The sequence below is a fragment of the Eurypyga helias genome, unplaced genomic scaffold, assembly GCF_000690775.1.
Source record: "Eurypyga helias isolate BGI_N326 unplaced genomic scaffold, ASM69077v1 scaffold16163, whole genome shotgun sequence".
Taxonomy (NCBI): Eukaryota; Metazoa; Chordata; class Aves; order Eurypygiformes; family Eurypygidae; genus Eurypyga; species Eurypyga helias.
The window spans coordinates 373-55,173 of NW_010243228.1; the positions used below are offsets into that span (position 1 = coordinate 373).

At 40.0% G+C, this 54,801-nt stretch overlaps 1 protein-coding gene across 1 annotated transcript; it reads left to right on the plus strand.

Annotated features, from left to right (window-relative positions):
* The first annotated feature begins 19,829 nt into the window (after positions 1–19,829).
* Positions 19,830–38,118, plus strand: CAB39 (calcium binding protein 39). The gene is made up of 8 exons (XM_010149336.1): positions 19,830–19,989; positions 26,782–26,946; positions 30,797–30,915; positions 33,870–34,038; positions 34,766–34,825; positions 35,447–35,512; positions 36,377–36,520; positions 37,348–38,118. Exons 1-8 carry the CDS (start codon positions 19,876–19,878, stop codon positions 37,534–37,536), a joined length of 1,026 nt encoding a protein of 341 aa, XP_010147638.1. The 5' UTR covers positions 19,830–19,875; the 3' UTR covers positions 37,537–38,118.
* The last annotated feature ends 16,683 nt before the right edge of the window (positions 38,119–54,801 follow it).

Genomic DNA, 54,801 nt, shown 5'->3' on the forward strand with positions numbered 1-54,801 from the left:
GGATTGTTGTGTTTTTTTTGTTTTGGTTTGGTTTTTTAGTTTTAGATTTCTTTTTAAGACGAAAATGTAATTTTTAGTAAATGATTATGTAGATGCATAGGGTTCATTGAAGACCTATATGCTGTCTTATGGGAATGGTGTTATTCAATTTGCATGATGAGTCAAAGATTAAATTACATGATCTAGGCTCTTTAGTTTCAGTGAGGCAAGTAGCAATACTTGAAAGAACAGTTTAAATGTAGATCAGAAGTGAAATTTGATTAACATCAAAATATTTTCAAGTTTTACGTGTGTGTGATTTTTTAAAAAAAAACTCTCAGCTCTCAGAAACTAATTCGAGGCCCTATGCTTTCCTTTCAGCAGTGTAGTTCATCATCAGGAAATGTGTCTTCCTTTTTATCATGAAGAGCTTGTGAAATCATATACTGTCAGAAGAAATTTAACATCCTGATCTTGCACCTTGGCATCTGAGCTTTTAAATGATAGAGTTTTACTGTTTAAAACACTGTGTACCTTTAGTTAATACCTGTTACCTAATACGTGCTGATGTGGCATGTGCCTTTAACTGCAGAGAGGAAGAAAAAGGCCAGGAAATCTTTTGTGAATTAGGGTAAGCATGGTACCTGTGTCAGGGTTTAGTGTTTTTTTTCAGTTGTCCTGTACAAATTAGCAGCTTATCTGATCCGTAAGAGTGGCATGATGCCCCCATGGCACTGTGTCTTGGTAGGATTCAGTGTGTCATGGACTCACTGCTGTAAGGATACTGTATTTTACAATTAGCTTCATGGTTGTCTTGTGACGCGAGAAACTCTTGAGTCAGCCAGCTAGTATATGCGTGGCTTAAATTTAATTGTGTTTAAACTGTAATCTCGATGGTAGGGAGATGTACGTGTCACTGGGGACTTTCCTCAGTCAGACAGCGAGTACCTTCGTACAAGAGGAGATTGTGTCTTCTGGCGTTGGAAGCAAGCTGAATAAAGATCTTGTAATGTAAGTTTGTCCTTATGGACTAACGTGCTGTCGAATATTTGTAAATACTGATAGCATTGATTTTTTTTTTTTTTCTTTTCCCCAAGTTAACTGCATTCTCTTACTTATGTTGACGCAGAGTTTTGGAAGTGATGTGTTCTGTAGACATTCAGTGCATGGTTATAGATGGAGACTTAGAAAACAGTCTCCTTCATACCAATGTATAAATACATGTATCTGTAAAAACGTGGGATCTAAACTTTGTGATGGTATGTCTTTGAGAGATAATTACGCTCTTTGGGTATTATCAAACTCACACAAATGTGTATTCCCAGTGGGGTGTGATAGTATTAAGAAAACTCCACCTCTTGGAATTCCTTGATTGCTTTTATGAGACATTTATTCAGGAGGGAATGATACCTGTTTTGCATTCTATCGTGGAAGCTAATGCATTAGTCGCTTATTAATTAATGGATGGTAGTTGAGTGAGACCTTACTGTTGTGCTGTATGTGCTGCGCTTTCTAGGGTTTTTTTTTTCCTGGGTTTTTTTTTTGTGACTATTAGAATTACTGACCAGTGTCCTCCTTTCTGAATCAATTCTGTATTGAGTTTTCACAGATTTTCTTAATGAGATGTTTCCAGCCTTACTTCTTGTGTGAAGTCTTTAAGAGTTTTGGTAATCTCTGTAATGCGCTTAGAGGCTTTAGACACTTGCTAAAATGATGTTTTTTGTACTGCATGTAGGCTTTTGGAATGGCAGAGTAGTTGGAGCTGGTTTGAAGCAGGGAGCGAGCAGGAGGAAACCTAGATGACCTTTTGAATTCCCTTCTGGCCCTCCTTTTCTCTTCTGACACTTTATAATATGGCTTAATTACAAGAGCAGCTATTAAAGTATGATTACCTTTGTCTAATTGGAGGCATCTTGCAGCTTTCTATCAAAAATAAGATTTAACTCATCTGCTCCTTCAAAATTAATAGTGCCACAAGAGCCTGCAGCTATTTGTGAATAATGTGTCAAGCAGAAGTATCACTTGGATTTAGAATATTGTATTTTCTACATCATACAGTTGAAATCTTGTAAATTTAGCAGTTTCTGGTAAGGAAACAGTGGGCCACCTGCACTCATTCCCTTCTGTCTGGGCGGTCTTTCCCCAGGTTTTCTCTCTAGATAAACTTGTACCACAAGACATAGAGGTGTGAGCTGGAAGGAAATAGAATGTCTTCAGAGAGGAGGTGAAACTTTATGCTGAGATCCCTCCCTTTTCCCTTCTCCGCCCCCAAGTTAAAACACAAAGGTTAAATTAGAAGATGAGGCCGTCTTGAATTATTTTAATGGGCTGGAGCTGGGCTTTTAAATGCGGGCTTCAGGAGTACCTAAGGCTTAAACTGGTGTCAGGTGCGTTTGGTCTTTCTTTAACCTGAGCAGATTTATGTGCTTTTCCTTATTCCACCTTGTGATAAAATGGCATATTGATTTGCTCCTATTTAAATACTCTTTTATAAAGGATTGAATTCAGGATTGATCCAAATTGGAAGCAGCCAGAACATGGGGAGTAACTGTGGTTGTTCCTCTGCAGCCTTCATGGCCTTGTTTTTCAGACATTAAGAAAGTAAATCGCTTAGGTCTAAATAAACAACTTCAATTTGCTTTCTAACTCCTTTGTTTTGAGTATTCTAGCTAATACTTCATGTAGTCAAAACACACAGTAAAAAATTCCTTATTCTGGACTTCAAATGTGCCAGAAGGATGCAAATTTTAAGCTTGTAAAATTCTGGGGGAACTTGCTGAATGTTCTAGCTAATCTTTCTGTTGGTTGGAAATCTGCGACTTCTAATAAAATACCTAGTTCCTTTCTAAAGATCCGTTTGCTCTGTAATTATTCTCTCCAAACACTTGAAGAATTCATTGCTAAAAAGTTAAATATAGCAAGATGGTTCAGAAATTGAGAAGTTATAATTAGTACGGAACTGTAGTATTAGTATAACGTGTTTGTCTAAGTTCAGAAACATCTTTGGATGAAGTTGTTTAGGAGTTACTACTTGGAGTTATTTTTAAATGTCCAGGTGTACTGTCAAGTCTTTCACAGTGAAATGGCTGCAACAGTGAAAAATTGGCATGTGCTGCTTTTGATCCTTACCCTGTTGCGTATATTTTCTTAGCAATTTGTATCGATAACAAATTCATTTTTCTTACTAAAAGAATGTAACAGAGTTTTAACTGCAAACCCTGCAATATTTGAGACGTGACACTTAAAAATAGCTAATGTAGAACTTGGCTATAAATTAATATGTCAGCTTTTCAGGGAGTTTAATATGTGTGATTGCGAGAAAAGTACTTATGTTCAGTCATTTGTGTGTGTGAAACGCCACGTCTCCTTTGGAGTTATCTGTGCTAAAACATAAAATGAAAAAATTGAGAAGTGTTCCCAGAAATGTGGAGTGCATAATCTTTTTCTGGCTGCTAGAGGTGCCCGGGCAAACAGCCGACATCTGAAGGACTACCTACCTGTCTGACAAGTCGTTACTGTTCTATTTACTGACCTTTAAGTAAAGCGTGCTAGTGTGTAGGGCCTCCGAAGAAAGCCTTTTGAACAGACAGTTGTGGAAGGCCCTTGGTCTCACCGCCCAGCTCTTGTGTCTGGTACTGCTTTGGATTTTGCCAGGCAGACTGTGTGACTTTCCCTATCCGTTTTCTCCTTAGTCCCCTGGCCAGGAAGCTCACCTGGGAAGGCTTACCATGGATGGATACCTTTTTTCCCAGTATTTGTGGAGAGCCACACCAGCTTCCCAGCTCATCTGCTGAGGAGGCTGCTTTAAAAAAGATCTGTAGACACTGAATTATCAGTAGCATCTTGTGTGGTGTGGTAGATGTGTGTGCTGATGTGTGTGAGCATCCTGCTGCAGTGGAGCCTCTGATCGCTTCCTCTGGCTAAGCAGTTTCAAGAGTTTTTGCTGCAGTTGTAGAATTGAGGCAGAAGTTACTTGTGTCACTGTATTTTACTGTTATGTGTGAAGTATGCCCTTTATGGCTTTGGCAGATGATATTTCTTTTAATATGTAAGTCAAAAGATTCCTTTTGCCTGATGTCTTGTAATGGCTTATAAAATTAACCAGCATCTAACATTTGGACTTTACTGCATACTGTGTATAGACAAAGAAAAAGCAAAAGAAAACTTTGCTTGCAGAGAAGTAAGATTTTAGAAAGGAAAATGTAGGGGATTTTATTTTTCCTAAACAAGAGCTTAGTGATACACTCAGTGCATGCCTGTAACACAGGTGAGCACTGAGAAGTCTCTCCCACACGGTTTATGGCTGCATCATTCTTCTAACCTGTAACACCTGCTATTCAGGTCCTAAGTTTCTTCTGACCGGAGGTTGGTAGTGATGGAGAAACTCTTTACAGGGGAATTTAGAGATACCTTGTAGGGGAGAGAGTCATGGCACAGTTCCTCATAAAGACTTTGTATAGGCTCAGTACTCTTAGAAAAATGTTGAAAGCGAAGTTAATCTCTCAAAAGTTAATAAATATTCAGAACCACACTTTGCCTATACTGATTTGGTACAAAAAGTTGCATTACATGATTGTTTTCAGGCTTTCTTTTCAGTAGGACCTTTTGCTCAGTCAGTGCACGAGAGAACGCTCTGGGAAAGGGCATCCTTTGCATGCATTTATTTAGTCGAGAGGTAGTATTTGGTCATTTGCTTTATTGCGTTAAACTGTCTGAAGATTCAGGTTTTGTGGGGTTTTCACTGCTTCACAGATACTAATGACAGTACGTTTCACAGTGTTCTTCAGCAGCACGGTGATTCTCTCCCTACTTTTCAAGTAATGATGCTTAAGCACAGAGAATCTTCTCCTGCGTTCGTGTGACGTTGTGTGTGTTGTCTGGTGGAGCGCTTGAGAGCTTGCGCTTCCAAAGCTTTTTTCCAGTGCAGTCCTGTCATGGTGTGAGGTTCAGTTGCCTAAACACAAATAACTAGTGTTACTTTAGATGTTTCAAGGCATCTGCCCAAGACAGGTAGGAGTTGTGATTTGCTGGAGGGGCAGTTGGAGGCCAACTGTGCTGTTCCAGCGCGTTTGTGGTGGCGTTTCTCATTCAGGCGCCTGAATTACTGCTCCAGTATTAGTTGTTAGTGTCAGAATCTCATTTTGGGCTTCCAGAAGAGGATGGGCACTTAAGTAGTGACACGTTAGGAGGCACTTGGGTTATGGTGGTGCCTAATGGTAAAGAAAGGTTCAGGGTGGAATTCTGCTTTCTGGGGCAGTACTTGAGAGTCTTGACTGAGGGACCCTGTTTTGCTGTCCTCTGCCTTGTTGCCTGCTTTTCAACATCAAAGTCAAATTAGGAAAAGTTCTCATGGAAAATTCATCTTTTTTGTAGCCTGGTATAGTTTGTCAGTGCGATAAATGAAGGATTCTCTTAAAAAAAAAAAAGTACAGTTGAGGAAAATGAAAATAATAATAGAAAACCTTAGCTCTCCAAGTGTTGAGTGTTGGACTTGAGGGCTTTGCTACTTGAACATGAGAAATGCGGCTTGTCTTAAAATACGCTCTGAAAGCCAACTCAAGCTGCAGCGGCCAGGTCAAATATTTTTTTCCCATGGATTTCATGGATAATGATCAACAATGAAGGAAGCTTCTTGAAAATATTCTTAAGTTTTCTAAACAAGTGCCGTTCTGGACGTGATGATTTAGATTTGTAATCTCTAAGAAAAGCAGCATATTGACTCATCGGTATTGACTAACATAGTTCCGTTTTACATCTGTAATTGATGTTGAGCAATAGTTATGCTCACTCTGTAATAGGGTGGAGCTGGAGTAAACAGTCTTTCTGTTAGGAACTGCATCCATTCAGGGAGCATTTTGGGCAGAGTCCTGGCATAGCAGCGCAGTCTGACTGGCGTTACTCTTAACCCATGTGTTACGGTGAGGGATTAACATCCCTAGATCCAAAAGAGCCTCTTTATTTCAGTGTTACGCAATATTAAAAAAGTCACAAAAACTTTAGGATGTTAGTGTGTGCTAACAGACTTATGAATGTATTGAGGTTACACATTCTGTGAAAGAATTGCATGTCAGTTTTGTTTATTCCTTGGAAAAAACAAGCAGCCTTCAACCCCACGGCTTTCTAACTGGTTATTGTAGTTATTCCTTCCTACCTCTATATATACATTTTTATCTGTCTTAAAGAGAAAGGAACGCTGTTTCGTGAGCTTTCATTCTTGTTTGGGAACTTCTATCTCTGTGCGTGTGTGCATATGTATAAATAAAAAAATGGTCCCAGCCATATAAGCATAGTGTACATCTGACAGAAAATAGATTATGCTTTTTCCTTTGAGACTGACCATGCAAGGCTTACTGTTTCCCTTAGGAATTGCATTGAATAAGGACTCAACGTTGCTGCAGTTGAATTGTTGGAGTGAAGGTTGAAGAGTAGTGCTGCTCTCCCTCTGGTATTGGCTCCTCGTGTTTACGCAGGTTGAGGACTTAACAGTATCAAATCTAGGAAGAAATGTCAAATCTGTGTTTCGGAATTAGCTGTGCTTGAGCTCTTTAGTGAACAAGGAGAAGGATTGTTGGCCAGAAATACAGAATCTTTCCTCTCTAAATGAGTTATTTTTATCTTTCAGAATTACTTGCGAACATTGAAGAATCTTTGAGTACAGCAGAAGTTTCTACACCACCTCACTTCTATTTGTTATGGTACTCGTTAGAGTTTCAGTGCTGTGGATTCATGCCTCTGAGATTTATACCAAAACTGAGAAAATCTGGCCTTTCTTCAAGTCCTTAAGTTAGACAACCAAACCAAACTAATTTCAAAATGATTGTGAATGGGAAAATTAAAATCTGTATTTTAGTAGCGAAAACAGAAATCAGGATTGTTTGAAAAGCAGTAAGGCATACTGTCTTTCACATTGTTTATTTAAATAGTGTTTGAATTAGTAGTGATAAAATTATTTTAATAAACATCTAAATTGTATGAAATCCTCTGATTTACTTCTGTGTCTAATGGACAGTTGATCAAATTCCAAAATTGTCACTGCCTGCATTTTATTTTTGCTATTTTCAGAAATTTTAAAGATACCTTTACAGATTATCTTATAGAATTGTAACCAACAGAATGTTTTGGCTGCAGTCAAAACCTTAGGTTATCGTTTTAAACCATAGTGTTGAAAGTATAACCTTACCTGCTCCTCCTTAAATTTAGCATCTTCCTAATGTGTTGATTACTTTTGCTGTTGCAAATGGAAATACAGTGTAGAAAATACTCTGGAGATTCATGATTTCTTTTGGCTTGCCTTTGGAATTAGAACAAGTCTTTTTGCATAGAAAAGATTTTTCTTTTTTTTTTTTTTGGAAACAATTGAAGCTTTTGAATAACTTAAGAGTTTACCAAAGCTGTGAATTTTGATAGCTGCAAATTTTTATTTCTAGAGTATTTGATTGTTTGATTGAAGCCTTTTGGTGTTGTAGAAAACCATGACATTATACTGTTGTAAACTGCCATCAAAATAATTTTTATAATTCCTTATTTAAATAAAATTAGTTTTAAGGTGGTGCGCCAGTTAACAGTTTTAAAGGTTCAGTGGTGGGGTTGTTGGTTTTTGTTTTTTCCCCATGTAGCCCTAAGGAAGAGAAGGGGTTGACAAGATACTGAGGTAGCTGAAATATTAACAGTTAATACACCATGTAGGAGTGCAGGTATCAGCTAAAAGGCAGGCATTTCCACGCGAGCTTGGTGTCAGCCCTTTGGAAGATCTGCTGTCCTTTGGAATGATTTTTTCAGTAGTTAGGGATGATGTGTGATCGTTCCTTGGGTAAGCTTGTGGAGATGATAACTTCCGGTAGTGTTCAAGTTTCTCTTGGTAGCGTTACACAGCAGTTGCATTAAAGTTGAGAGCTCTTATTTTAGTGTTGTGAAACAACGTGATAGTTCCTTTTTCCAGTCCAGCTCCTCTTAGCAGATCAGATAAGGGAACTCTGTCCCTCAGAGATGCTTCAGTTTTTCCACTGCTAGTTGTCCTAATATTAGTTGCTTCTTGTTACAAGCCTCGTTTTTCACTTGCTGTCTGTAGACTGGTAGCTCTCCAAGAGCTTTGGTTTATGGAACTCTCGGTGTGTTGCAGGAGAGATGCTGACTCCTATGCAGAAAATACCAACAGTGCTAGTTTTAGTTACATTTTGTGAACCCTCTGGACTTCTGCCTTGGAGAATCCTATCTACAACAGCCACTGCTAGTGGCTTTGAAGTAAAATGAGTTGGGAAATCTTCCTTTTGGAGAGGGATCTTTCTGCTGTGGTATTCCCTGCCCATCCCCCTTCCCTCCCTTGCCTTTTAATGCAAAAATGCTTTTTGAAACTTGTGGGCAAGCAGGCAGGAACTGTAACATATTTTTCAGAGTTTTGGCTGGAATAAATTTAAATGTTAAACTCTCTGAGGACCTACTACCTGCCCGTCCCAAGGTTGTTATTTTCTTGTGTTGGTTACCCTCTTGGAAGTGGAGAAATCATGACAGGATCTACCTGGAAGGATAACACAGGGGTCCCCAAAAGGGAAAGCCAGATGAAATGTCACGTGTATATATATATGGGATGGATCACCACAGGCACCTGACACATTCTTTGTATTCTGTTTCCATTTAATGTACAAGTAGCTTTCAGTAACTGGAACTTTCAGGTGGTGTGAGGAGGGAAAACGACTTCCACGTGAGTTTTTCAGCAATATCTGGCTTTTCAGAGCATGTGTGCTGACGTATTCTGCTGTGTCTTAGATCTTTAGACACACCTTGTGAATCATTTGAAGGACTCTTAGGTTGGTATAGCAAGAGCTTAGACACATTTTGGGGGACAGTCTGGATCATTGCCTCTTCTTGGTTCCTATGCTGCAGAACATTTCATAGCATGAAGGGTTCAGAGTTAAGTTGAAAATTCTCTTCCGCTGCCTGAAAATATTTGTTACAAAAGGAAAATACAGTGACATGGTGTTAAAAACTCTGGCCTTCTCTCTCCAGAAGGCCTGTGCCATGGAGAGTTCTCCTAACCCTGGTATGCATCATCTCTGCCCTTAAATGTATCATTCTGTGATCTGCCTTGCCCCAGAGGAACACACCTATCTTGGCAGTTGAGGTGCGATATGGTTTATGTATCAGAAATTGAATCCATTAGTGACTTTTGAAGATTTAGACCAAATGTGAACTGACAGGAGAAACAGAGGTGGTTTGAGGGAACTGTGCTAGGGACACTTTTTTTAAGGTATATTATGATCTTGAAATTATTTCTGTGGAATTTCTGTATCATCATGGCTGGCTCTTTTCTTGGTAGAATGGAGTTGAGTTATCCTTTAAGGTTTGGTTTTGTTTTGTTTGCTCGTTTGTTTATTTTTTATTATCATAGCACACAGTTTGATCATCAGTTCAGTGTGTCTTTCCTGAACCCATGGTAGTTTTGTTGAGGCTACATTTCAGCCAGCTGCTTCTCCTAAGTTCATTTCTTACACACACACTGATGTCTTGGCAGCAGGGAGATGTATCTGATATCACAGGTGTGTTCTAGACCACGTGTCTTTTTTTTCTTTCCGTGTTTCAAAAGGTGCCTATGAACCTAATCTTGATCTTGAATGTTTAGTGGAAAAGTTTCTCTAGACTAGCGTCTGATTTTGCAGATCTTTGTGCTGTTTTCCCATCAGCCACATTGTCCTTGGTACACCATGCTTGGGAAGAAGGAGGGATTTTCATTCTAGGATAAGTTGGCTGGAAGTTCCATACTAGAAAATACCTCCACGCAGCTAGCTTGGGAAAATCGGACACTTGATTTATGGTGGTACCAAAGTTGGCTGGCAGCGTAAAAGAAAGAACTTTCTTGATAAAAGTACTTTACCAGTAAAGCCCTAGCACAGTTCAGTTATGGTCAGAGGTGGTGTTTTTAACTAATATAAGCTGTATCCGCACTAGTAGGCTTTACCAACAGAGCTGTGTCAGTAAACCCTTTGTGTTGTCGACAGAACTGTGTTTTAAGTGCCAGGGGCCATGGCACAAAATAGTTTGACAGAAAGCAAATTCGTCAAATGGATAATGATCTTACGGATCAGCCTATATTATCAGCCCCTAATACTAGGTAGAAGATAAATAAAGGAACAAAAATGAACTGTGCAACTTTTCCCTTTTCTGAATGAGGATGTAAGGAACTAGGAGGAGAGGATTCACAGTAATGGTGGGGTCATGAGCCTGAGCCGTTTATTGATTGCCCTCTCCTACTTTCTCTGTGACTCAGTCCGTAACTCCCATAGGTTACTTGTCAGGAACTCCCTTTCGCAGAGGAGATACGTAATAATTGACTGATGTGCCAAGTTCTTGCAGTTTCATGTAGCAAGAATCAGCTTGGATTCATGAGAGTTGATCTCAAGAGTAATTAACATGCTAATCTATGGGTCACTCCAATATGATCTCTCAGTAGAGGTCAAAATGGCAGAATTGAGGAGTATTCCATGGTCTCAGCCACCTCTCAGGAGTTTGACCAATTGGCAGCTTTTTGCAGCGCAGCTTGCTGTGCTTGTTGGTTTGGGGTTTCCGCCCTAGTTATGTCAAATTAATGCACAAAAGTAAACCCAGAGACTTTAAGCCATGCTCGATTGCATGTCATCTCAGCTAGTTTCTAAAGGGCCGTTGGGGCTGAGGTGGATGGTACAGTAACCTAACATAAATAGTCTTGAATTGTGAACTCCCAAATTGATTATTTTGGAAGGGAAACCTTAACAGGTGTAATATGTCAAAGCAGAGACTGATGTAGTTTATTATATTCTGCCTCTGGCAGGGGCCAGTAGTAATCAGTTAGGGAAGATAGATACTCCTTGATACATCTTCCCCTTCTTAAGTCAGTGTTTTTAGGATGTTCTTGAGCTACATCGGGATCATTGATTAATTGTCCCTTAACTTCATGTTGTTGTTCTTTAAGTGATTATGTTCCTTTGTAGGTTATGTTTGTAAAGATCCTGTTCTTCTGGTAGATGAAATGAAGGGGTATCATGTGTTGAACTTAGATAAATTCAGGTTGGACATTAGAAGTTTCTAGTGGGCCACAGGATTGTCTCCAAAGGAAGTAAGGGAAGCATGGGAAAAATATTGCTGATTTTCTTAAACATGATTTCAGAGGGTAATACTATAACACCGTTCTTATTGAAAGTGTATTTGGGTAAATATCTTATCCATTTTGATTTTTTTCCCTAGCTTTATTACTTGTGCTTCTAGAGAATGGCTTTACTATGTGTAGTTTTTTGTTTATTGAGCGAATATTCGCTAAAAAAAATTGCACCTTAGAGGGTTGCGGCTGGAGCAATTCCAGGACCATTCTTGCAGTTTTATTGTTCTCAACTTCTCTTCAAAACAAAACGCCCCACAAGCACACACGCGTTTCCCTTCCGATCTTGTGCTAGTACCTAGGATTCACGTCCTCCTTCCTTACGCAACTAATTAATGTTTTAGATAATCTATTTTCCCTCTGTCCATTGCACCAGCTTTCTGGTTAAAAACTAATGCTGGTGTGCTGTAGTGGGGTTCCTGTGCTTTGCCTGTGCAGTTCCTGATATTCGTGCAGCTGCCTTGGGTTAGTGGGACGTGTGAAATGAAGTCAGAGATGTAACTGCGACGTACTTTCTGCCCCCCCTTTTGCCACTTCTTCACTCTCAAAATTACCCTTAGATGTATATCAGAAATCTGATGGAAAGAGAAAATCTCTGAAAGTAACATATACCAGGGAATAGAAATAGTTACAGAGGAGGCTCTTTGGCTTTGCATTTTTTGCTTCCGAGGGCGGGTAGAATGGCACGTACATAATTGTGGTGTTTTTTTGTCATGTAACAAATATTCTGGGTTTTGTGATGATGCGTTAAAGGCATCTGAGCCAACAGGGGACTGACTGTAATGCCAGGTTATGAGAAAATCATTTCAGCTTCAGCCTGGCCAGAAGTGGGCATATGGTCTGACAACTTAGCCTAAAACTTGAAGTAAGTTCTTTTTTGTGTGCAGTGTATTAGAGTTATGAGTTACTTTTTGTGGTGAAACTAGTGATTTTTTTTTTTTAATATATATAATTACTGAAGAGTGGATGAGGCATTTACATGCTTGTCTGTATACCATATTGCAATACAGCAGTAAGGTTTCTGGGGAAATGAATGGGTGGGGTAACTCTAAACAGCACACCAGGGAAAAAAGCTGAGTCGTAAGATTTCCCTGAATATGGAGAAAGAGGTGGGATCTCACATCATAAGTGTTAGTATTAACAAGGTTTTGTGCTTATGCTGGATCTCTGAAGCCCCTTAAATGCAGCAGTCTTATTTAAAACCAGTTTCTGCAAAAGCTGTGTAGCTGGGTGTTAAACTGCGGTGAATAAAATGATGTACAAGTCCCAAAGTATAATGTCGTTTTATGAGGCTGCAGTGAGCTGGTAGAGCCTGACGGCAGTAGCTGCCCTTCTCTTCCCGCCGCATCGGGCAGGTGTCTGCTGGAGAAGTAGGCTCTTGAAGAGGCAGAAGGATCAGTGAAGTAATCAGTCAAGTAATTAAATGGCAAGAGAGAAGCCTGCTTAATGAAAGGAATCAGCTGGCGTTTGGTGCTAAAGAAACAAGCAGGGCTGCGAACTGTTGGGGACTTAATTACTTTGAAATTTTCACAAAGTGAGAAGCATCTCATACCATGTATTTTATCATTACACAGAGATGTATTTGCCAATTTTCCTCTTTTTCTGAATCCATAGAATCGATCTTTTTTGTTTGCTTAATTGTCCATCCATGTTACAGAAGAGTGTTTTTTAATGATTTTTATTCTTCTCTGAATTAAGTTACTGTTCTTACATAGGGGATTTTTTATTTTTCAATTTTCATCTTTAAATGGACCACACTACAAATAATTCTGTGTTACTGAGTTGTGAGACTGTTACTGAATTGGATTAAAGCTTTTGCGTGCTGCAGACTTGATGGAACAAGTTAGTAGTGAATTTTAAGGAAGATGCTAGTGCTCAGTGTTAGGTGGAATATGCCTGTCTTGAAAGAAAATGTATATGTATAAATTATATTCCTCACAGGATACCACAATGAATCCAAACAGATCATTGATTCCTTTAGCCATTTAGTATGTCAAAATTTTTGCTTCTTATATGTGAGATGGTTGATGCAGTCCTTCTGTGCACACTTTAAAGTTACGGTGAAAGGAATGCTGAAAAGATGGGCAGAAGTATTTAGAGGACAGCAAAAATACCTGAGCTGGAGGATACTCTTAATTTTGCCAGCTGGTAGTGCCAGTAATTGCCGTCTACAACCGTAGCCATTCTGTTAATGGCATGTGTATGAAGGTAAAGCCGTGGTTATACTAAGCAGTTTATGCTGGAGCCTCGACATAGATAGAGGTGTGATTTCTTCTTTTTATCGCTCTGATTTCCTCCATGATAGGAAGGTTTTGTGAGCTTGTATTAATAAATTACGCTATTTAGACATATATATTGGTGAGAGGCTCGCATGTTTCACTTTATCACATCAAAAAGAAAACTGGAAAATTATTTTGGTACAATGCTGATGCTCTAGAAAATTGTTTACTCTAGTGGGAAACCACATATCCAGTACCAGGGTTACTAAAAAATGTAGTAGACAACAGCATGTGAAAAACTTGGAAGAATGTTTTAATGGCGAACCTGAGTGCATAATTTTGATGATGTACTGAAGGAAATGATGGATGTAGCCTTCGGTCAACTATACTTCTGCAATTAAAAGTGGTAAGGCCTTTCAAGAAGGCATGCTGTAGCCAGGAATTTGCAGTGATGAGCTGGCAGAGTATTTCGGATGCTTCCGAGTGGCACCTGGCTGCTGTGCCAGCTGCACGTGCAGTGCCGCGGTGCAGCGCGGGGCAGCTGCGGCTCTTCTCACTGCTGGTACCTCCAGACAGTACAGGCAGTAACCTAGGTACGGCTAAACACGGCTAAATACTCCCATAGCTGGTACAGTTCTAATCTTGTAAAAGAGGGCTGAATAGCTAATAGGATGTCTGCTTCTGTCTTTGAAGTACTTGAATGCTCTTTTCCCAAGGAGCATGGTAGCTTGCGTAAAAAGTGGTTCTTGGATCAAAGGAATGGCTCTCAGTCTTCCTTCCAGATGCTGGGCATGCCTGAGAGTGAGGCAGTGCTTTTTAAAATGCATAATTTCTTGATCTATTTCTGGTTTTATCATCCCAACCAGCCTTTTACAGTGGTGAATTCTGGCTGAACTAACAGCTGCTTGTAAAAATAAGTCCTGATGAAGACTGATTTATGTTACTGTTTTCAATAATGGCTTAATGATCCTTGTTAATCCAAGAGACATACAACAAAAGAACAGGTTCTGAGGGGAGATCAGTTCTATCAGGACAAACATGTGCTCATTGCGTTAAATTTTTAATACAAACAGGCCTCTCTTGAGCAAGATGCAGCATGTTTTTGCAGTTAGAGACTGATAAATTGTCAATTAAAAATCTGTATGCAGAGTAGGCCCAACTGTTTATCGTGAATCTACATATTTTGCCTTTTGTAGACACGTGAGCTTATTTGTATTTGTGTAAGTCAATCTCCCATTTGTTAGCAGTGTTGAAGGTAATTGACACATGATAAGAATTGCAGGATAGAGGTTGGCACAGTCCCTCTACGTGGTGCCCTCCCCTCCTGCCTGCCCCAGCTGCCTCCTCTCCCCTTCCTCTCCTGGGCTGGCTCTGGCTCACAGCTGAGTGCCTTGCACTGGTTTGTCTTAAGAACCTTTCAGAAATCGTTGTTGTTTTTTCCCCCCCCTCTCATTTTTGTTGGGTTTGTCTTCTACCATTTTGGGGAGTTCAGTCGGCACACTGGGCAATCAGACAAATTTAGACCACTCAAACTAACTGTTGGAGTGTGAGTGACCCTTCAGTCCTGCTGTGGATTCAGCTCCAGCCTTACCATGGCGTGCCCCTACCGTGAGATCACGGAGCTGATTCACAACTCCTTGCTGGTCAAAGGCATGTTTATTCTGCATTCCCCATACTTCTCCTTGCTTACTCCCCTTTGGCGTGTTAGTTTGCTGATAGCTTAGTGAGTTGAATCAGCTCACGGCTGGGTCAGCTGGCCCTGACATAAAAGCAGGGCAAGGAGTGCAGTGCTGGGAGCAGGGGGAATGGGACCTCCCCTTCGGCAGCAGCCAGCTGTTGGGTTGGCTCATTCATGTTGGGAACCTTACTGTTAATTATTTGGCCTTATTAAAATCATATTGGTTTTGTTTGATCTCCAGCAGTTTTCTGATGTGCATATTCACTGGATATTACATGTGCTTTTTTACTGGGCTTGATTTTTTTAAACTTGTGCAGTTGTAGCCAGAAAGTGCCCTGAAGGGTTTTTTCCTCCTCTTTTCCGCTTCAGGAGCTTAGTAAAAGCAGTCACCTTAAACTCTTGGTGTGTAAACAAGGCAACAAGATCTAGCTGAAGACTTAATATAGTGCAATTAAACTCTGAGGCCTACAATAGAATAAAAAATTGAGTTTATTGTACCTGTTTGTTTCACAGAATTAGGAATGTGGGTGTGTTGTACGTGGTTTAAATAACATTTTGCATGCGGCAAAAGTGGACGTTTGCTCTCAAGCTGGAATAGTGTGAATATTTGATTTCATTTGATGCTTTTTTCTCTGCATAGAAGTATAATCCATAAATAAAAGTTATGACTTTTGTATGTTGTGGTAATTCATGCTGTGTGATAAGCACAAAGGCTGAGTTTGCTTTTATGTCCTTGCTTATACAGCTAGTATATCTCCTTCATTGTAGCTGTAAAAGCCCGCATCGCTGGGGCTTCAGGGTCAGTAATTCATTTGTCTGTGGAGCAACTCTTTGCACGTGTCACTGCAGTCAGGAGCGTTATTTCAATATTTCTTGTACCAGTATTTTTCTACAAATAGTCATGCAAGCATGTTACAATATGCTTTATTGAAAAAAAAAAAAAAAACAAACCACACCACCTGCAACAAAAACCCTTCTGCTGTTAAGTAACTGGGTTTTACACTGTAGCATGCATTTCTAATGGTAGATAGGTAGCACGGTTTCTCACCCTTGAAAAAAAAAGTTAACAATTCCAAGAGAGGGCATACTCCAGTCTCGAGGAAAGGATTTGTTTGTTGTGCTTCCGTATTTGTTCTTGAAGCAATTTTTTTGCTGCAAGAGGCCCATCCTCACAATGCTTTCAAGTGTTGCCTGCGTAGTTAAAAAAAATCTTGTAGATGGTACGCATTAGTTTTAAATTGGTTCTTAATTGATTGTGTGGTCAATGCAGTGAACAAAAACCATAAAGCCTTACAGCGCAAACAGCGTGCGGATGCATGCTGCTTGACAGAGCTGGAAGTTGTACGCTATCTGAAACAGTGGAGCTACTATCTCTTGTTATCACAAAAGCCCAAATGTCCCAGTGTGGCTGAGTGTGTGTCAGTCATGCTTAAATCTCTGGGTATTTGGCTGCATGCCATATTGTTGTTTGACAGTCCATTTGGTTTTCTAACTTCATTTAAGATTTCCAACTGTCTCCAAGACACCAATCCTTACAGGACCTTAAATTTTGTTAGGCTTGGCATGCATGAGTATTGCTGAAATAAAATGCATGCCTAGGAAAGCCTGAGTTTTGCATAATATTGTTTGTGGTCTCTTTTAACAAATGAACAAAAGCAGTGAGGTTTCTGGGAAAGTAGATAAAGCAAAGCAGCCCAGCAGAGCACAGACCTGGCCATGTACTTGTTGCAGTTTAACTCTGTGTCCTATGATCCCTTTCTTAAGCCACAATCAGAATTTTATCATGAGTTTCCAAGGCAGCCAGGTGCTAATAATGTGAAACAGTTATCATTTGACATGATGTAAGGTCTGTTCTTATTTACAGAAAATGTCATTTGATGTTGTTTCCTTTTTTTCTCGTTGTGCAGATGTGGGTGGTTGCCGTTCTTTCCGATCTCGCACAGATGTTGTCATTGTCTATTGTGTGCACAGTGCTGCTTGGGCTAGCTTTGCTGGGCTGCGAAGGGAACAGCCTGCCTGTGTTCTCGCTGCATGAAGTACAGCTCTGAGAGACAAAGCACTGCTCCTGCTTTTTTCTTTTTTTGACAGGATGTGGCATAGGTTCTTCAGTAATAAGAGTTTTGCTTCAGTCTTGGTGGGGTCTTCAGTCTTGAGGCCCCAGATGATGTTTCTGGCAGTGCCACTGCATTCCTTTCACTAATAAAACTGAAATAGCAGAAACAATGCGTTTATTCCATTGTATATAATAAATGTCACATTCAGTAATCAAGGATGTGGATTTCCTTCTTACTGGTGCTGGCAGTCTTTCCTGATTTTCTAAATTGCTTATGAGCAGTTCATACAGGAACTTACCTGAATTGGGAAAAAATGTTTAGTGTAAGTATATGGTAATTAATTATTATTAATTGTTTATCTTCTGTTAGATAATAGAATCACAGAGTGGTTTGGGTTGGAAGGGACCTTAAAGGTCACCTAGTTCCAACCCCCTGCCATGGGCAGGGACACCTTCCACTAAACCATGTTCCTCAAAGCCTATCTATATGCTGGTACCTACAATAAAACCCGTGTATGTGTTTAGGTGTGTCTGACCTATGTAGAAATGTGATTCTGTATAATATTTTTATTCCTACTGGATTTTATTCTGTTTTAATAGATAATCCAAGGAATTAAGATTAGCATCTTTTTGAGCCAATCCTGCTCTGATATATGGGCATAGCCATCTTCCAGAATGAACGTGCTGAGTAGTTGTTAAATACTATTTTTATCAGTGATGATATGCAAGCATGAAAGAATCCAGCTTTGTTTTCAGGGCTCATCTTAGTTTGGCAGGGGTAGTAATCAAAGGGAGAGATAAAGGGAACATTTCAAATGTTCCTACGATGCTCGAGTTGTCATCCATGTTGCAGGAAAGTTGTGTTCATTTTCATGCCTGTCTCTAGAAAAAAAATTCCTGTGTGAAAAGACCATAAATTTCAGTAAACTTTGTTTTAAATGCCATTATGTTTTCATTAAATAACAATGAACAGTCATGCTTTTCTTAAAGGTAGGTTTCTGTTCCACTACATGTGACAAAATCGAGGCATAGAATTCCCATGTCTAAGGAATGACCAGTGAGCACTCTTTTATCTCTTAAGGTACCGCCTTGCGTTTGTAATTTCAGTGTTACCACCCCTACTTTGTGCAGATCATGAGTGAGAGATTATTATAATGAGTTAATTACCATACTACAAAATTGAAGCAACAGAATGTCTTTGTGATCTGTTAAAGAATGGAAATGTCTGGTGGAAGTGCTGGTTTCAACCTTCATGCTGATACTTTTATCTGTAAATAATCTGTTTAGCTGCCTTAGGTCAGTTGCAGGCATGGAACAGTGAAGGTATGAGCTTTGTAGCCGGTTATCTGAAATACCGATTTATGGAAGTTTTCCTGGCTAAAGATGGGAGTGCTTCTGTTCTCCACCTTTACATTGTTGCCCTTAGGTCATCCCAACTTGATTGTGGTAAAAATCAAAGTAATTCAAAACTAGCATCAAATTGGTATTTGTAACTCTTGATCAAAACATGATTGAATAAGATCAGGATTAACATTTTGGAGCTCAGGGTGAATGAGCTGGTATTTTAATCAAGGATCAAAGTACATGGTATTAAATAAGAACCTTTAATGTGTACTGGTTATGGTGGACTTGTTACTAACTTCACGGACGGTGTGTGGAGGTAGAAATTACTAACTTTCAGGGTAATATCCCTTCTTTGTAATGACAGTGTAATCTCTGCTCTGTCAGCTTCAGCTGTCTTTTGTGTCTAGCAGAAGTAGCACTGTCAGCATTTTTAATGCAGGATTTCCTGTTCTTTTCTGTCTAGATTTAACTTACAGAAGTATGCTTTATGGCATTCATTTGTAAGAAGTTTTTGTTATTGTTTAAATGGGGGTGTATGTGTTCAGTAACAAAAGGTTTTGTATGCTCGTTCATGCTAGTAATACTTTCTGTTTTGTACACAGAAGTGAATATATCTCTGTGTATGTGTAAAGGCACATATATGTAAATATACAGAAGAATGATTGTGTTTGGATGCAAGAGTGAAATATTTTTTGGGAAGGAAAATTTGCTCCCATAAGACAAGTTTTATCTTTTTGGAAGAGATACACATCAGGTGTTTGGTTTTAACACTTGCAAGTGCCTCATTTACATCCCTATTGTTGGTGACAAATTTTATTTCCCATAAAATGAGTGTGGGTGAGATTGTATTTCAGTATGAATTTACCTGGTATGAAAAAGCCAGGATGTAACAAGTGTTTTGACATAGTAGTAAGCTGCTGTGTGTAGCCTCGTCCGCATTGTGCTTGCAGCTCCTGCACTAAGGCGCAGGCTTTGCGGTCTACTTTGCATTTGTTATGGAGTAAATATGGGTAAAAGCATGTAACTGGGCATCGTTGCAGAGCAACTGAGACATGATGACTTGTGTGTTGAGGACTTAATGTAAGAAGGCTTTTTGCTTGACAGCATTAATTGGAATAATTTATTCTTATTAGTCTTGCCCGCATGTGGCATTTGTACAGTATGTGGCTTTGGATATAATTAATGTACTCTTTAATTTGTTCCTGGAGCATATGATGATGATCTTAATGTGAGTTCTTAGATTCTATATCTTGTGTTTTAAAAGAATTGGAAACACAAGCATTGAAGTTTGTCATGGCAAGCTCTAGTTCAGCTGTCAAGGTTGGTTATTCCACATACGCATACCTTTGCTACTCTCTTGAGTTTGATGTGTGTTGTTACACTGACCTTAGACTTCTATTTTTGACATGCTTTTCTTCTCTCCTCTTTTCCCAGGTGAAGCAGGAGCTGTAGAAGGAAGACCTTGTGGCTCGCAATCATGCCATTCCCCTTTGGCAAGTCCCACAAGTCTCCTGCAGACATAGTGAAGAACCTGAAGGAAAGTATGGCAGTTCTAGAAAAGCAAGATATCTCTGACAAAAAGGCAGAAAAGGTACAGTTGGTACTTTCCAATTACTAAAGAGTAAATGAAAAATGGAAAAAAAGATTACAGCTGTTGAAACTGAATACATCGGGTATTATTTTGGGGTTTTATGCTCTGATAAAGGGCAAGTTATCATGTACCTTTGAATGGGTGTGTTTCCTGTTGGTTGGCTTTGAATTTTTATGCCACTGGTAGCTGGTACGATACTTAATTTGGCTTGGAAGTGTGGGATGTTGCATTCTTTAATGACCAGCTCACAGCCATACAGTGTTCTGATGCTTGTGTCTACTCTAGTGGCTTTCCTACCGTACAGTATTTCTGCCTGTGCTTATCCATGCAAATGTTCACAGGGCAGAGTGTGCCCTACTGAAAACAAGGAACCTTGTGTTTGCATTGGTGTTGGTAGAGGATACACTTTTACCTTTCCTTACCTCTGCTTCAGCCCACAGGAAGATGTGGTGAAAAGTTCCTGTTCCAGGGAAGTTTCCTTTAAATAGGATGGCTTGCTACTGTCTGTACCTGTTGACAGTCCTTTACTTCTCAACTGGTAGTCTTGAAGGTAGTGTTTAGTCAAGCTATCAAGTTCAGCCTGTGTGTAGCTTCATTGTACCTAGTGGCTCATATGGCAGGGGTATTTACTGTTTAGGTGACCCTTTTTCTGATAAACTCAGCACCGGGATCTAGATGTCAGTAATTCCAAAAAAAACCCCAAACAAAAAAAACAGGCAAACAAAAGGTCTTCCTCTACCATCTACCAGCTTTTGAAGCAGGCTATGATGCCCTCCTTGGATCCTCTCCCAGCATTATTTAACTGTTCTGTGCCACTCTTGGCATCCTTACAGTGTCATGTGTAAGAGTTAGTCACCATCTTCGTGTTTGCCAGTATTTTTAAGCAGAGTGTGGCCAGCTTCCCTACATCCAGTTTCACCTGGAACTGGTATTACTGCTTTAGGTGCAGGAGAATCTGGGTCTTAACTGAATTGCTATCTTAGTCCTGATACTCTTTAGGGAGTAAAGAGTACCAATGCCAGCACGCTATGTTTGTCTTGCAGTGTAATGTATATTTCCTTGATGTTTCTTCCCTCTTGCTGGAGAGGAAAATGTCGTGGCCTGTTATGCAGGCCTGTGTGGAGGCTGGGCGGATTTTCATTTGCTGCTTTTCTTCTTTCTCTAGTAAAGACATGTCAGGAGAGGAGGGCTGGGTGCATTCTGAAGAGCCTGTGATGATACACGACACTGCCTCCTTCATCTCAGCCTCATCATTGATTCCTGGAGATGTGGCTTGATCTGTGCTCTTTCGTGTCATCTTTTTGCTTAAACCTTCGATGGGGAACAGATCACCTTCATTCCACAGAGCTGTGCACTGTATCACATGCCTGCGTTCTTAGGGCTGTAGCTGATGATTACTGTGTGCCATTTGCTCCTTGTTGGTCTTTAATCCCATACCTCCATCTTCTTTTAAAGATCTCGCTTATGTGAGGCTGCAGCTTTGACAAGGAATAATATGTGAAGCCTGTAGAGTTGTTCCTCCTGTGTCATATAGAAAGCAACACATTCTGCTTGAAGGAGGTAGGAAGCCAACCCATGTTCACTAGGTTAAATACGAGGAGGGTTAAGTACTGACAGTCAGAAGACTGAGCTGGGTATGGCAGTACTGGCCTGTCATCCTCGTTGTTCACAAAGGAGACCACTTGATGAATCTGAATATTCACAATACCAGTGTCCCCATCTCCATACAGAGATTCTTCAGGAAGTAGTTGTTTTATTGGCAAGCGAAGGCGTCCGTGGAGGTGACTGGTTGTGGCACTTTATCTCAGGTTCTCAGGTTGTTTGATGGAGAAAGTTCTTCAGTATCTTACGGACCAGTCATCACATCTTCGAGAGTACAGCTCTGATTAAATTTGTGCCCTCTTCCTGTCCAGTCTGTAGAAATGACTGGAGTAACTGTGGAGTTAAAAGCAGCAAGGGTCTGAGCGATAGCCATTATTAAAAAAAGAAAAATATCTGCATGCCCACATCTCAGTACTTAGACGTCTTTTTTCATTACCTTTTTTATTACGACGATCCTTTCTGCAGTGTAACTTGCCAGCCTCCTTTGGAGATGAACTCCGTGCTGCTGAAAGGGTGAGTTCTGTGCCTCGTAGTAGAACAGAAATAGAAAAACTCACTGCACATAAAGCACCAAAGTTATTACCCTTTAGGAAAAGGAGAGAAGAATGCCATTTTTTTCTTTTTTTTTTTTTTTTTTTGTAACTCCATTTTGGTAGGGCTTGGATTTGTATAAAATACAGTTTCTCTCTCCATAGTTTCTGCTTCGTTGTTTGTGTTTCCTCCAAGGGTGTGCATTTGTAGCCTGTCAGATAACATCAGTGAACTTTCAGGGCTAAGCAGCATGGTACATACATACTCAGTGTTGATTACTGTTTGTTGTAAAGACACACTTTTTGGTGCAGGGAATACTTCCTTATCCTACACTGCTTTGTTTCTTAAAATGAAGTACACACAGTTACATATTTTCTTTACTCTTGAACATATGGAATTTGAAATGTGTATGTAGATTAGACTGAAAAAAACTTCAGCACATGTTGAAGTGAACTGAGCGTTTCAAAATCTGTTGGTTTAAGTATTTCTTCCGCAAAATGAAATTCATTGTAATGCCCTTTTGTTTTATGCCTTATGGCTGGGTGAGGTTCTGAAGACAAATTAGTACTTTCCCACTGAAGTACCACAGTGGGCTTGTTTTTAATACCTAGTTCACTGTAGTTCCTGCCATGCAGTGGCTGCACAGTTTGCTGCTATGTGCAGGATCATCTTTGACAGTTTCCTAACACACTTGGAAATTTAGATTTGTAAGAAAATTAGACAAATAATGTTCCCTAGAAGTTAGAAGTGCAATTAATTATATTTGAACAGAATACCTCAGATTATTTTTGCTTAGGCTGAACTTTAAAACCTTTTTTGAGAAGAAGAAAAAGCAAAGGAGCTTTTTAAAGCTTGGATGGTGTGTGTTCATGCATTGCTTTTATAATAAAAATGGAAGTGTTTCTTCAAAGTAAAAGTTGTAAAACAGCAGCAGTGGTCACGATGCAGCTTGTTCAGTTATGAAACATTCTGCCCTGTAATAGTGGATAACTTGTTTTATAAATAAAAATCTGAAATTCAAAAAAGTGCATTATAGTTGCATTTTAATCTACCTTTTCTTGAGCTCTGCGAATACTGGAGAAAAATTAACCAGGTAATTCTCCAGGTCATTTTGAAATGTTCTTTTCAGTTTGGGGTACCTGCTTAGGAGCCAAGACCTGAAATGTCTGTGAAAGCTGGAGTGCGTCGCTGCTGACAGTCTGTGTACCGCGACTGTGTGTTTGTTGGCTGCACTCGTGCTCAGGATAGAGACCATGGCTTGGTGTCTCTTAGTATTTTGGAAGGGAAACTTGAAATGACAAGTGCTTTATAATTGAAAATGTGTTCTTTGCATGTGCTGCTGGTTTTCCGTGACTTCTGTTTTTTCAGAAAGGGAGGCTAAAGGGAAGGAAAACTCCTTTCATATAAATGGAACCTAACCTTGATCTAGCTCATTAGTTAGTCTTTTATTTGCATCTCTTCCTTCTCTTTGACATCAGCATTTATTTTTATACTACCAGTTCACTTGGTTTGTGGCACACGTTTACTGTTGCGAAGGTAAATATTTACTCGTGTAATAAACTTGTTCTTCCCTACCCTCTGACCTTGGGTTAACCTGCTCAAAACAGCTTCGGGATTGGCTTTCGGATAATAGTTTCAGCTGGGGTGTGGGTTGACCATTTTGGGCATGGTCAGTCTCTCTAAGTGACCAGCTCTAGATAGTGGACAGTATACTGTGTGTATGGGCCAATGCAATTAGCTATTTTGATTCAGTCCCAATATAGTAGAATGTCATGTTGCCACAGATCAGATGTCAGTCAGTCAGTTAACTGTCATTTACAAAGCAGTAGAATTTTAGATCTGTTGTGCACATGTGCACAATTCATTTGTGGTTGAAAGAAGGCCAGAGGTAGTGACCTGCCTTGCCTACGGTATGGGGCAGTTGTTCAGAGGGTAAAGATAGGGCTTCTAGAAGTGAGAAGACATGCTTCTCTTCTGGTTGAGCTTCCCTCTCTTAATGGTATCTTCATGCTAAATGTCTACTGAAAAATAAGGTAATTTTTTTCCTCAAAAATAAAGGAGCGGCAGTGATGTAGATAATTGTGTATTTACAGAATTCTGTGTCTTTGTCAGTGTTTGAAATCCAAGCAATTGAAATAGGATTGTTAAAATGGCGTTTGGTACGTATAGTAGATACTGCTCTAGACCAGTAAAAATATTCACCAAGTTAGATGCTCAAAACTATACCTAGTTTACCTTTTTTGATGGACGTTTTCATTAATAGTGCAATTTATGGTACTCCATTATTAATGTGGATAGAAGCCCTAGCCATAGGCCTAGAGCTTGCTGAGGCTTGAAATACTTCAAGACAGGCCTTGTGTCTCTTTCCATGATGAGGGTAGTCAGGCTTTGGTACAGGTTGCCTAGAGAGGTGTTGGAGTGTCCTTCCATGGAGCAGTTCAGAGCAGGGCTGGCCATGAGCCTGATCAACCTATTCAGACTTGGAGGTTGGCCCTGCCTTGAGCAGTTGGTTGGACCCTGGTGACCTCCTGAAGTACCTTCCAGCCTAAGCTGTTCTGTGTTTCTGTGTCTCTAACCATTACTTCCCTCTAAATCCTTCATCTTCATTCATCCTTCGTCATTCCACATTCAAGTGAGGCACATTCAGGTGGTCTTGACAGTTGTGAAGAGCATGAGAAATAATTTTAAGTCCTGGTGTCTCTGCTTGAAGTTACCAAGTTGTATGTTCATGTTAGACCAGGAGACTGCTTTTGGAACACTATTTTTTTCTGTCTGGTTTGTAAGCATTTCCATTACTAGAGCTGTTCTTGGGGTGGTGGTGAGGCAGAGCCTTCAGGTCTGATAATTAAAATTTTAGGAGGGTTTGTGTGTGTTCTGGGGATTTGGTGTGAAAAATTTTCCACTGGCATTCTTAATTGCAGGCATGCTCGTGGTATTGCCACCATCTTACTTAAAATAGGTAGCTACTTGAACCTCTGCCTTTCTTCCTCTTTCATCTTGCTTTCTAAATTAGTGTGCAGAGACCAACTGCAATAGAATTTTTATTGCTGCTTCCTCTTTTCTTGGTAGTTGTGCATCAAAGGCATGTCTTCCTATCTCCACCTTTGACAGATGTTCCTGTTCTTTTCCTAGTCAAGAGGTTTCTTTTGAATTTGAAAGAAATAGAACAGTTGTGTGGTGTAATAGTACTACAGTAGGGTGAGCTGGCTTTCTCGTTTTATGTCTTCAGGAGCTGGCATGAATCTAAGCAGTCTTACGGAGCACCTGCTTCTTGCTGTCTTGCTAACAGTGCACAGAAAATCCTTTGGAATTTCGATTAAGGAGGAGACAACTGGGACTAGGAACTGCAAGTAGCAAGAAGAGGGAGGCAGCAGGGAGGGGAAAGTTATGGAGGGTCTAAAAATGATACGGAGCCTCCTTAAAGGTCATGGAATCCTTACTTGCATACCTAGCAAAGCTGGAATGGCTTTGGCTTGAATAGTGCATGGGTCACGCTGATCTTAAGCCTCTGGATAAAATGCACAAACAAATCTTTTTACGTACCCCTTGTAAGACAGGCAGTGTCCACAAAGTGGTCATTTTTTCACTTCCTTAATTTTCCATGTACTACCTATAATAAATACTTTACATCAAAGTGTGTGCATACCTTGTTGGCAGGTTCATCTGGTTACTAAAAATTAGTGCACTTACGAACCATTCATACTTTTTAGGCACGTGAAGAACTAATATGATATAATTAAACCAGCTATTTATGATGATCATTTTCAGCATTTTGGTCCCAAGCTATGTAAACATATATATTAGGAGTAGTTCTTTTTTTTTCTCCAAGATAACTGTGTTTTAAGATTCTGAAGTGGGTGTTTAGAAGTGTCTTATTTTTTTTAAGTTTAACTCATGAGATAACTGCTTCCACTGCTAAATGCTGTTCCATCCCATCATGACAATTTTGGAATTCCTTACGCTGGCTTCCCTAAGTGAGAGGTCAGACCTGTCTGTCTTCTGTAGGATGGACTTCAAATGGGAAACATCTTAGACTTTTGTCTCCTGCGTTGTTGGGTTGTTTTGAGTGCACCTCTTTCTGGGTCTGATTGCCAGTTTCATCTTGTATACTGAGATAACCTGAAAATGAAAGGAGGTTCTCGCTGAGGTTTTGTTGGAAAGGAGTAACGTCAACCCCACTGACCGGAATGGGAGCCTAGCATTTGACAAAACCTGATGAGAGCAAAATCTGTAGGAGGGATATATTTGGACTGTCTGAGCAGTTCCCTTGACACACCATGTATCTCCATGTCATATTTTCCAGTCTGATCCTCCGTACCTCTGTTCTGCAGAATGGAAATTTTGTCGGGTTCTCTTAATCTCATTGCTGTTCTTTAGGGGATTTTTGAATGGAAAGTTTAAAGGCAGTAAAAAGGAAGAGATTTTTACTTTTTGTAACTTGTCAAATGAGTCATGTGTCTTGCCTCTGCTTTTTTTTTTTTTAATAACATACCTCTTAATTGCAGAAAGATTATCTACTGTTGTTTTAAAGAGGTTATAATTTCCTGATTTTTCTTTCCTTTAATGGAAGTTTGCAGATGTTAAGAATAATACTGAGTGTACAGTTACAAAGACAAATGACAATGTGCTATAACTGTATTCTTTTCCCATTTTCTTTAGGCCACTGAGGAGGTCTCAAAAAACCTTGTTGCCATGAAAGAAATCTTGTATGGCACGAATGAAAAAGAACCACAGACAGAAGCTGTGGCACAGCTTGCACAAGAGCTGTACAACAGTGGTCTTCTTAGTACCCTAGTAGCCGACTTGCAGCTAATTGATTTTGAGGTAAGAAAAGAAGTTTGACATTTCTTATATTGTATCTGTTAAAATAAACACATCTGAATTCCTGCCACTTTAACTGGTTAAGATATCTTTCAATCTTCAGCTTTTTTTTCCCTGGCTGGGGCAAAATCATTAGAAAGAGAACACATTGTTCCAAAGTACCTAGAAAATGAAGCAAATACAGAACATGAAATCTGTGAATTTAGGCACATAAACTACACCAAATTGAAGTAGATAAACCTCTAATCCTGATGACAAAGTTCTGTTAAAATTATGGAATAATTCTTAATTGCTATGTAAACAGAAGGGTTAATGTCTTAGTAGTAATACCATAATGAATACAAGCTATAACACTGCAAGGCATGTCTGTATTCTCAGCTTGTTAAATTAAACTACTTGGAAAAGTAAGAGAATTATTGTAACATCTATGAAGGATTTTAAATATTTAAGTTAAAGCTGTTGGTTTTATTAACAATCCAGTATTTCTCTCTCTCTTTGGAAACAACTGATGCAACCTTTTTCCTGTTTTCCTCTTTTTTTTCTGCTTATTTAAAAACCCCAACAAACCTAAGTTTTTATCGATTACTTCAAAATAGCAATACTTACTTATATTCAAACATCTGTATACAAACCTCTATCTGGCATTTGTCACCACATCACATGGAGTAACTTTGCTTCCGAGTGCCATAGTGAAAAATCACTCTAGTTATAAGAAATTGCAGTACAATTGGATTTTCCTATTTTCCCTGAGGTCCTGCAAGATGTGTGTGGTTGTCTAGGAAATGAGCCAAAACCCACTTACCTCAATCCACAGCCTTGACCATAAAGACCATCTCACTTGAGGTTGCTTAAAAATGGGTTTGTTCATAAACAAGTTGTTCACGATGTGAACACAACAGTTGAAAGTCCTATTGTAGTATGACATGCCAAAAACAATGGCTTTCTTCCCTGTTCTTTCTTCTTTCCCCTCCACCACACCCATAACTCCTTCTGATTTGTGTTTAATTGTAACACGGTGGTATTTTTTCCCTACCCACACAACTGTTTATACAAAACATAAAACATTCAGGTTGTTAAATAAGCAAGGAGACCTGGGAAAACTGAAATGTGATGGCCTTTAATTGCTGAAGAAAGGAAATCATGAAACGTCATCTGGATTCTGCTGACCTCTAGATTCTTATCAGCTTGGTATTTACTCGGCCCGGTTATTAGCAAAGGAAACCTTCATTATCTCCTGGTAATGAAGAACGATAACAGTTTGTACGGCCTTGCTGTCATTAGAGGGGAATTGTTAATTTTATTCTAAGGGAACTTGAAAAGATTGCGAGTAGTTTCCTGCTTGTGGACTTTGTGGTGCTTTGTTTTACGAGGATATGACGGACCCCCCCGAGAAAGAACAAGTCATTCACGCCACCTTCTAGGCTGGGCCACGTCTGCTTTTTAAGGATGGGATCTGGCAGACTGTCCAGCCATTGTTTGTTACCTAGAATTGATATCAACACACCTGTGCTCCAGATGTTCACTAGCTTCCCAGCAGTTACAAAATCAGTCAGATTTGGCTTTGATAGCCCAAATCTCCATGGTTGGGGGTTTACTGCATTTGAAAGAATTTCTCCATGACCAATGAAGATACGAATTTGGTCTCCTGTCGGTTCTTAAACTTGAAGAGGTCTAGCATTTATTCCTTCTGGTGCCCCACCACAGCCTGAGGTCATTCAGGGATGAACACTTTTCTTTGTCAGGAGCTTCACACTCATTCCTGAAGGTTTCCTTGGACAACAGGAATAGACAGCTAATAAATAGACAAGGACTGTTCAGTCTGACTCTTAAACTGTCTCAAATGTGTTTGAATCTGAACACTATGCTAAAAATCACCCAGAAAAGTAATGAAGTAAAAACCAGAAAAGTAACAAATGTAATGTTTTAATTAAGAAACTGTCTGACTGTCCAGACTTTGCTGTATGTAAAGTCCTGTTTAAAATTATGCCTTTACCTGGAAGCTTGATTTCCAGGTAAAGCAGTCAACACAACCATCCACTTACCAGTCATATAAACTTATCTCCCTGCTAATTTGCTCTAGCGTGCCTGTAGGAGAGATGGTATCCCCTGTGGAACTGTGGGTTTGGTGTGTTTTTTTTTTTTTAATAAAAACCCAAAACCCCAAAAAGGCCTTTTGCATAAGGGAGCCTGAATCCTTCTGCTTGGAAGACAATACTAGCACAGTCTCCCTCTCACCTCTCGCAGCCGTGACTGCTGGCACGGGGTTCAGTGTCTGTTTGCTTTTGTTAGGCCATGAGATCACTTAGCAATGCATCCGTCTAACAATAACTAGCTTTGGTATTACTGCGTACCACTATCAGTTCAATTATGTGCATCATAAGGAAATGCTGTTCTTGCTGGTGAATCCAAAGCAAATTGTGAGATCCAGCGCAAAATTGGCGATGTTAGTGAATGAGAGTTGATGACTATATTATGTGGAGTTTGAGTAAAGCAATTTCTGGAAACACTACTCTACTCATTTCAGAACAAAGGGTTCTGGTGTTGCTTTGGGCTGGCTTTCAGTGGAATTGTAATTGAGAAAACAAACGTTTACAAACAAGCTCTTATATCCTGAAAACAACACTAAAAAAACTGTCCATGGTAATTCACAAGCATGCCATTTGTAAAACTACAGTCCTCCTACGTTTTTATAAACAGTTGGGTTTTTTCATATGCAGTCTTCTTGATGTTGATTAGAAAACTGAAATAATTTTGAACAATTGCAGTTGTTTTTAAAATTCTTGCTAATTAAATATGCCCTGCACTTTACTCAAAACCTTGCTGATGTTACTCAGGGCATTTATAGTACAACTACTGGTTGTCAGGAAACACCATCTACATACAGGTTTTGTGTATAACGTGCAGGGAATCTTCAGGTGGAGTTGCTTAACAGGCCTTTATTTGCAGGTCCAGGCTTAGTACAAGTTTGCTGGGGCTTTTTCTGGATTAGGGCTGAAAACATGTAGTCCTGAAGTTGTCTTTATGGCAATCCAAAGTGGAAAGTTAATGCAGAAATCTGACTTCTAAATGGTGTGTCTGAATGACAGTGTAAAGTGCTTATATTTATAATCAGCTTTTCGGTAAATGTCCTTACAATTAGTCATCTTTAGCTATGGTCTGGCAGAAGAAATAAATAGGACATGTATATATATTCAGCATTCCCAGCTCCTTTTATACTGTCAGCTGCTATCCTTCTGCATTTTGTTCTGTGTATAATTTGTGCAGAATTCCAGCATCCTGGCCTTACTTACACTTCTGTGCATTGAAAAACGTGAGACTTGCATTTTAGGTTGGTGGATGATTTCTCTTTGTAGTTATTACTTGTTTAGCCTCCATAAGTTACAGTCTTAAGTTGGATGTTAACACTGCAGTTGGAAATGCTCTGCACACTCTTAATTGTAGCTTTACATGTTCCTAGACAAGGGGAGAGGATAATGGAATATTGAAAAAACCCACACTTTCAGGCAAGACCACAGTTAAAAACTGGTATGTTACTAGCAAAAACAAGTATAAAAAACAAGCCCAGGAGATGCGTGCTACATAGAAGTATCTGATGAAACATCAACTGGCTTTACATCTTAATGTAAATTAGCTGTGCTCTGGCTGCCACATGATGTAATGTTTTGAGTGCTTTGGCATATTTGAAAAGGGTGTGAAGGAACAGAGTATTTGATCTGTTTAAGATCAGAGTGCAGAGGCTGTCTGAAGTGCAGAACTCACATGGTATGAATGCTTGAGATGATCATAATGTTCAATTGTTAACTTGCCTAGTGGACTTGAATATTACGTGTTTAACTGCTGATGTTTTTGACAGGGTAAAAAAGATGTTGCACAAATTTTCAACAACATTCTCAGAAGGCAAATTGGTACAAGGACTCCCACAGTTGAATACATCTGCACTCAACAGAATATATTGTTCATGCTATTAAAAGGGTATGTACACTGGAGCATAAATATGCTTTTACATGAAGTAAGAAGTTCTTAAATTCATGGAACACCAGTGGGTTCTCAAATGTTTTTTATTCCTTTCCACGGTGCTTGATTTTCTTTCTTTTTTTTTTTTTTTGGAGGGGGTGTGTGTGTAAGTCTTGGGGCCTGTAAATCCCCAAAGTAAAGAAAAACCTGTGTAATAAATCACCAAAATACATTTTTGTATGAACTATGGCTGAAAACTGAGAACTGTTAGTAACCTAAAATATTCTTACTGGGGTAATGAGACATTTTCCTTTCAGAATACTAATGGATCCTGCTGACACTATTTCCTTGTGAATTTACTACTTCATCAAGAGTTAAAGGCTGTTTTTTCTTTTAACCACTGACATTTCCAGCCTTCTCTCTTATCCCCTGGTCTTGGTTTGGTCTTAGACTTTTTATTCATAGTGATTTATATTTCTGTTGTGACACAAATGCACCAACTCAAACTTGGCCAAACAAAGAATGATCTGGGGCATCTGGTGCATGCCAGACGGCTGTTTCTTGTGCTATTCTTGTATTATCTAGTGTACTGGATATTGGAGAATCATGCCATACTGAATATGTTGCTGCACATGTAAAGCTGTGGATCTCTAAATGAAAGCAGAAAGGTGTTATTAACATTTTCATGTTAAAATAAGATTTAAAAAAGAAATTGAGAATGTGCTCTCTCCATTTAAGAAGAATTGCTCATGTTTCTAATAACATTAATTAAGAAGCTTTGGGAAATTGCACTTCCAGCGTGTTATTTGGGGATAGAAGGGTTCATCAAATATAAAGAAACCATTTAAAAAATGGGCCTATTTCAAGTCTGGTTTTATAGTTTGTGTTGAGGCTGCTGGTAAGCTCACTGCAGGTGATGAGTATTTATTCCACCTACTGGGGTAGCTAGAGGATGCATGAAAAGGCCATGTTTCTCGGAGAGATACTTGCCTGTGTTATGTTGGTAGCATCAAGATGTGAAGATAATCAAGTATATTTAACGTTTAAACAGGAAGCTTTTTCCCTTTTCCCTCCTCCTAGTTTATGATAGTCTAATATCAAGACACTGGCTAAGCTGCCACATATGTTGTGTATTAATTAGGCTATTTTATTGTAACATCTCTACATTTACCTAATAGTGGCCATTTGTGTAAGCCACTGGAAAATGGATCACGCATGAAACTTTCTCTGTGGAGAAAGCAGGACTTTTACATTTTACAGTTTCATGCTGACTCCAAAGGTTTATCCCCAGAAGTAGTATAGAATCCTTGCTTCAGTTCATACGAGTATAAGATGTATGCTCATCTGCCAGAAGTGCTATATTATGGTTTAGGTTTTTCCCCCCCCGAATTATAGCTCTGCTTTTGGGGGAAGTGAGATTTTACCTGTTAGAGGGACAAAAGGATTATTAGTTGTGGAATAACACAAAAGAAAATACTGATTCAGTGCTTCTTCAGAATAAGTTACGAAAGAAGGCAAAGACATTTGAGGTGTAGAGAGAGAAAACTACTTTCTCAACAGGCGCTCACTGATATGTGACTGAATGAGGGCTGTAACACATTCGTCCTCATTTTTAGTCTGTGTTGTCACTCTTCAGAGAGCATTATTCTGACAGGGATTGTTGAAATACATTCCTAAGTCAGGATGCTTGAAATGGGCATTTAGTTAGCATTAATGACTTAAATGTTACATCTGGTATCCAACAGTGTCAGATTTAAGTAAATTTAAACTTGGGGGTGAGTTACAAAAAGTTCAGTAGATTTCAAATCTTGATGACACGTTAAATGGGAAAGTATTACAGGATTTAACAGAAAATTAATTCGTAAGAAAGTATTTTTGTATGTTAATATAGTTAGGTCTTAGTATGCACAATAATACTTAGTGTCCGAATTATTCTGGTGAGTTTAAATTAGCTTCCAATGGTATAGGGTGAAGGATTCTTTAGGTAGGAGACAGGAAGGTATGTAAGAAGTTTTGATGCTCCAGAACCAGGTAGGAACAACAGATTTAACTTTTCTGTAGACCGGCATAACTTATATTGGAACATGCTGAGGTGAGTTCTTGGTTTGGAAAGGCAGTCCCATCTTCATCAGGTTCCTACTACTAGCTTGCTTGGGAAAACAAGGAGCTAGTAGCAAGTGCAAAGGTGTATTTCTATCAAATATGTCTTTAAACACGCTGTTGTGAAATTCTGGCAGCTGCTGTTGGCACGTAAAATGAGCTGAAGGCACTCTCTAGTATTTAAGCAAGACAGCCTGCCAAGGAAGTGTGTGACAATTTTTAAATGAAGCCATCAGGGGTGGCATCATCACTTCCATCAGGTCAGTGATGGACATAAGGTGTCTCGTAAGAAGGTGCAGATACTTCGCTAGAGGCAGTAAGGACTCGGGCGCAAAGGTGTTCACTATTGTCCTTGCAGGCAGAGGACGCTTGCCAGCACGTCAAGCTTGAAGCCTGTGATGAGTAGAGTAGCCAGTGATGCTGAAAAATGGTTTAATGAAAGAGGAGACATGAATTCATGTTCAGTATTATTAACGCTTCATGCTTATGTTATGGATGGTTTTATGTAAAATGCTGTCAGGTTTAAACAGCTTTCAAGAAAAAAGTCACTTCCTGCTTTTCCAGGTGGCTGCAATGCCACCAGTATAAAAACGGAAAACTCATTTTGAGTGTGAAGAAAATACTTTTATTTAGTCTCGTTTCTCATTTGTGAAAGTCATTTGTATTGGCTGTAATTTTGCATTTTATTGGCTATGCTTTCCACAGTATTTCGTAGAAGTATGTAGAAGTGGAGTTTAATGCAGAAATAAGTACCTCTAATTTATTGAATTTTTGTTTACTTGATAACCACTGAAACCCGTGATTAGCAGTGTGGTGCTGCAATGCTAACTTTTGAAAGTATTTACAGAGCATCTTTGGTTGTTTTTCAATAGGTACGAATCTCCAGAAATCGCTTTGAATTGTGGAATAATGCTTAGAGAATGCATCAGGCATGAACCACTTGCTAAAATAATCTTGTGGTCAGAACAATTCTATGATTTCTTCAGATACGTGGAAATGTCAACGTTTGACATCGCTTCGGATGCATTTGCCACATTCAAGGTAATTCACATACAACGTTTGAAATGTTATTTCTGTAGTTCTCTGCTGTGTGAACCCAGGTGTTCTGTGATACATTCTTGGGCAAAACAAGCCTAGGGAGAGAGGAAAAAATGAGGTGTGATGCAGATGGACACAGTTCTTCCTTATTTCTTAGAATGCAAGATATTCCTTTAAATATATACACTGTTTTCCCAATAACTTTTATTCTAGAAAGCAGTATTTAAACTATCATGTGTTAGCTGAATGCAGGTACACTTTCATACTAGGGGTCTTTTAAATCTGTGTCTGCAACTCCTCACATGAGCAAACTCCTTTTCATTCCATTATGAGTGTGAGTATATTTGATGCTGATGCTTTGGGGAAATTTTTTGGTGTGAAAACAGCGACTTATGGGACTATAGGCATAATATTGATAGTTAATAAATAGTGGATCTTAGCCTTGGTTGTATATAGTTCTGTGGAGAGCATAGCCTTGAACCCTAAATGGCATTCTTTAGTGATAATTCTACAGGTTGTTTACCTGTGTGAACTAAAATAACACGAGACCTTCCCTAAGTGATGCCAAGATCCTTAGCAATGTCCAGGTATCTGCATTCATGTCCTAAAATACTTTGTTTAATGAAACAGCTCCTATTGGATGTCTTATGTGCACTCTCTGCTTAATGAAAACTATATATATACTTTTAAAATATTTTAATGAAACTACTGCTTTTCTGCTTTCTTACAGGATTTGCTTACAAGACACAAGTTGCTAAGTGCAGAATTTTTGGAACAGCATTATGATAGGGTGAGTAGAATGTTTCAGTGTTCAGAATTTTCTAGTGCTATGTATCTTATTTGAAGAAATCAGTGTTTTCCTTCATTGTTTAGCTTTGGTTTTGGACATTTGCACACAGTATTAAACCGATTGAACTTAGAGTAATTTCTGCCAAGCAGTAAAATGAAGATCAAGACCTTACTGTTTAATGTAGAAAGGTGTAAAAATGAGAGAAGGCGGCACCTAGTTCTGGGAAGACGAGATCAGATTTTTCCGCTAGAGGGAACCCTTTCCTTGGCTTTCGTCTGTATTAACCCATAGCGGCCAAGGAATACAAGCTAGCCCACCTCCACCTGCTGGGGACTCCAGAAATTAACGAAAGGAACTATTATAGTCTAAGAAATAATGAGATAACTTCTACCACATTGCAATCTAAACATTGAAGGCTCCTGAAAGAATAAATAACATTTTTGTTTTTAAAGCCTATGCAATGTTTAAACCATAGTGACCTACACAAACCTACTGAGAATTCAGATTTTGTTTACATTTTTGTTACGGATTTGCATCTCCTCCAGTTGTTAGAATCATTTGGAAGAAGAGTGCGTATTACAGGTGGAAAGGTCCTTACCCTTTTCTTTATTGCGTGTTTAGTTCTTCAGTGAATATGAGAAGCTACTTCATTCAGAAAATTATGTGACAAAGAGACAGTCACTTAAGGTAAGGCAACTTTATTTCCTTCTTAAATACAAAGTTAGAGAATTCCTTTAATTTCAAGGTGGGTTGACTTTAATTGAAGTGGCTTCAGTAACTGCATTGGATAGTGTTTATTTTAATTTTTCATACTTTTTAATTCTTGGAATCAGCTAGTTTTCTTTAGTGCAGTCCTTCCACACTTGGTGTGTCCAGCACACACCAAGTCATTTCTCTCCCTATGCAGAAATATTTGTGTTTATTTTTGTAGGGTTTTTTTTTTTCTTCCTTCTACAAATCTGGACACATTTAAATAATTTAATAAAGAATCGTATGGTGTGACTACAGCAATACTAATCTTACATTCCAGAAGGTCAGAAACGGTGAACATAAATACAATACGTAACTTGTAGCAAGGGAGGTACTTGTGGGGAATATCCTTTTTACTCCCTTCTGGACAAAGAAGATAGCAAAAGAAGTATAAATATTTCTTGTTTGAAGTATTCTTCTGTTGTTGTTGGGGTTTGTTTTTGTTTGTTTGTTTTGTTTAGTTTTTTTAAAACCACATTCTTATTGGTGATGTATAACTTCTGTATAAGCAAAAAAAGAAATCATGGGGAAAAAATGAATGAAAAAAAACTTTCCAGTTCATAAGAAGGGGGGAACAAAAGGTGATTTTTTTCACTTTTTGAGACAAAGGAGAAGCTGTGTCATCAGCATAAGAGGAGAATGCACAGTGCACTTAGAAATTCAGGACATTTGAGTTCTGTTGTTACTATATTTACAGACTGGTGTCAACTACCCTGTGTGTTTGAAAGCAGTTATGAAAAGGTTGTTTCTTATGTCCTGTGTCAGTCACTTGGGTCATTTGGGCTTGTTTTCCACTTTTAGCTTCTTGGTGAATTGTTACTGGACAGACACAACTTCACAATTATGACAAAGTACATCAGTAAACCTGAAAATCTCAAACTAATGATGAACCTTCTACGGGACAAGAGTCGTAACATTCAGTTTGAGGCCTTTCATGTCTTTAAGGTATGTTTAAAAAAAACCCACAGTAAGACAGATGACGAACCCCTCCAGAAGTTCTCTAGTTGAGTGGCTGAGCCCAAACGAAGCTTATCTTAATGTCTGCTGAGTGGTTAAATAGAGCACTAATATTTGTCTTAATTACGATTCATCTTTACATATAGCTACCTGTTTATCTTTTGAAATTTGTTTAGAAACCTGTTGGACTTGCATATGATTGTCAGTGTCATCTTTCTTAGATTTTGGAATGAAGAGAAATGGAGTGCAGTAAGATAAGGGGGAAGGCATGATTTCATGTGAAATCATGAACCATCTTGAAGTTCGAAAGGTTTTATCTATGAAGGATAACAGTGCTTTGGTCAAATCACCTATATTTAAACCTAAATTGTAGTTTGCACATTATAAGCACAGATACCTTCTGACTTTGCAGCAGACAAGGAAATAGCTCAGAGCTTGGAGATAGAATTTGAGGCATAAAAGTTTTCAGTGAACTTTAAGATACCCATCTGATGCTGTACAGAATATGAAACCATGCATTTTCTACAGAATCTAAGCATGAGGTGTCTTTAGTGGCTTCTGCAGGGCGTGTTGTGGCTCCCACAAATTGAATTTACTTTGGTACTGGTATTCAGCTTCTAGTCTAATAATAAAAAAAGGAGTAATTTTCTTTTAAAACTTGCATTTACTCCATTAATTTTTTCTGGGGAGATACTGGAATATGGAATAATTAAAACATTTTAAGTTATTGTCATCACTGTTTTGTTGGTTGGGGTTTTTTTTTTGACTTATCCTTCTGTTTCCTATTATGCTAAATGCCTGTTATTTTCTTGCAGGTGTTTGTAGCCAATCCTAACAAGACACAGCCTATATTAGACATCCTTCTAAAGAACCAGACCAAACTTATTGAGTTCCTCAGCAAGTTTCAGAATGACAGGACCGAGGATGAACAATTTAATGATGAGAAGACCTATTTAGTTAAACAGATCAGGGATTTGAAGAGACCAGCACAGCAAGAAGCTTAATCTCCAATAAACCCTTAAAATATTAAACCCAAATTCAGCATTTGCTGTTAGATATTCAGCATCAGGCACTCTTATCGATTCATGAGGAACATTACTGCTAATCTGCTGTTCAGTGAACGGTTTTTGTTTTTCTCTTTTCTTTTTTAGTCCAAGTTGAAAAACATAGCTGCTGCTTTCTTGCACAATGTGGACTTTCTTGATATTTGTGTCATTTCAGAATTCAAAGACACTGCTTGTTTTAGGAGTCCTGAAAAGAAAGATTCTAGGTTCGTGAAAGCAAACATATAGATACTAGTTTGGTTTAGGAGAGAAGGTATTAATGTAGTTAAGTAACAGGTTGCATGCTTGCAAATCTGAATAAATCTGTATGTTTGCACTTACCTTGTTTGAGATACGAGCACAATGTGACCTGTGCATACCTGGCACCATAGTATAAGATTATATGCCTTGATTTAAAAAAAAAAAAAAATGTGCAGTGCTTTATTTGTAATCAAAGGGGAAATGTATCCAAGATGTGAGCTTATTGGGATAAACAGTTGTCTTGCAAATAAACTGAATCGAAACTTAGCAACTTTTAAAAGAGTAAAATCTCAAGGTTCATAAGGAAAATGTATATATGCCTTTCACTGCTTTATAGAATTTTTTTTTTGGACATGATTTGATTTTTCTGAGAATTGACTTGTAAACTTGGAAATATGTTCTAAAGATTTTTTTTTTTAATTTTACTTTAAAGGTATTTCAGACAGTAGACCTAGCAGTGACATTTTGCATTTCATTTCAACAATGCTTGCTGGTTTCTTTTGTATATAACTCCTAGGCTGCTCATTTCTTTAAAATATGATTTAATTTGTACAGCAGAGGAATGTTATTGTATTAGTCTGTAACTATTACCTAATATTGAGTTTTGCAGAATGAATGCTCATATGTAATTGAATACTTAGACCACATGGAAATGCTGATTTAACAATCTTAAGTACTGCAGCATTAAAAGGAAAAAAAAAAAACCCAACCCAAGCAAATCCTTTGTATTCACTTATCTAATGGGGTGCCATCAATTAGGGTAGGCTGAAACAGAGAACTGGAACCCTTTATACTACATTCTTACTGGGTAATATTGGCCTTATTCAATTAAACTAGCATTGTGCTCACCAGCTCTGCAAATGGCAAAGATCATGCTAAATTAATATCGATTCCTCTTATATCTGGGGAGCCTGCAGCGCATCATTTCTTTCTTTGCAGTAAATAACTCAGTGGGGTAGTTGTGAAAGTGAATTATTTAATTCCCTCCAACTTCAAGAAACAATGTCATAGGTGTCCTAGTGTAACAAAATGATTTAATTTTGTTGATTTTGTTCTTTAATGCTGCAAACTATCAGTATTTATAAAAACAAAAAACCCAACTGATTTTGCACCATGTTTTTGTTACTGTGACCATACAAAAGGAATCTACTAAGTATAGCTAAATGATATTATTAAAATTGTATCTGTCCATCATATAGTAATGCTAAGATCACAACCAAGCAAGCTTACGGATTGGAATCTGAAAGTTCAAATTCTGCATGGCTGAATCTGAGAATGCTATAGAAAAAGTTTGTTTCCTGTCCTCTTCCTAATTAAAATATCGTGCAGTCAGTAAGAGGAAACTCCTAAGTGACATTTAAGCTGATTTGCAAGCCTTCACAGGGGAAGTCAGATAGCTCCAGAAAAAAATTGAGTTGTTTTCACTCAGTTGTTTAAAATGGCTCTTAACATTATAATTGGTCTTTTAAAGGTTCTTAATGTGTCCATTGCAAACCAATTCGTTTTGCCTACAGGAAAGAAAATAGCTTCCTCTTAGATCACTTAGGTGGGCAGGCAAGCAGATTTGGCCATGAGGTGGTATTGTAGTTCAGTACTAACAGTCTATTATATCTTGGTTTATCATAGCTGAGTGGAGGAAAACATTATTTGCCAAGTTACTCACCATAACACGTAAGGCTTCCTCTTTAGAAAAATGTAGACGTGCTAAAGATTTATATATGTAAAGAAGTGAAAACATTTGGACTGGGATAGAGGTTACTCTATATTAGGCCTTGGAAACAATGGCTATGGTGACTTTTTAATATGTGAAAATATTTGAATGTTGGCTTTCAACGAGAAGTTGTATTTAAATTAAAGCTCATTTGACGTGCTCTTCGTATTAAAAACCTATTGTTCTGGAAGTGGTTTCTTATCTGCTTGAAGGCTTAAGGGTATTACCAGAAGTTATTTAAATGTGAACAGTTTTTGGTTGTGCTTTTTTTTTTTTAATTAAGAGATGTATACAATTGTAATTCTACTTCCGTGGTAGCATTTAATTTCTCTTGAGGAAAATGCGTTTCTTATCCAAAAAATCTGGCTGGCCCCATAATTTAAAATTGAAATAAAATTTTGAAGAAAAACGTGTTTTCTTTACTGTGTTACTGAGGAGGATGAGTTTCTTGTGGATGTCTGTCTACTTTCATTTATTGCCCTAGAGGGGTTCAGCTTTCCTGCCTTTAAATGTTAAATAATTTTAAAACATGAAAAACTTGTGACTTGCAAAAACATTTTTAAGGAATTCAGACTAAGTGCTGTATTAGAGAGGTAATTTTAATTAATTGTTGGTAGCCTCTCTTGACTGTTTGCAGCGTTATTCGCTGGTTGTATTCCCTTTTGCATGACCAAGGGCAAAGAGAAGAGGTGTTATCTCCTGCGTCATGTCTAGAGAGAGGACCTGATAGGATTAGTAGAAGTGAATCCTCAATCATTTTTGGCCCTTCCCTCTAAATTTCAGGAGCTGAAATTGTGTGCAATTGGTAACTCTTTCCTTAGGAAATCCTGTGCTCTCTTTGCCCGAGAAGCTGTCTGCCTCTGTCCATTTCTCACAGGTAATACCCCAAGTTATGCAGCGTGGCAAACATCAAGAGTGTGTTACATTTAAAAAGAAAAAAACCACCAACAAAACAAACATTAAGAAAAACCCATTTGTGCGCTTTTGGTGCAGATTCTTCAGATGGATTTGTTCAGCAAAATTCCTGAAAAATCCTGCCAGGAACATACTTACCTTGCAGACAAAATTATTTGGTCTTTTCTAACCCCCAGTAGAGGCTACACCCGTTTGAGCCTTCATATAAAATGTTAGGTTTGTTCTCCCTCACTGGCAGTAAGATCACAGGTTACAAGGGGATGGAGTAATTTATACTTGTAGTCAATTTTCAAGTTTTCATTGAAAGAGTGGACAAGTTTAGTACTTGACTGAATGTTTGGATGAAATGGCCCGGGTGGGAGGAGGCATGGGAAATGCAGGGCGATGTTGCACTGACTCGTTAAAATTTGTTTTCCCCGCAGAGTTTATCAGCAGGACCTGCCTTTATGAGCTGCTGTCTCTTGGAACCGAAGTTGCCCTCAGACCCCAAGGATGTAGGTCATGGACAAAGCTGCTTCCAGTAAGTAGCCTTCTGTTTGTGGCGTGCCAAGTCATTCCTAGCAGGCAACTTCATCAGTTTTCCTTTTGCTGCTACCCTTTTATTTCCCCTTTATTCTAGACGTTTGCTGGCTGCTTTGTTGAATAATTTTCCTGTCCATAATTCGCTTGAGCTGGTGCCATCTCGTTGGGTGCAGTACCTTTGTTTTCTGTCATCATTTTGGTTATTTTGCATGATAGATCTGTATTCCTTTCTTCAAAGGGTTTAGCCTTTATCAGTCTGTTTTAAGTGCTGTTTCTTTCAGGTTTTCAGCGTATTGCAATTCAGGTTGATGGTTAGTATCATAATGAGGAAAAACTATCCCTATTCTTTTGCATGTTACCTCTTCACATCAGTGTTCAACTTGATGTGAGCACATGGAACTTGTGAAGAGTGTGTTTCCAGTGTACCTGGGTAAATCCAGGTTAAAACCAATGTGTCTGGAGGCAGGTCAAAATACCAAAAAAAAAACCATACAGAAAGAAGTTAAAAGGAGGGAGGAGAGCAACCCTACAATATGTAGCATTCTTTGAAGGAAATTGGCTGTTTCATGAGAGAAAAGACCTGTTCTTCCATCTGCTGACTCATCTCTATTTAAAGAAAAACCACCACAAAACCTTGCGTTGTGCAGCCAAGATATAATTAGATTTTTTTGTTTGTCGTATTCACAACAAAATACAAAGACAAGCTCTTCTCAGAGGGCTCACACTGGAGATTCTCATTTACACAACTGAAGTCCCGATACTTTGTTTTCTGGCTCAGAAACATCCTGCCCAGAGCTGGTTTTCTATCACTTGTTATAATTGGACCCTTTATGCTAAAGGTTTCATCACCATCTATCGCAGGAGAGTTTTTTCCAGCTGTTACCGTGGGGTAGAGCAGAACTGGTACGCAGGATTACATCCACCAAGGGAGAGCATCGCACGTCTAGGGTGACGCTAGCCGAATTGCCTTCTGTGATCCTAGTAAGGGTAAAATGAAAGGATTGATCGAGAGGGCAGGTACAGAGGGAAAGAATATAAAGAGTAAGCTGTAATATAAAGATATATTGTAGATTTTTTTTTGGGGGGGGGGGGGGGTATCTGTTTTGAAAAAAGTGATAGATGTATATGCTCCTTTTTATATCTATTGCCACAGCTGTGTATGGACTATTTAAGATAAATGAGTATGACTGGACTTGCCTGCTCTTCTTGCCTAAAATTAAATCAACAATGGGTGTTTTTCCATTTCTTCCCTAGCAAGTGCCTTGTACTGAGCTGTTGTGGACAGATCCCCTTACCATTCTTGTTTCTTCTTCTGTGGCAGCCTTTGGGAATGCTTCACATCCCACCGTGAAGAAAGTCAGGGTGGGTAAAAATGTGAGTTGCTTAAGAAGTTTCTACTGTTAAAACAGGTTTACTAAAACTAATTTAATATTGCTTAGTCTTATTTAGAGACTTGCCGGTGAGGATTGGTTTTGCATTTCATTTGAGAAAAAAAAAACCAAGAATAGAATCTGTGTAGATTTTTAGGATTGTTAAGGAAAGTTTAAGGATGTTGTGTGTTCTAACATTAATAAATAAGCCTTTGTAACTATATGTTCATGTCACCTGAATAAGGCATGCAGTACGTGTAGTACAGTGCTTAAACAACTGAGGTGTGAGCATGCCAAGTATTTGGCCTCAGCTCTTTAGCCTCTATAGATTGTATGGAATGAAAAGAAAATGTGTCACTAAGAGGAATCAGACTGTACTGCAGGCTTCTAGGCATCTCAGCAGCTTGAGAAATACAGTCTGGAGAGACTAAAAGGTGCAGAGTTTCACCTGGCTGTAAAACTGAGTTTGCAGCAGCTGAATTTCCTCATTTTTTTCCATCTGGAATTACAGAGTCTGGGTCATGCCAGCTAATATCCAATTACATGAAAACAGCATTTAAGGATTTACAATAATACTACCTTTTTACATAAAATGTTTTTGCCCTAGAAGTTGTTTACTGAAGAAGTAGGAGAACAATCCCGCAAAGAAAACCAGTGTATTGGCAGAGCTAGGCTTTTGTAATGTTTCTTCAGGCTATTAGAACAGTAGGGAAATCCTCTAGGCTTAACTGGGTGATGGTGCACATGCTTCGTGTTCGAGAAGCCCTTATGATACGCAGACAAGCAAGTTATGGTTGAATCTTAGTTGTAAGTTGTATTTGAACAATGTAGAAGATAAAAAAAAAAAAAACAACAAAACAAACCCAAACCTCAAACCTACAGAGAAGCACAAGATGGGTTCATTGGAGGTTGTGAATAAATTGTAGGTATCTGTTATTTAATTTAAAAGATTAAATTGTTTGCCATACTAGGTTGTAGGCCATCAGAGTGCAATATATGTAATATGGTACACACTGTCAAAACAGGATTGGACTTTTGGCTTCAGTTTAACTAATGTAAGAAACAGATATTTTACAAAGAACAAAGAGTGAAAGAGCTATGATGGACCATGGCTGAAAGTATTCTTGCTTCTTGGTGTTATTTGGGAAGGGGGGAGTCCAGTTCTCCACTTTCTAGTGCCTGTCTTCCTTTTTCTTGTGTATTCATCCAGTTTGGGTGAAACCTGCAAGTGTTTTTGGGGGAGAGGCATGGTGACTAACGAAAACATTAAAATATCAGGGAAAAGCACATGTCCTTTTTGCTCCTTTACAATTTTAAATGATTCCTCTTTCTATCTTTGATAGAGAGGAATAAACTGAAAGCTAGGATGGTGTACAGACACTTCTTTTAAAAGAGCATTAAGTGTGACTTCTGTCCTTTTAGGTTAATGTTTCTTCTGAGTTATGTTTTTTTTTCTTACAGCCTTGAGTGGTGTAAATTAAATTTCCCTTGACAACACATTGCACTTTTGGGAATTAAACACATGACAGCTGTGCACAGGCCGTGTTACAGTTTGTAATGTGCTCTTGTGTAAGGTTCATATGGGAAAAAGCAATTAGGCAAAATTCATGAGTACAGGGAGTTGTTGACAGAGACATACCAGTTGCAAAAAGTAATTAAGTCTTATTTTACTAATAAAGATGTTTAAAACCTAGGAATTGCTGATAACTGTATTCATAGTGATGATGGCTGATGGCTCTTCAGAATGAGCAGTAAATCTCTCTCTAGTTTGAAGAACATGTGCTAGGCAGGTAACATGAAGGTGAACTGTTACTGTGTGGCTTGTGATTTCAGCTCGTTTGCATCAGTTGTGTAAGCTCTGCTGCCCCTGCAGCTCCTCTTTGCCGTGGCGTCATCTTTCTGCAGTCTCCTGGCTGATCTGGCTGTGCCTCATCCCACAGATGACTTCTAAAACCTCCAGGAAAAGAACGTAGGGCAAGATAAGGGAGTGAAGCAAAGGGTCAGAGAAGACCCAGTTTTGCAGGCAAGCTGTCAGCGTTCTCGTGACACAGCTCTTCAGTGTGAACAGCAGTTGTGTGTTACCTGCCTGACTCAGATAACCGTGTTTAGTCATCAGCATGAGCTGAACTGATTCTGGTCTGGTGATATGGTGGTTTGTAAATCTTTATCTCTTCTGGTGCTCCCATTCCTTGTTTGTGAACTTTCAAGGCCATAAAGGATGTTTTGCACAGTTCTTCTGTTAGTTAATCCCTCTCTTAGCGAGTCTGATTCTTAGAAAATTCTGTTCCTCTTAGCAAATCACTTCTTTCCACTCTTGCCCTTACCTTCCAATTTCTGCCATTTGTCTTTTAAGTCCTCAGACTCTTGGATATTTTGGGAAATGTTCTGTAATTGCTGAATCTTATGCAAGAAGTCCATTTCTTTATGTAAACTTTTTTTTTCTCCAGTTGTAATGAGTTTATCGTCCAGTATCTTTGCTGCAGGCAGTGTGGTTTCCTATTTGTCACTATTTGTCTAACACTGGAGAGTAACGAATAGGTAAAGTGAGAGTTGATCCTGAGTACAGCACATAGGGGCTCACAGCACTGTGACAGGCACACAAGAATTTTGATGGTGATGTGGAGAGAGGGGTGGGAGCAGCACTAGCATAGTTTGACCAGAGTGGACTTTAACAATTGAGGTGCCACAGGTTTGACCATGGGGCTGGTTGACCAGATAATGTTAGGAAGCCAGGTGCTAGCAACACCCCCACACAGCTGCGTGAGGCACTAAGTACCTGGAGTTGGTAAGAGATTTATAAAGCAGCCAGTGTTTTACCTCTGCTCTGTTTATATGAACACTTATATTTGAGTTTCTGGTGTCAATAGGCTCGATCAGTGAGTGAGCTTTTGCAATCTTTCCTGTCACTTCTGTGCTGTAGGTGGGTGGCTGGGATAGTCTCCTGACCTCAGGCTAGCTGGCAGGGTATTACTACAGGTGACCCTTGCTCTCCAAACAGTCAGATGGTGTCTGCATCATCCTGTGATTTGAGAGCAGTCTGCACTGAATCCTGTGAACTCAGCAGAGGACGCTGGATCTTTGATTTCTTATTCTTTTGGCCCATTAGTCCTAAAAAGACTGTTTCTGCTGCAACAGTTTGATTTGCTGTGCTGCTGACGGAAGTGTCACGTTTAAGGACTGATCTATGTCCCTAGTGCAGACCGACCCTTGCGATTTGCATGCAGAGTGAATATCTCAACCAAACCTTGGTTCCCTCCACTGCAGTCTGTCTTATTAGCACTCTCAGGATAAGAAAAGGAAATTGCAAACCAAACAGCATTTAAATTGGTATGCCAGAGGGACAAAGGAGCTCAAAACATTGCCCAGACAGTGGCTTATGGCCTGATGTGAAGGCTCTTCTCAGGACTGGCCTGCAGTCTACCCTGGAGAGCCCTGGGTGGGTGATGATACCCCTCTCACTGTTATTTGTTACCTGAGTGAAACTGCTTTTTGTGCTGACGTTTCCACATCTCTCCAGCCTTACCCTCTGGCACAGTTTAGAGCTGTTTGAAGGCTGCTGGAAATAACACTGTCTGGAGCACTCAGCTGGAGTGAGGTTCCTCTGCCTGTAGCTGCTGAAGTTCTGGACGTGTGTGGTCTGCTGCTGAGAGTTCTGCAGTGTCCACAGGTTTACATTCACCGTACCGGGAGGTTTTGCTTTATTGGGAGGCAAAAAAAGTCCACTTACCAAGGGTCAAAGTCCTGTGACAACCAGGAGATGCTCTTAACTTGTTTTTCCATATCTTACAGTGTGGCCTGTAACTTCAGGAGGCAGAAGGTGAGTGAGAAGGTCTCTCTACCCAGGCAGAGTACTGGCAGTTCTGATGTTCTCCACACCTCAAAGAAAACTCCTGGGCCAAAGTGGGTAGTTTTCTGTCCCACAGCAGAGGAGGGATCTGGACCAGACACTGGTGGTTGATGGTGATATCAGTTTCAGGTTTTGGATCTGGCTTCCTTGGTGTTTCTGTGTACATTGTGGCCTGATCCAGAGCCCACTGCAGTGCAAAAGGAGATTGCTGGTGGCTTGGAGGCGTTTAGAGCTGGTCTGTAGGGCAGTCCAGGTCTCGAGGCATAACTCAGTAGGCAGAGGAGGGCTTCCTTTTAGCCAAGTACAAGAGGTCAGGGAACAAGTGTTCCCGGGGTCACTGTGGAGCTGCTGAGTGGCAGCAGCCAGCCAGGTATGTTACTCTGGAGTAGGAAGGGGCAGGGATTGAGCTGGTAGAGGAAGGGGGTAGGAGAAATGAGGATGCTCTCCTCTGCGGTGGAGGAGGTGGCTCCAGCAGGCAGAGGAGGGCTTCCTTTTAGCCAAGTACAAGAGGTCAGGGAACAAGTGTTCCCGGGGTCACTGTGGAGCTGCTGAGTGGCAGCAGCCAGCCAGGTATGTTACTCTGGAGTAGGAAGGGGCAGGGATTGAGCTGGTAGAGGAAGGGGGTAGGAGAAATGAGGATGCTCTCCTCTGCGGTGGAGGAGGTGGCTCCAGCAGGGAGGAAAGAACATGGAGATGGAAATGCTGGCTCAGAAGGCGACAGGCGATTACGGGGAAGTGCCTCCTCCTTCGCTGGAAAACTTGTGTCTGGTCCTGTGTCTTGCAGGTGCATATCCCTGCATGGGGCATCCCCGCTCTGTACCTGGGGAGGATTATTGAACACCACCCCCTGTCCTGCGCAGCAGGCACCTGTGACACTCGTGGCCATGGCTGTCAGAAATGAGGCCGTGTCACAGGGCCGTGTGAAAGTTGTCGCAGCCCTCGCTTTGTCTGAGACTGAGTGCTTCATCTGGACTGTCCATCTGGAAGTGTCCAAAATTGATGTGGATCCTCTGGGACATTGTACAGGTTAGTTAGTCCAAGTCAATTCAAAATAAAATGCTGTATTTTGATGCTCTTTATAAACCAACCTTCTTAAAATTTTTTTGGCAGAAACAACCTTTTTCCCCTCATGGAAAATTTCTGTTTTCTCAGAAACAGAATTCTCTTTCAGAAGATCTCCCCTATGGAAAATTTCCAGCCAGCTCCAGTTCTAAAACTTGATGCCAGAAAACATCCAGCAGGCCTTAGCAGAGGGTGACTCGGGGTGTAACGTATCACTTAATCCTAAGTAAGGCAACATAGCCACATGAATCTGAGAACGTGAGCAGGCGCTCAGTATCCCTAACTCACCATGCAGTAGGCAATCCTCCAAAACCAGACATGCAGAACAGGGAAAAAGTTACATTCATTTTTCAGTTCTGAAAGCTGAGTTCTACCCTGACAAAGAAGCTGGCAGGACGTTGTCAGATGTGCCATATCTGCCTCCTCTTACTGACTTCCAAATCCAAGGTTCACTTTACAAATAAGACGATGCAGTGTTGTTTTGTTTTTTTAAGAGGTAGTTTTACCAACAACCAGTCTGAGAGAGTATAAGTTTCCTCCTCCTGTAAGTAGAGTATGCTGGGGAGAAAATTGTCTGGTATGTTTGCAGGCACAACAGACTTAAATGCTGAAGTTTGTTCTGTTGATGCACAAGAAATAGTAGTCTCCAGTCCTTCTCCCACAGCTCTGCTGTTGCTTTTCTACTCAGAAGAGAGACCAGCTGAGGGAGAAGGTACCATTCCCTTCAGCAGAAAAACGATATGGAATTCAAGCTTGTCGCAGAAGGTAACTTAAAGCCTATTCATGGAAGCATTGCCCAATTTAGCACACATCCTGGGAAAAACCCAGGCTTCTGGACAGGAAACATGGCTTGGCAGTGTGAGACAGTATCACGTAGGGAAGGGAAAAAGAGGGAGAAAAGCAGTGCTTCAAGATAGGGTAATACTCTTTGTTTTCATGTGGACTGTACAGGTCCATCTGTTAGCACTGAGCTCACAGGCTCTGATAAGGTATCTCAAAATTGTGTCCCAAGCATGGACTTCGGTGTACGTTAAGCTGTCCAGACACTGGAGTGCTTCTGTAGCTGCAGTGTGAACTGCTGGCTTGCCTGCCCACCTTCGATATGAACTGAGCAGGAGGAGTGGCTCAGATTTGGGTTTGGGTATGTGGTGTCGTGGGCCTGCACGTGGTCTCTAGCAGCAGCCCAGCAGCGCTGCCTCAGCACAGCTTAGGGGCAGAACTTCTGGTTTGAAGTGTGTGCATGCAAGTTAGCTTAAAGCATTCCTGGGAGCCTGAGGCAGACCCAGCCCCATTGCACAGTCACTGTCCCGCTGCTGCTCGCTGAAACTCCCAAAGCACAGGAGCTGTTAGCAGATGAACAAGTCAACTGCTCCTTTTCCTTGAGAAGGACCTCTTCCATGCACACCTAGAGAGACTGTCTGCAGACCAAGTTGAAGTAAATGTCTAGCCATAGACCTGTCAATATAAATTATTGACAAAGGCAATGAAAAGGCATTTATTTATCACTAATTTCACTCCAGGTATCAAGGACAAGTTTCCTTTGCCCAAGGGTAGCTGTGAATTTTTGGAGGCCTTTCTTTTTAAAAAAAAAAAAAAAAAACAAAAACACAAAAAAGCTGAACCATTATTGATTTAAAGATGCTATTTTTCTGCCCTTTTAAAAGTACATGTTGCAGCTGAACTAGTTTTGGTTTTCTATCCTCAGATTTATTGACCTCCATCTGCAGCCTTGAGAATCCAATGCAAGATGGGCACTAACCAAATGTCCTTTGCCAGTGTGCTTGATCCTGACGTCCATGTCTTTGATGCTGTTTGCCTCAGAGCCTTCAACTCTCGGCAAGCCTTCAATTTTTAATCTAAAAGAGAAGAAGGAGCAAAAAATTCTTTTTAGAATAAGAAAGAACTGAAAAACCCCTTTCATGTCCTCTATGCATTATAAAAAGGGGAAAAAAAGTAGTCCAAAGTTTCTGTGCCCACTTCCTTTGTAGGCTTCCTTTGATGATTTTGTTCAAGCTGTGGTAGCCTGTTTTTTGAGTTGTCTCTAGTGTAAGCCTTCCCCACAAAGAAATAGATGAAGTTTCTCGTTTGTCATTACATAAAATAGGAAGATTTATGGCCTTTCTGGTGCCACCAAGAGCTGCTCTTGCACTCTAAACCAACAGATGAATCCTTACGGGCTTTTCCTGCTGTTGCGTCTTGGTTTTGAGAGTGATAAAATTGTAAGCCGTATTTAGGCAGCATTTTGGACCCATTTCATTTCTCAGAGAGTTGGAAGCATTTCTCAGCATTTCACAGCTCCTGCAGGGGAGACCAAGCAAATGCTTAATGAAGGAAGCCTTGTTTTTGAAGAGTTGAGCATGATTGCAAGCTCATAATGGCAAGAGTTCCACCTGAGCAGCTGTTGGCACTTCTGAAATGTTCGGTTAGCCTGTTCTCTTCTAAATATTTAAATATGTACTTAAAAAGAAAAGGTAGAAGATAATAGAAAGTTAAGACATGCAGGGTGATATGCAAACCCCAAAAGTTCCTTGTTTATCTTGTACGTTTGCACTGAGTGCAGTATTGCATAATGTCCCGAGTGTTGAATGTTTTCTCTAGTGAAGTGATGCATTTTAATTAAATTTGCTTTTTAAAGTTCAGTTATTCATTAAAGGTACCCAGTTGTTCAGAAAGACATGCTGACTTTAGATAGACAGTCCTCTGAAGAGGACTGCCTGAAGAGACAGTCTGAAGAGGACTGCTAGGGATATGAACTAGAAAAGTATTATTTCATAGACTTCACACAAAAAAGGATGAAGAGTTTCCTGGCCAATTAATTACATAGCTGGGTACCTCTCACCTCAGTTCATCTGAAACTGTTTATTGTTCAATATCAGCAAATCTTGGGGGGTCTGTGTCCTTTGGTTTATCTCTCATGGAATCTGAACTTTGCTGCGGTTAGTTGGCTCTTGCTGCCAGGGCTGAGCCTCAGCCCCGCAGTGAGCTCCAGCTTCTCCTTTGAACCGGGGTGGGAGCCCTTGGGCTTTCGTGGCTAGTGGCTCACCTCTGAACGGCGTTTTCATGGTGGAAGCAAGCAGATACAGAAGCTTTGCAAAATTGAAGCTGCATTCATCCACGACAAAGAATGTACAGTTCTCAGCAAACAATAGAACATTTATTCATCTTCATGCTCCTATTTTTTTGTTTTCCACTGCTCAAGTGTTCTCTGTGTTGAGGTTGAATCTTTCAGGGCCCAGTAGCCCTCTGCCAGCAGATGTCTTCTTTTGTGAAACAGAGAGGCCCTGTTTTCTCCTAGCATCTTTTGCCCTTGTCTAGCCTCAGTGTAAAATACCCTTTGCTGTAGAAATGTGCTTCTTATTTCTCTCATCTGCCCAAGGTTCTTTTCTCTCTGAATTTTGTCTTTTATCTTTTCAGATCCAGCACTAGTTTGATGTTGTTTTTCTCTGCCGGTGGTATCCCATCATTAGCCAGTGAGAGAGACTGACAAGGAAACTAGCTTTTATCATGAACACAGTAATTCTTTTGTTCTCCAGAACGATGAAGGCCTTGGCTTCTAATGGTCTTTGCTCGACCTGTGTGTGGATAAGCAGGTAACAGACACCCTGGTCTTTACTCAGCATAGGAACATGGGGTGATAGGCAGTGAAAGACGGTCAAAAGATAAGGAAGCACAAACCCTTAGGTTGCAAACAAATAAACTTGATTTGAGGTTTCCTTACCTACCGAAGTGTCAGTGAAGGTGTAACAGCTCACGCTGCTTGAGAAAATTTAGACTGCAGCACAAAAATCCAAGTGTGCTTCCCTAAGGGTAAAGGCTTGAAAAGGAATGGCGTAACTTTTTGGTTCTGTCAAGACCATGTAATCTACTCCTGTCTGGGAAGCGTGGTCAGGGAAGCGCTGTCTTTGGGGGCTGCTGAGCAAGTGGAGGAAGTGATGTTTAAAGATCAGAGTGCTCAGTTGATAAGAGACACATTGAAAGAGCAGAAGAACCAGAGAGGACTTCTTGCATCATTACAGCAGGTGCTGCATGAAGCTGAGGGAAGAGCTGAGCGAAGCAAACCACAATGATGACGGGCTATTTAAAGCAAAATGGGGAAATAGTGAGTCATCCCCATTTATTAAAGTGGAGGGGAAAGAGACTTCTGCCTCAGTTAATTTCTCTGTGGGACATAAAGTCAGCCTTCAACAAAAGGGGAAAGAAAATCCCACTTTCATTACCTTTAACCAAACCAACCAAAATCCCCCTATGGAAGTTACCAATTATGTAATGTTGTTATAAAAAAACTCAGTGTTTTTCAGGAGTCTTGAGTTTGATCTTTCTTTACAATCCAGCAACATATCACTTCGATTGCAAACAAACACATCTGTACTCGTGAGTCCATCTCAGCTACCCAGAGTTAAACAGCTTTAATGAAAGCACGTCGTTGATGGCATGTCCTCAGCCATACACAGTGCTCTGTGAAGACACTGGACTCTCAGGTACGTTGCAAGTCTGATGGCCTCGTGCTGCTCTCTCTATCGGTCTGTCGCCCAGCTGGTGGTTCAGGGCAAGCTCGTGAACTGCTCTGCTGTGTCGTGCCCCGAAGACTTGATTGCAAGGCCTTAAACAGGTAGAAAGCCCAGGTTTATTTGGAATAGATCATCTCCATAGAATAGATAATGTATTGGTTTGAGAATTTATTGTATTGGATTTGGTGTTCCTTAGTGAAAGTTTGACTTCCCAAAAGGGAAAGATATCTGGGGAAAGACCTTGCAATGCATTTTCCGAGAGATTCCTGCGGTTTCATGCAGATTTACACTTCAGACCCTCTAGTACGTTGTGACCTCTTTGTCCATCAGAAGCTTTTCCTAGTAACTTTTATGCAAGTTCTGTTGCTGCTTATGACTCTGGTAGTAAATCCGGTTGCACGTATTGGGTGCCTGCGGTGCCCAGCTCTTACAGAGGTGATGCCCTCTGAAACAAAGCAGGCTGGCACTCTCGGGAAAGCTCACTCCTCACGGAGACTTTCCATATGGTCTGTTACTACTGTTGGTATGAAGGCAAACATCTTGCAAGAAGTGAAACTGGTAACGTGCACTCTGTGTGTGTGTTTGTAGGGATGGGTTAATGTTGACAACATTGGTACTTGCTCACCTAGGTGATGGATCTTGCTGCTGTAGTAACCTGGAGACCACACTGCTCATCAGATATGAATTTTAACAAACAGGAATATTTTAAGGTGTGTGTATCTTGTGTCCCTCTGGGACTGTCTGCTGCCCTTTTAAAATATTTACAGGCATTGTAAAATCAGACTCCTAAGGTTTTATTCCCTATTTTTTTTCTTGTAACTGTGTCCTGGAAAAGACCCGATATGTATGCCCAAGCATCAAACTTGAGGTAGAGATTTTTGAAGACAGGTTAAGTTATTGCTAATTGCCTTCTGAATTCTTGCGTCTTAAGACCATCCCTCACTAGGGAGGCTGATGTTTTTGACTTGCATCCAGAGGAGTTTGAGCCAACTCGGTATACATCTTTAGGCATCCACGTGGATTTTTCACGTACTTGCACCATCATGCGTACCTGCAGCCATGTGCTGTTGCAGGACCACGTCTGGAACACGGATATTCTGTGTATGGCTTTTGGTAGATTGTGGGACACTACCTTCTCTCTCTTGAGCCAGGAAAGAAGTGATTTTAATATGTGAGTTGCTTTCAGCTCATTAACAGCATAGTGTGTTTATTGAGGGACACAGCCTTATGTGCTGCCGGGTAAGAGATTTTCTTCGATTCAGACACAAGCATGTTTTGGTGTGCGTCACTGAGATCTGTGAAAGATGATTCAGAAGTCACAAGAGCACAGAGTGGGAGATCAGCTCATAAGACTACTGATTTTTCTTTTTGATGACTATATAAAAATTGGTTGTGTGTTTTCAGGAGTCCCACAGTATGTGCCCTCCTTTACCCATAGTGTGTCATAAAGATCGTAGGAGGCTTATTTTAAAATTCCTATATCGTAGTACTTAATACAGGAGAGGTTTTTAGGTTTCTCTTGGCAGAGCAGGAGTTGCCAAGGGGAATATGTCCTGATGACTTCTGGAGGGACAAACTGGTATATCCTCCACAGTCTGACCTGGCTGACTAGACTTTCTGCTTTTTGGAAAATTTTACAGGGGCTGAATAGAAATCTGGAAAAACACTAATGAAATCAAAACCACGAGTGATTAAAAATGAGACTGGCAACTTCCTGTCCCACTTACACAGAGCACTCTAGGCTTACCATGAAGATGGAGCAGGGCCAGCCTGTGCACCCGAGGACTTCACCAAGATAAATTTCTGTGTAAATGGGGAGCCACAGATTAGGGTAGCCCATCCATGAGAAGCAACCCTGTGGAAATACCCTAGAGGGTAACCCCAGCCGTGCTTGAAATGTCCCAAGAGAGTGCTCTGATACCCCACCCTACAGTACTGAAGCTTTGCCTGCTGCTGGCACAGCCAACTGCGTGGCTCTTGATGCAGCTGTGTTACGTGTTTTGAAAAAGCCTGAGAAGAATAGTTGTTCATGGCACTCCAGCTGCAATATAAACCTGGAAATATTGTCTCTGGACTTTAACAAGACTTTAAATGCTCTACTCGCCAGCATCTTTGCTGGCACAGTAGGGACTAGCTGTGTCCATCTGATCTGCTAGCTGGTGGTTTCTTTAGATGTAGGACTAAAGCAGAATACATATTTTTGGGAATAGGTATAAGTGGTAGGGAGGAATGCAATTTAATAGGCCCTGAAGATGACTACAGGGTGGTGGAGGCTGCCATTGGAGGACGCTCTGTACATAAAGTCATCTGGATTTGCTCTGTCTGTGCTATAAAGAGAGAGTGGATAGAGAAAGACTGCAGTGTAGTTTGGGCATCATCTTTCGGTTGTCCTCGCTCCTGGACACAAAGGTGTGAAGCAGTGTAGGGGGACAAAAGAATATATAGAGAGTTTGCTTTAGCCACATGACTGTTGGGCCCATGTAATTAGCTGGATTAGAGCTAATCTAATGGGTCCAGTTGATGTGAGGAAGCAGTCTCTTCTGATGAACGAGCAGCTGCTATGGATGTCGTGTGAGATGAGGCCAGCTTTAGAAGTAACAACAACAAACAGCGAGGGGTGTGAGTAAGGTGTCAAAGCAGCTTGTTCTTCTAAATGTTTCACATTAAATATTATTGCTTCCTCAGTCTCTCAGGAGGCAGACTCTGCCAGAAAGAACTTGCCTACAGCTGGCAAGTTTGGTGAAGATTTAAGATCTGGAAAAACTTCCTTCATGACTGTATTCTGCAGGGAGCCCTGATCTCAACCCCTGATCTGTAAAATCACCAGGCTAAAGTGCTGCTGCCATATTCGTGAAGCTGGAGCCCTGACAGGCACTGTAAATAGGAGTGAGTAGGTACAACACTTTTTTTCCTTGAAGGAAAGCCAGCTGCTTTTCCTCAATCCATTGAATATCTGTGTCATCAGCTGAATTTCAGGTTCTCCCTCTCATCTTGGCATCACTAGGTGGATAGACAAGGGGAAGGCAGTGG

What these genes read in the sequence shown, in the direction of transcription:
- CAB39 (XM_010149336.1), top strand. Translation starts at nt 19,876, where the DNA reads ATGCCATTCCCCTTTGGCAAGTCCCACAAGTCTCCTGCAGACATAGTG. An exon ending in CTGACAAAAAGGCAGAAAAG is followed by an intron (nt 19,990 to 26,781) that starts GTACAGTTGGTA and finishes CATTTTCTTTAG; the next exon opens with GCCACTGAGGAGGTCTCAAA. An exon ending in ATGCATTTGCCACATTCAAG is followed by an intron (nt 34,039 to 34,765) that starts GTAATTCACATA and finishes GCTTTCTTACAG; the next exon opens with GATTTGCTTACAAGACACAA.